Raw genomic sequence first — 60,948 nt, forward strand, 5'->3', positions numbered from 1 at the left:
ACATGTCTCTGATGGACTACTTTACACTTTGAAGTGTTGAAATTTAATTCTGTTGTTATTCGCACAACTTTGAAGCCGAGTTACATCTTCCCGAAGTGCCAATTTATCATCTTGGTTGGGAACGTCTCTGTGAAGTTTCACATCTTCAGCCAAAAGTGGTGAATCGAACGATACCATAGCCTTAAATAGTCGATTATTTAGATATGAAGTAAACCAATTTGTTGACGATGACCTAATACCTAACCATTTGAGCTTACTAATGAAACATACATTATTGACCTTTCCGAAAGCTTGTGAGAATTTATGGTTTATGACATCAGCTTTCCCATTTTTATCGAGGATGGTTGTTCAACTGTGCATCGCGGTCATCAGGTTGGTTAAATATAGGCTAACCATCCCTGAATCGGTGCTGTTAGTGAAGTGGAGTTTGTGGGTAGTAAGCGGTCACGTGGACCACCATATATCGAGAACTCCATAAGTTCTGAGCGTGTTGAGAGTAGTTGTTTGAAGATCCACTACGTCGACTTCCTTTAAAAGCTGGTGTGATGTGTTCCAGCTTTCAATTTTCTGGTTTAGTGCCTCGGTTTAGTGAATGTGAGAACATCATATCTAGTGGTTTCGCCAAGGTTAAAGCCTCTTCTCTTATTATAGCAGAACGAACCGTATCTGGGCAAGGAGAAATGTCTTTGTTCAAATGGTGTGGCCTCTGACACACCAACTCAGAGCTCAGGTTCACTTCCTAGAGTCAAGGTGAGTCCCAGGTGAAGCGCTCATCGATGTAGTTTGCATGGGTCAGTTGGATTGTTTGAAAATTTTCTTCCAGAAGGTCGGCGGCATCACTATTGTTGTTCTTTGAATCATTGTGACCTAACAACTGGGAAACTCATAAATTAAAGGGTAAACTCCCCAGATTACCTGACGTAGGTTACCCTGTAGAGCTGACACATCCAACCATCTGAAAATCCAATGCCTCTCTTTAGTAAGATGTTTTAGTCGCGTTTTGCTGGTAAAAATGAAGTCTATGACGGCGTGATCGCTTCTATGTAAGGAGGTCAGGATTGACAGGCTGTCGATTAGGGATTCTTCGTTTGTAAACATATAGTTTAATCATGGAGGCGTCCAAACGTTTCGCCAACGAGTTTCTATTTTCAATTTTTTTTGATTAATTCCAGATGTTCAGTGAAGTTGGAAGATAGAGCTTAAGTCGATTTGTTGCCTCCAATGTACGTGTGTTGAGTGAAGTTGACTTTATAAGACTGAAGTAACCTATAATCAAGATATGGGTGTAGCCGACACGAGTAGAGTAGGATAATCCTTCCAGCATATGACTTTCGTACTCGGTGCCACTTGTAGATGACTTCCACTAGACATCCTGAAGTATTGGGTGATCTCCATGGGCACCATGCAGACTCATCAACACTGGTTACCGTCTCTTATTCCTATTTTTCGTCACTTAGGAACCAAAACATACCGGTTATTGAGAGCTTCTGTCCATTAGTTTGTGAAGATCACCATGTTTCCCGCAAACTCTATCAGATGAACATTATCAGCGAAACCCAGTTCACACATCCCAATCATTTAGTTCAGTGTATCTACAACGTTTGTATATGGGCAGTTACTACTTTCAATTTGAAGCGCGTGAGCCTCTTCGTCCTATTTTTCCGAATGGGCTTTAAAAAATAGGGAAACAATCCAAGTCCACAGGGATTTCAGAGCTGGTAGCTCCTGTCCCTTCCACGGTTTTTCCTTGTTCTTGACAGTTTAAAAGTAAAATATTCAGTCCTAGTTTGCCTTTTGCCCAATCTGAACATTATGTGGCCTGTCCGGATGCATGTGAATTCCAGTTAATAGCCGACATCTTTTAACGCGAAATATTTTAAGAGCGTCAGCTGCCATCAAGGTGGATGCGAAGGTTGCCTTCATCTTTCTTGGTCACTCTCACCACTTGTTGGGTCAATAGTTCTTCAGCTTCAAAAACTGCTTTATGGACCTCCACTGAGGAATATCATAGCTTGCATATTCAGGGTTCGTGTTTCCTGGAAGATGTTGAACGATGATATTTCTTCCTCGCAAGGACGTCTCACGAGAATCCTTCTGATTGTTCTTGAAGAGACTGCGCTCAGAATATGGTATTTCTGGCAGTTTTCTTACATAGCTTCTTTATTTTTGTAGCTGGTCAGCAGATAATTCTCAATGTCAGCAGTGTTCGTGAATGTTACACGGAGGAGTCTTGGACAATCCTGGAGCCTTGTATCCTTTACTGATGTAAGCCGTGTAACTATTAGGGGCTCAATTTCTAGAAGTTTGAACTTCCTGTTCTTAACTCTGACCAAAGCATACTGATTCTGAAGGTCATCCACCAGTTGGTGGACTCCTATCGTAGGCATTTCTAAATATTTTATTTAAGGCCCCAACTGTCAAAATTAACGGGATTCTTTCTCCCGTTTATACTACTTATGACCATAATTTTTACGCCCGAATCAACCTTGATATACTCATTTCTTAAGGTCACAGCTCATAACAAGTGCTCCATAAATTTACCTAATAACAGATATAAACTTCTTAAGAAACTGTATTGCTTAGATATTAAACGGGACCGGAAATCCAATAGAATAATTCCGAGTTTGGATCTGGTGTACGTTTCCCGTGGTCGTATCGTGGGCGTGATGCCGTTTTTGGTACAGATCATGGAAACCGCACTCATATTGAGATGCCAGAACATAAACTTAATTACTAACTCTCTGGGACTTCTGTAAGAATGTTATATCTTTTTCGACTTCATTTATTTAACAACCTTACTTGGGAAGCATACTGTAAGCAAATGAATGTTGTAACTTATAGGTTATGCTTGTAAAAATGTGTACCAGCTCTGGCAGAAATATATTATGGTTATATCGTTATTGGTTGAAACATAGACACGCGGTTGGTAACTACTGTCTCATTTAAGAACTTAACGTCTACTCTCCAAAACATCCGTCTATAGCTCTTCTAGAGTTACGCCGGTCCCAAGCTCGGGTAAATGGAAGGATTGAGCATGATTTCGACAACCCCATCCTGTAGAAGAAGTCTTGCCAAAAAACGCCAACCAGATTAAACAAACTAATCAATCAAAATCACATAATAAAAGCTCAGACGAGAAAGACTGAAGAAAACAAAGTGTGGTCAAAAGAAATCTGAACAAAGGTTAAAATACATGACAGGGAAAAGAAACAAATAAATGACTGTACTGTCCAATAAAAATGCTGTGAAGGGATTGTCAGCGTTCTCTTTCCGTTACTACTACTAATTCCAATAGTATCACTTACTTTTTCCAAACCGGCGTAAGAGGAAAAACCTGTAAACCTTATGTCTGACGAATCAGTACTTGACAAAGTCAAAAGTTCATCTTCTGAACTATACGTTTCTTATCCACGAATATCACTGTTATTGTTTGATTTTGTGTGACAACGGTATGCCAACCTTAAGACTGGCTGATATAAAAGGTATTATACCCATATAGACCGAAAAGTCAACACTGTTCCCGTCAGTATGATATGCCAAGAAGAAAATCGAAAGTTTCGTGTGTTCAGGCGTCTAATATTCTATCTGACACACAATCAAATACTGGTCGCTACAGTAGAGATATAATACAATTATAAAACTCTCTTGCTCAAACTGAAAATGAACTTTACCACTCAGCACCCTACATGCATATACGCGCCGTGAAAAATGAGAAACACCTCGAACAACTCATTAAAGTCAAAGTCTGTTAGAGGTTGTATCTAAAGAAGTAACAAAAAGAGCAATGTCTTCCTACGATGCAGTTGTATACAATCTCATTAACCACACCCCCTAATGAGCTGACCTAACAGCTTTCCAGCGTCGTGTAAGAATACATGAACTGATTGGAACTCATGGTCGAGTTACAGCAAATGACCAACTAGGGGGAGTTCGCAATACTGTGAAACGTTAAAAGCACATGTACAATTAGTATGATATGAGTACACAAATGACAGCTCACTCTGTAGATCTAGATTGGTCTAGAGATCATAAATCTTTGGATTAGATACGGACCCCTGACTGACACCGAAAACTGCTACATTTCTAATCCCAATCCAGACTATTGGCGTAGTAAATTACTTGAATATAAGCCATGTGACAACACGTATCCAAACAAACCTAATTACGTAAAAACTAGTCCTCTTAAACGTATTACACAGAATGACCCGAAAGAACTTGAATTCATATCTCAAACACGAAGAAACTCCCCAGCCCCAGCAAAGAAGGATAGAAAAACTATTTTGCAAATGACAATACACTTTGATAATAATAATATATTTCTGCAATAGCAGTTACATGCCATTTTTACAGGCATGATTTATAAATTGCAAGATTTATTGTCTCACAGTATTCATGTTAAAGAAATTTAGTCTATAAAAGTGAATATCAGTTCATTCCTTCAGATATACTGAGTAAACTTCAAAATATTCTCCAAAGTGGCATCGCCTCCACGTTACACACGAGATTCAGTCTTAGCATAATTGTGTTAGGATTTTGGTCGCACAATGCAACTTTTTAAGTTTATAGTTGTCATAAAGTAGACTTGTAGAACGCTTGGTGTGAACCATGACCTTGGGAAAACTCGTACGTCTAGTTTGTTCCAGATGTCAGAAGTTCCATACCTGTGCCCTCAGAGCAAGATTCTGAAAAAAAAACGAAACCGAGGAGCAGCCAGGCACTCGGATATGAACAACAAACAGTGCTTAACATTTTGTAGTGGAACAGACAGAGGTATGATAAAATATTAGATTAAATTCGTACTAACCCTTGTAGCTAAAGTGAAATATGATCAGAGGCTACAGATGAGAGAATGCAGTAATAAAGAACAATGAGTTGTGATATTTACCAAGGTGGAGCAAATTCGAATGAAGGAAGGGAAGCCAATAGTCATTAACACCGTCTGTCATGTTTCCGGCCCTTCTCTTTTTTACCTCTCTTGTTGAGTACCCTCGTGGAATAAAACCGAAAATATATACGATTTTAGATGTTGAGGTAAGAGTCCTTCTTGTTAGGGATTTGGATCGCGAGTACTTTCCATCTTCTCAGATGTTGAAACTCAGCTAAAAAGAATAAAATGAACAAAAACCGTTCCTGAAGCGCCGAATCAGTATTATCTAAGGGCAGTACTTTATAGAAAAGGAACACTGTTTGTTAAGGAGGAGTGACTTTGCTGCATTATATAAAAGAGGAACCGTCATACCAGGGGAAAATGGTTTTCGCAAGTGTAGAGTCAGAACAAGAGTATAGATGTTGGAATTTTTCTTGGTGCTCCTGGAGACCGTTCTTATTCTCATGACATTTGAGACATACATTAGTTCATGATAATTCTGATGAAAAAAGCAATTTTATTCATGTCCTAAACTCCCTGCAAAGTCAGAAGCCATCACAACAACGTTATTCACACTTAGATATCTCTCTGCTTTGTAGGAGTGAAGATATGCAGAGGAGGTATTATGAGAACAGATGTAAGTAAAAAACAAAACAGCTGGTATCTCAACGGTGATTTTGTAACAGCTTAGGTTGATTGGTTAGGAGTTGACCGAAAACAAAATAATGTCGGAACATTATTTTTCAACTATTTATTAACTTCCTTATTTTATGTATGCATCATATTTCCTATTAATTTATATTGGATGTCAAAAACTGCAAGCTTGAAACTATAACCACGCTGCCTACCTGTTCTGTCCCGCAATCTGAATAAGGGGACATTTGTTGTATCAGATAACCTTGGATTTTTGGCAGTTGACACAGGAGTGTGCCAACTCCTTCACGTCTTTCTTCATACCAGGCCAGCAAAACCGCTCTGCTATAAGCTTGATGGTTGCACGAACACCTGGATGAGAAGGTTTGTGAAACGTATTGAAGACGTTGCGTCGATAATATTTCGGCACGATTGGGCGACCCCTACCTGTAGATATATCACAAAGTGCCGTTACCTTACCTGTTCCTATCTGTTTGATGCGTAGCTTGAGGGTTGTAGACGATAACTCGTGCTGAAGATCAGTGTCTTCTTTTTGAAGACTGGAGTTAATCTGCAAACAGATAAAGAAGTTACTCAAACAGATGAATTGGTGTTTCCGTTTAATAGCCTCGTTTGCGCGTATCGATGGTTAAATTGCGGTGCTGTAGGAGGTCCATACCAATGATTGGCATGGAAACACTTGCAACAACAAAGATCCAGTGAATGGGTTTATGTAAACATTTTGCCATATGTAGCGATAGGATTCCCGTTTGCCGCCTGTAGATTCAAAACCGATTCGTGAAGCCGGTCGTTAGGATTCGCTGGGAGAACGCTGACTTCTGCGCCAGTGTCGACGAGGTAGCGAACTCTCGTTGTCACATCTGTGACGTATAACAGACGGCTATGTTCGCCGGCTACGGTTGCCGTTAACGCGTGCCGTCTGGGAAATTTCCCGAATTGTTTTTCGTGATGGGCGATTTTGAGTTGGAAAAATTGTAGGGTTTTCTGCAATTTCTGAAGGACTTTCCATACTGGTTGTGATACCAGCACCAGTCGGGGTTATCAGTCTCTCATAGTCTAGAGAGAGATCGCTTACGTGAAGTGCTGCTTCGCGGTGTGTTTAACCGTTTACGGTCGTTACGAAATTTAAGTTAACATGTAAGTGTATGACATAACTCTGTTTGAATAAGTTTGTATAAGAAAAATTGTTTGAATAGGCCATCATCGAAGGTTTTTTGGCCGATAACATCACTAGTAAACATGCTAGGTGTTATGTACCCGTTGAATTCGCGCGCTAGTGCCTTGAATACTGCGAGGAGTTGTGCACGTGTGTCGTTCACGCCGTGCTCGTAAAAGTTGGCTTCTGAGTAGCAAAACCAGGCTTCGATGTTGTCTGGCCAGAAGGGCATCAGTTAGAGTGAAGGTGGGGACATAGTCTTTAGCTTAAGTACTTTGAGTGTCTGTTCAGTCATTGGGAAATATGAAGTACGAGAATGAACGAGTGAAATATATATATATATATATCCAAAAACACGGGAAAAATATCACAATGTATAAAAAATTAAAAGAAGGCAATGATATATAAAATCCCAAAAACGAACAGACTAACAGTTTACAATTTGGTGTACTAGATCACCTTAGGCTCGCCAATGAAGATGCCACAGGTTTTCGGAGTTTGACAACGCTTTAACCAGTAACACCTAATATGAATCGTACCCACCAAGTGAAATCAAAAGACAGGAGCGAGGAGGTTTGAAGATATACTTAATAGGCTATAAATATATCGAGGATCGTCTGATCTAATCTGGCTAGCGACTGTAGGGGTTGTTGAGCACGGCGTTCCCACTCGTGATCTGGTGTGAATGCATGACCTAGCGCCGTCAGCTAGGTGAGTCCATTAACACTAATGTGGTCAGCATCCAATGTCGAAAAATTACAGAGCTATTTATTGTGGGGATTTATTTACCGCTACATTCTGTAAGCACTGGTCTAGCTTCTTCTATAGATAAAACTAGGGGTACCTACCAGCACGAAATATGCTCCTATTGGGACAGACCCCTAGTAAAACCCAATTATCACAATAGGAAAAGTATTCTTATTAGTTAATGAACTCTATTTTACCACAAATAAGGTAGGGTAACTTTACTTCATCGAAAATGAGCAATCAATAAGAAAATAATAATTATAGAAGAAATGTAATCAAATATAGCAAACCTTCGTAAAACAGTTAGGAAGTGTGAGTTAAAATCAACCTTATAATATAATAATATAATACATTTCTGCCAGAGCAGGTACACGCCATTTTTACAGACATGATCTATGGGTTACGACATTATTTTGCTTACAATACGCTTCCAAAGTAGGGTTGTTAAATAAATGAAAACAATAGGAACAAAAGGCAATACATTCATACAGATGTCCTGGAGTGTCAATGATTTGGTTTGTGTTTGCAGATTTAAAAATATTGCTCCAAAATGGCATCGCATCCACGTCGCACGCTCGGTTGGAACCCGGCAGTATTGTGTTAGAATTCTGGTCGTGCTAAGTATTTATGCAACACAACGTTTTAAGTTTAAGGTTGCCATAAAGTAAATTTATAGAGCACTTGGTATGAGCCGTGACCTTAAAAAACACATTCGTCAATTCTGGTCCAGGAGTCGAAAGCTCCGTAGTTGCGCACTGTGAACGTGATGCTGAAAGAAAGAGGGGTGAAATGTGGCTAGGGCCTCCAGATATGAGAATGCAGTAATAAAGAACAGTGAGTCGTGATATTAAACAAGTTGGAGTAGGTTCAAATTATTGAAAGGAAGTCTAAGTTAAGGAATAAGGAGGGGTGTTTATTAGAACTGAATGTGTACCAAGAGAGTAAAGTGTTAAGAAACACTTATAACTATATCTTTTATTGTCTGATTTTGTCTTAGTCTTTTCATCTAATGCCAGCCACAAGGTTCTAATGTAAAGGTACGAGTTAACATGTTTTAGGTTGTGTAAGTAGAATAGCTAATCCAGCATAAAATTGGGAACATGAGTCTGAACAGTGAGCGCAAAATCAGCCCCAGTATAACTGATTGATTGCTTCTTTCTCAGTCATAAAGAGCCTTATACAAACAAAATGTTTTGTCCCATAAACATGGGTGGATTGAAGTCATCGCCATCAATGCTTGCTGGTCAGTAACTCCACCCTCTTTCCTTTTGTGATGTTAGGCTCATTCAAGCTTACTTTTAAATAAATATTATACCTCACACGACGCTCTGCGTTTCACATACTGTTATGCGGTGGGAACAACCATTTCACTATGTATCAACCAAAGTGGCAACCGCCAAAAAGCAGTGTTAAGTAAAACAAAGCTCTGATGTTGATTATAGATGTTCAAAATAATAATCATAAGCATAAAATATCGTTATAACTTACACTGTTTATACTTACTGAAACAACCCTATCTAAAATTGGAGCCACAGATAAGGAGACGCTAAATCAAAGGATGAAACAATAGTAATATTGAACAGGGCCAACAATGCTAATACTTCAGCTGTATTAACATGCTTCAGGATCCGGGAATCAAGTAATCCTCTTTTATTGTTAACATACCTAGGTTCCTGCCTGGAGGATTTGGTGATCCCCTGCTACTAGACACGGAAGCCTGTTAAGCGAAAGCTTCGTCTATTCCGTCCACAACCATTTGAACCATTTGTATGTATTCCCAGAACAATAACTGAAGGGAATTCAAGTTTCATGATTGCATTATTAACTCAAGACATTTAAACTTGTGTTAGAGCTTTCGAGGAATAGTGATCTAGAGAGAACTATAATGAATTTTGCTTGAATAAAAAGTTGCCCTAATAAAAGGGCTATAGTTATGGTTATAGAGCTATAGCTATATAATGACTAGCTTCGCATAGAAAATTTTTAGAATGAAGTTCATTGGGCTTCGAAAGTCATTATTTGCAAACAATGGCTCAGAGGAATATATTTCAGTTTTCAAATTGACGGAAAAGTCAATCAAATGACATTGTAGCGTGGTGTCGAGTCGAGATTAACTATGAACACCGCTGCCAAGAAACACGTGCCAGATAAATCAGAAGGCGAAGGTTGAACGTAACCAAATAAATCCATAAAATCCCCGAGAAGCCAAATATCAGAAGGCAGTTAATGGACCAAGTCGAGATATATTTGCTGGCGATCTCGTGGTATCGAAAGGATACCGAGATCGTGCCAGGATACAAGCTCGGTTACAGAACGTAACCGAATTCGCGCGAAGTCACAATCAAAGTGTAAGAATAAGAATGGAAGCACAATATAGCTGTCATTAGCACAGTCAAACAAAAGCACATTAAAACAAGCACTGGTACAGTTGGTTATAATAATAATTGTTTTTATTAAACCAGTCGTGTTCTCGTGATAAATGTAAGCCACTACAACATTATTAGAGATATAATGGACATGACAAAATCATACGAGACTGTCTTTTAATTGCTTTTAATGGTTGGAGATAGTGACTAAGAGGAATATTACTGTTTATAGGTCAAGGTAGGGAATAGAATAATTTTAAGGTGGTGATTTTGAAGGGAATGTGGTCTTTTCATGCCTGATCCTAACTTGACATTCAGCCGATTGCCTTCTAATGATAGTGTTCATTAAGACTAAACAGGTCAATGTCTGTGTTGAACGGTAAAAAAACTGTGGATTTGAAATAACATGACGAAATAGCACTAATCCCAACAAGCCTAGAACTTTGACAAGACGCAATCAAGAGCTCAACTTTGAAGTACTCAGTATGAAATTGCATTTTATTATTATGATAGTTTTAAGAAACCATAAAACATTTAACTGTACAATACATTTATTAGTTATACACCTCAGCTGCACATGAAGTTGATCACCAAAATTGCATTTGACAGCTTGATTTTTCGTTTCAGGGATAAATTCTCTAAACTTTTTGTTATTCTGACGAATCATCTTATGAGATGTTGCTCTTTCAAAACATTCGAAACTAATACACTTTACGTGACTTAATAGTAGTTTTCTGAGAGATGCATAAGGAAGTAACATAGGCTTTTCTGGAAATTCCAAAGTTTTTAGTAAGCTATAGGCATCCTTTCGGATGAATGTGAGGAAATGAGCAACAATTTTATCATCCTTCACATCTTTCTTGGTCATACTCCAGATTTCAAACATTTCCACGTATTTATAGAAAACTTCAGAATTTTGAATGTATATCCAACTGTTCAATTACATGCTCCTTCGCGACATCAATATGATGATTAAAAGTATTTGAATTATTGTACCAACTAAGAATCCCCGCAATAGCTCAATTTAAGCTAGATAGAACTAAATGAACACAAATGAACGTATTGTATTTGGAATTCGAAATCAGGCATGCATCAAGTACAAAAGAATAATTAGTTCATACAAACATCATACTTACCTTAGTTTGAGGACCATTAAAACTTTAGAGTTTTTTATATATATTTTATTTCAACTTGATACTCCATAGTATCGCACACCATTAATACCACATGGAACTGAAGTTAAGAGATTGAGATCCTGTAGAAATTATGATACATTTTAGTTATTAGTCCACATTTTTTTACTACACATATCATTTGGAACGACTTTTATAAACTTTTATCACACACCAATTATCTGACTATCGCACGTCATGATTATATCTTCCATAGTGAAAACGACATATGAACTGTAAAACTTGTAGTTAAAATGAAAACTGAAGTGAAGGAGAATACAGGTGAGGGCAGCTGAATTAAATTTAGCTCATAATTACAGAGTTACTTGGTAAAATAGAAAAACCATACTATATTTCTTAGTTTGCAAAATGTTCAATAATTGTCTCGAACTTCATTGTTCTTGCATTTCCATACTAATTGCTTTCTATTCCCGCTCTTCCTTTCTTGATCTCCCCCATCTTCTGCTGCCAGACGTTACATTCCTGACTCGTGTCATATACTACTTATATCAATATAAGTAGCACGCACCACATAACGAATACAGTTTTAGAATATAGAAAATCATAAACTCAAAGCTGACACAAACTAATTTGAGTAATGTTGTCAATTTCGTCTTAAGTGAATTAAAAAGTGGGATAAGTAATGAGACTTTATTTCTTGATCTGAATTTGAAATACAGCTGGTTTCTAGAAGGGTACACATTCTAAACAATCCGTTTGTTCTAATTACTACTAATAAGTAGTATAAACTTGTATCGGAAATTTCAGTTTACGAGTGGTGAAAGCAGTTTTTAGAAATCGTTTCAGTTAAAAAGATCAGTAATTGGGAAATCGTCCAAGATATATTGATATATAATACCTTTTATATTTAATTAAACAAAACTTCACAAATCATTTTGTTATGACAAAGTTATGTGATTTCAAAACAAACGGATCAGTTTGTAGAAACGAACAAAGATTGAAAGTCTTTCAGCTTTTCTTTCCATTAAATTTGTGTATCCAAAAAAACTGTTTTTGAATATTTTCAACAACAGAACAACTTGACATAATTCTGTAATGGATTCAAGTAGACAAAGTTAAAACCAAACCCAATAGTATAAAGTGGTAAACTCTCATTATAGTTTACTATATAGATATTACAAGAGTAATCTCTAAAAACAAACTAAAGCTATTTTATTTAATGACCTAGAGAGCAATATGACACAATAAACAGGTGAATGATTATCTTTTATACATGTTTTCATCTTACTATGTTGTCTGAATCCTGTTAAACTCTTTAAATCTCTCTAACTTTGAACCCATTTAGTGAACAATTCTATGCTGAATTTGAGAACGAAAGAAAAACAAGATGAAATTGTTTAGCTTTCAGAAGAGACACATAGTCAAATAACATCTCTATTCAATTCTTTCCCAAAATGAATTTGTGCTGCGACTGCATACCTTTAGCTATTTAAATTCATTAAAACTAATGAGATCAATACTAAGTTCTGAATGTTTAACCGTTATTTTGCTTACGGATATTATTTACAGCTATACGTCTACTTTTAGTGAAGATACATAGACATACATCCTTTCAACAGTTGACCTCAGAAATGGAAGGGCTATAGTTTTTGGACAAACTAATATAAATTTAGCATATCATGTCTTGCATGTTCAGACGAAAGTCACTCATCCATGTGGCTAAGTCAGTTTGTGATGAAAAAAGCCCATTTAAATTCGTAATTCTGAATTCAAACCCTAACTCCAAGACTTAGTTCCTCACTCTGTTTTGTACTTGATAGGTCGTTGAAGTTTAGCAAGATTACTCAAGAATCTCCAAAGGTCGTTCATAAATTATCTCACTGTTCCTCTTCATAAATGCAGCACAATGACTCGTTTGTAGTGCAGAAATTTTGAGGGAGTACGTTAGTAAATGTTTTCTGGAAACGTTAAACCTACCTTGGGAAGTGCATTACCCTAAATATACCATAAATATTCGGAGTTTGATAACACCTTAACCAGTAACACCTTTTATAATGAAAATGTGCCAACCCAGTCAAATCATAAGTCAGAAGTGAAGAAGTTCGAAGATATATTTGATAGAATATCGATGTATCGAGAAGTGATTCATCTAAGCTGGCTAGCGACTAAAGAGATGTGTAATACGGTGTACCCACTCGTGATCTAGTGCGAATGTGTGACTGAGTGCCTTTATCTAGGTACGTTCATTAAAACTAATGTGATCAGTATCAAATGTTGATGACTTACAGAGCTATTGATTTTGGGGGATGTATTTACCGCTACAACCTGAATCCAAATAGTTTACAAATAGTATAACTCTGACCATAAAAACTACTTAGAGAACAGTTTAGCATACCTCAGTAGCCACCATTTCGTTCGCCATTCCTCATTTAACTTTTACACAGAAAAAGAGCTCACAAGGAAGGTCAACTTGAGTTAAATTAAATGCTAACAAATATGATTGATTAGTTTACATTTTACATATTATCCACAAACGATAAAAGAATAATTCACATTTTACTTTAGCTACGATCAGAGCAAAATCCAAATCGTTTCATACACGTTTGGTACTCCAAATTCAGACATTTGCAGGTTAGAATAACTTATAGACTACCAACAGAAATATGTATATAATAATTAAAAATATTCGAATTAATGTAGTAACTAGGAATTCCCGAAACAGTAAAATTTAAGCCAGACAGATCTAGATGAGCACAAACGAACGTATTAGATTTGGAATTCGTAATTAAGTACAAGAATAATTAGTTCGTACAAATATTACAATGTAATACAGCAAATTGAATTCTTCTAACATTGCCATTTGAGTATTACTGTTTAATACCTGATAAGTATCAAATAATTTGTTAGTATGCACTGATTTCATAAATACTAGATTAGAAGATACTAGATCTATGCCCTTTCTAACCTGAAGTTCTTATTCAACTTATTAAGTATTAATCTACATTTATTAAAATAAAATAAACTTTATTCATTTTACAACTTACCTACTGAACTTTAATAAACTCATTAGCCACAATTCATATCTAAGATTATATAACATTATAGTTATGATCTTTTTATGAGTTCACTTATCACCCCATAGAAATTAACATACTTTCCTCTATCAGAAGGGGTTTGTGGAGATTTTAGAAATTTCATAGATTGAAATCATGAGTCAATTGAAGCTAGACCACCATGGAAAACCTGGAAGAACTGGACGGCCGTTTCGTCCAAGTATGGGACTCCTCAATAGTGCGTATCCACGATCCCGTATCCCGCGAGATTCGAACACAGGACCTATCAGTCTCGCGCCAGCCGCTTAACCAACTAGACCACTGAGCCGGCCGGCATCCAATGGTGTTAATGTCTAACTTAAACCAATCCACGAAGTTGCACCACCGTACATCATTGTCTTGACTGAGCTGATATCTCACAACCGACCTGGTTGAACTCCACTGGTAACGGCTTCTCACTAGAACTCCAGGAGTATCTCTTGAAGTCAGTCACTAGTGAGCAGATGATTACTATCAGAAGGGGTTTCGTGGAGATTTTAGAAAATTCCTTTTGTTTTTCTTTTTCTTGTTTTAATAAAATATAGGAAAAAATGTTAGTAGTGAAATAGTTTTTATGAAAAAAAGAAAAGAAGAAAAGTAAAATAAAGAAACCTAGATTCATTTTTATGGAATTTTACTCTAAATTAGCAGTAAACCATGATAAACATCCATATCTGTAAAAAAACAAATAAACAAAAAAAACAACAACAAAAGAACCAATCAGATTTAAGTAAAATAGCCAATAACAATAATACTTACTTACTTACTTACACCTGTTACTCCTCGTGAAGGAGCATAGGTCGCTCACCAGCATTCTCCATCCAACCCTGTCCTGGGCAATCCTTTCCAGCTCCTTCCAGTTGTAATTCATCCTTTTCATATCTGCTTCTATTATCCGACGTAATGTGTTCTTTGGCCTTCCTCTTTTCCGCTTCCCTTCAGGATTCCAAGTTAGAGCTTGCCTCGTGATGCAGTTTGACGATTTGCGTAATGTATGTCCTATCCATTTCCATCGTCTTTTCCTAATTTCCTCTTCAGCTGGAAGTTGGTTTGTTCTCTCCCACACAAGGCTATTGCTGATGGTATCCGGCCAATGGATGTTGAGTATCTTGCGTAGACAGCTATTTATAAATACTTGTACTTTCTTGATTGTGGTTGTTGTAGTTCTCCAAGTTTCAGCTCCATACAGTAGAATTGCCTTGACGTTCGTATTGAAGATTCTCACTTTGATATTGGTTGAAAGTTGTTTTGAGTTCCATATGTTCTTCAATTGTAGGAATGCGGCCCTTGCTTTGCCAATCCTCGCCTTTACGTCTGCATCTGAACCTCCATGTCTATCGACGATGCTTCCCAGATATGTGAAGGATTCTACATCTTCCAGAGTTTCGCCATCAAGGGTGATTGGATTGCTGTTCTCCGCTTTGAATTTGAGGACCTTGGTTTTCCCTTTGTGTATGCTGAGGCCTACTGATGCAGAGACTGCTGCTACATTGGCTGTCTTTATCTGAATCTGTTCACGTGTACGTGATAGGAGGGCTAGGTCATCTGCGAAGTCCAGATCGTCTAATTGGTTCTGAGCTGTCCATTGTATTCCGTGTTTTCCTTCAGATGTCGAGGTCTTCATAATCCAGTCGACCACCAGAAGAAAGAGGAAGGGAGAGAGTAAACAGCCTTGTCTGACTCCGGTCCTTACTTGGAATGCATCTGTCAGCTGTCCTCCATGCACTACTTTGCACTGTAGTCCGTCATATGAGTTCCGGATAATATTGACAATCTTCTCAGGAACAATAATAATAATAATAATAATAATAATAATAATAATAATGATAATCTAATTAATATCATGTTTAAAAGAATTCTCTTATTTTATTTATCTCTTATTATATTATTTATGAATATCATTTGTTCGTACTATTGATGACCTATGTGGATCCAATTAAAACTAGACCTAATTAAGAAATATTAAAAAGAAAAAAAAAGTGTTATCATTTCATATTACTGCGAATTACTTTTTGTTCTGTTTTTCTTTTTTTTTCTTTCTTATAAACCATAATTAGAATATTTGTTTTGCAAAAACGAAAAACAAAAACAAAGGAATTTCAATAAAACTAAGGTGAAAAAAAGGATAGTATTGATGTCTATTTCATCATTTCAAAATTACTATGAGAATAGTTTTAGTGGTATCTTATCTGATTCCAATTGGATTATATGAATGTTATTGAAGTATGTATATATGTCGTGTATCATTGTATATAATGAACAACTTAATCCATGTTTAGTGTGTATAACGGAAATAAAGAAGTTAAATAATCATTATAAACAAACGGTACTGAGTTCGAGTCCCAGAGTGAACATCAACTCTGAGATGTAGGTACATCCAACTGACGAGTCCCAGACAGGACGGAATGCGCATCCTGGATTCCATTGCTAGCCACTATCTATCTTTGCTTATAATGCTTGTAAATTAAGGCGATATAGAGACATACGCACATTATGCACATATGCCAATAAGAGACTGATCAATTTCAGTTCAAAAACATCACTGGCAAGATTCAAGTAAAACAATACCAAGTAAGTTAAATAATCGTTGATCTAGACAAAAGATCGAAGAAGCAAAGAGAAGAGAGTGAAGCAAAATGCTGTGCAATGGAGAAAGTGTGTGAGCCAATCCGATTTTACTAAGCGTTAATCTATATTTATAGCTGAATAAAAACAAGTTACAGACATGTGATGAGTAAGATAGGAAATGAATAGACATACATTTACATAAAAACAGTTAAGGTTGGTAAGTAAATAGATAACAAGGTGAAAACGTGACTCAAGAAGAAGGGATAAATTGGCCTGTCCAGAAGCTAGAATAAGTTATATGGGCTTAACATAGTAACGGACACTACAAGTACGCTTCTGTTTGTTTAAAAAAATGGGACAGTTTAGCTAAGAGATTAGCTTTTACTAGAGAACAATTATTATTTTTTCACATGCCTTTACGAACAGGTTGTACAAAATAGCTTTTTACTATAGATCTACTACCTTTATATAACAATGATAAGGAAGTCTATGAGGACCAAGTGGTTATGTGTTAGATAATATTATTATAACAAATTTACAAGTGTTTATGAGAATAACCACAAATAATTAGCAAAGTAATCAAAAGTTAAGATAGATAAAATGATTAGGATTCAATGGTATTAATTTATAGATGAATGAAGTGAAACGGTTATTTAGTGAAATGATAGACTGAATAATATAAGAGGATTGGTAAAGTTTTGGATCAATCGAATACTAATAAGAGTTACGTAAGCACAAACAGACTATCGCAGTTATACAATAATAATATTAACAAACTGAGAGTATAATGATTCATTCGTAACCCATGCTAGTGCTGGCTATTTTCAAGTTAAGTGGTTGTAAACATCTCTTATTAACATATAGCCCAAATTTGTTAACAGGTATGTTCATGACTCAAGCTGTCTGTGAAATAGACTTGGGCATAAACCATGTGGTAAATATAGTGGAATCCAATGGATGAAATATAAGGCTTTGATTAAGCCCACCTGGCATTCCTTATCAATTAGGTGAGCTTTTCATTCATTTTAACTATCATTTTCCTAAACAGGTAGAATTATGTCCAGGAATTCAGTGATGGACTAGCCCGATTGCGTTCACATTGTAACTTACGCCAAAGGAGAAGTTATGATAATAAATCCCTACGGATAGGACAAATTCAGGAAATCTATCCCAATAGCGGAATGCTTGTAGAATAGAGCACATAGCTTAAATAAGGTAACTATTTTTTGTAGAGCTCTTCCTATCCACCGCATTAACAGTTTACTATTATTGTTATTCAAGAGCTATAATTTCAGGAATGAAGAATCCTTCGAAAATGTCATTATCTCCTACTCTGTCATATCCTATTTCATTTGTTTGTTGATAAATTTCAACAGATATTCGTTCCAAGTAAGTTGTTCATGATACTTAGCTCTTTGATGATATTATTAGGGCAGATCAGTTTGATATGACGAGTTAGACTGTCCGCTAGTTTGCTTTTGTACCTGATAGGTACCATACTATAAAAAATGAGTGTGCTGATCGGAAGATATTGATTTTGTAGGTATACCACCTTTTAACATACATAAATGAAATCTTAAAGAAATGTTAAATAAGTATTTTGAGTACTCAGTGGGCTACTGAAATCCTTCAAACAATTTTTTAAACTAATTATGATGGCTGTTGAAATAAAAGAAAAGAAGCTCATTAAGCTATTTAAAACCCTATAAAATGCGACTCCTGGTATTCCGTTTCAATCAAACCCCGGTTAGTTTGTTTATAAGTTTTCCGATGATAATCTTCATATAAATGAGTTAAAAGTATTATATTTTGGTTCTAAATATTGTAATACTAATAAAACGACTGATAAAGCGGATAATGTAATTCATTTCAGAAACCTGTATGCTGCTGTGATAGGTAGAATTATACATTTTAAAATCTGATCAGAGAGACGACCGCAACAAAACGTTTGTTCACAGGGCTAGTGATATTTTTCATCTACTTGGAACTAGAATTGATGGAGTGAAATTCAAAACTGTGATATATTGACTGCGTACCGCCTCCACCAACTCACCGCTCTACTTTGATATTAGATAGTTTAGTAACACTGATCATTATAAAACATTCACAAATTGATATTGAGGTCTAAATTGATCACATGTGCAACAGTATAATCTTGTTAAACATGTACACACGATCAGTAATGTGTGTTGATGTAATGAAGATTCAAAAGAGTTTTCTAACTACTAAATAATTATATTGACAGAAAGTCTAGTTTTCGGCAATTTATATAACTAAAGCTTTAATGATATACGTATGCATTATAAAATGACACTTTGCATTTTATTCATTAACTTGCTATAAGAAATAGTTTATCAAGTAGTAATGTTATAAAGTCTGGCAAAAAAAAGTTAGGAGAGAGAGAACGAGAAAAAAACCATGTAAAATTTACTAAAATGATTGAACGCCCATGTTTAAATTATGAGATTATTGACTGTTGAATTACAAACTGGTATTCAATTGAGAAAATACGCAAACTTCATATTTAGTTTAGTGATGGGGATAATAATAAACTCAACATGTAAAAATGAGTCATTTGACAAATATTTTATTATAATAACTATGCTAAAACAATAAAAACATTATTATTAGAGTATTTTATGGATACTAACGTTATTAAGAAAAGAAGAAGTATATTCATATCAATTTTTTTTCGAAATTCCTTGTGAAGTAATTTCATCAGTATGGGGTTGTGGAGATTGTTAAATTATTGATTGAGATCGTGAATCAGTCGATTTTAGACCATCATTTAAAACTTGGAAGCACTAAACGACCGTTTTGTCCTAGTATGGGACTATTTAGCAGGGCGTATTCACGACCCCTAGCCCGGGATTCGAGCCCAGGACCTATGGTGTCACGCGCTAATGCTTAACATCTACACCACTGAGTCGGCATCCAACGGTGTTAATGTTTAATTTCACTTGTGATGAAAAAAACATTCAAGACTGAATGTTAGGTAGTTGTTGTTTCTATTCAAAAAACTAAACAAATTCTTTGTCATAGTTTTGAAAGATAAATATTCTATAGATTAGTGTTGTTCAGTTATTCAATACATGTTACATAAATTCACTAGAAGATTCGGTAATTTGTGTATGATGATAGGTTAGCTTGAATGAAATGATGTAATTTCATAAAATAATTTGAATCTCATACGGTTATCTAGTGGTTCAAGTTACTAAAACGTACACCTGGTTGGTGATAAAATCAAGTCTGAAAAATTTGAAAGGAATGGAAACAGTTCTTTCGATAATACTGAAGAACTAAAAGGTTGATATCAAAGGATAAATGGTGAAAAACATTATGGCAACCATATGATAAAGATCAAACATCTGATTAATGCTGAATCAACGATCTTATACGAAGAGGTTATGACTAGTGATAAATTCATTTACTTTCAATGGGATTTAATGATGAGCAAGAACAATGGAAGTAGAAAAATCAGATTTAATTGAAAAAAGGAATGTTCCGAGGAAAACCATATTAGTATGTTTTTTTTTCTTAGTCTGGTGAACTTTACAAGCAAGGCAATCAGAATAAAGGTGGTGATTTTCAGTTTTGTGAAAGAATCCAAAGTAATGCTAGTTAAATTGCCCTTACGACTTTGATAAAAAATGTTGACTCGAATATAGTACATACAGAAAAAATAGCTTATTTTGACAGGATAATTGCACATCAAGTAAACTCTATCCGAAACAGATTCTATACAAAACTTAATACAATAACAAGTCATTTATATTTTCGATATTCACAGTTAGCTCTCAACTAAGAACTGGATTACGGATATAGTGAGTAAAAGATGTTCAAGTTTTATACAAACATTTGATGAGATTAGGATTTTCATTTATATGGCATATAGACTATAATTTTACAACGTCATATCGTCGAAATTTCAGCGAGTCTTAAGACTAGTATTGTGAAGAGAGCTGGGAATTTTTGTAAGAATTCATAGATACGACTTGACAAAGGAGCTACATGTGGAATAGTTTTATCTTGAAAGAATGAAATTTATGTCGAAATAGTATACCTAAAAATCAAGTAAACTGATTACAGTCATTCTAAAAACTAATAAAGAGCTTAAAATCATTCTATGAGTCTATGTTTCACTGATTTTAGAGCACCACATTGCTGATTTTGATAGACTGTTTGGTTACAAAGTACGTTTTTTTTTATTTTTTTCTGGTTAGCGTTTTGTTAGAGAGTTAGTTTTCTACGGGATGTGGTAGCTAACCCCATGCCCAACCCTCCTCCTTTATCCGGGCTTGGGATCGGCAGTAGCCCCAGAGGGGCTCCAGGTGGAGTTTTAGTTACGAAGTGGTAAGGGATAAAAATGTGTGGTGTAGTATCAAAATATTGACATTGCCAATGGTATAGCTGATAAATAAACTGCCATTTGCTACTCGTTTAATGGGACAATACTGGTACAAATCAATGCAATGAAGAAATTAAGACAGTTGATGAAGATTTATTTAGGTCCAAACCATTGATTCAAAACCTATCAACACGATATCACAAATAACAATGAAATATACAGCATTTTAAATGTTTGATCAGTCGATGAATTTGAACATATTAAGCCAGAAGTTGTTAACACTAATTAATCAATAATTTAATGTCTGCATAATCTACAAAATCAATAAATTCACTATCAAAGCTGAGGGGGATAATTCACCACTGAACAAAATAATGTCAAGGTTGTTTGTAAAATCTTTAAAGTTGGTTCCTATTATCTAACATTGTGTATATCCTACAAACAAAACACAAAAAATTACTCCTATGTGGGGGGGGGGTGGTTGTTAAATTTTATATTTAATACTAAGAAATAGTCTCAGTTTAGACGTATTTATGACCAGGGAATATTGAGTATTTGTTTCTTGCTAGCATGGAATTTCTCAGAAGTGCGGATCCATGGTCTCAACAAGGGGTTGAACTCAGGACTTTCAGGTTCTACTGTGAATTCTTAACCTTTAGGCTGTAGTGTCGGTTATTATGTTAAGCCCATATACCTTATTCTAGCTTTCGGACAGGCCATTCTATTCATTCTACTTGAGTCACATTCTGACCCTTTTATTAATTCGCTTACCAATCTTGACTGTTTTTATATGAGCGCGTAGGTGTGTGTACATTTCTTATCGCATTGCTTTTGTGTAACTATAAATATTGATTAACGCTTGGTTGAATGGGAGATGGATTACCAGCCATCTCCACTCTGCGTTGTTTCTCTTCTCTCTATTCCATTCGCTTTATATACAAAATATATGTATTCAAAAGTCCATTCTCGTTATTCGACTTATTTAATTCCTTTATTGACTAACGCGATTTAAGTCGATGATTATATACGAGAATAGACGACATATATTTCAATAACAATCAATCATACGATCAAATTAAAGTCAGATTTCGGGCCACTAAAGTGGAGAGCCCTTTCGACAACATCGTTCGATCAGAATGACAAAAAAATAACGGGCATCCACAAAAAGGCCACTGATATGGCATCTGATGGTTTAGCTTCAATTAATTTGCGATAATGAGCAACCACCTTTTAATGTCATCAGTGAGTAACTATCACACATTCAACAATGGTTGAACTCCACTAATCAACTCTTAATAAAACTACAAAAGTTACTTTTCCAAACTAGACCCTAGTGGTTATTTTTACTGAATGGAGCTTCTGAAGATGACTGGGTTTTATATTTAGCTTTTGGTGGAGTTTTATTCTCTGAGTATCATGGACTGATCTTGGTTAAACAACCGCTAAAATCTAGGAAGCCCTGGACAGCTAGTTCGTCTTAATATGGAACTGTCCAGTGCTTTCTGGTTATCACTGGTTGTTTAATTACAATAAGCCAATGATGTTAACTATAAAACTATTGAAATTATTTTTGATTTAGATTGCCTACGCTTTGTAACAGCGTAATGTTAAGCCATAAAATCTAATAAAAACCATTTTTGAGTCGAAGAAAAATCAGAATTCGAAATATGACATTTTAATTTATTCTATTTACAGATTAGTTTACTCGGCTTTTAGTTAAATTGTGTAAGGGATACTAACATTACCTTACTATTGAAACAGAAGTAGGTGGAACAGAGGTTTGAACCTTCTACCTAATGGATGAAACTTGAGTACTAAAATAATTAACCTACAGCTCTAATTGTAGACTTTAATTAATATAAATAAGTCTGGTCTACTTCCAAGTCAAGTAATTAAAATTCACTAAAAACAAATTAATTTAAATACAATTAGAGAAACTTACTTTAGCCTACTTTGATTATTGATGCAACTTCGATAAAGATTATTAAATTGTCAGAGTATTAAAATTAATTTTAAAGGAAACTTATTCGATTTTGGTTTAAAGTATACTTTAAAGGTGGCTTCTACATTATAAACTCTCATTAACTGGATAACTATTAAAAAACCAAGGATTATTGAACAGCTATTTTATATTGGTTAGGAACTTTTCAGCAGTACAGAACTTCGAACTGAAGATATTAAAATCTCGCGACATTAGGGATATAATTGAGTTACTGGGTTGGAATATACTAGTTCATATTTACAAGTTTACTGCATACATGCTTCGTCTAGTTCATCACGGAATGTTAAAATTTATATTAGTTTAAAAATAGCAACAATCCTGTCTATAGTAGGCCTCGATAAGACTACTTTCTGAATTAAAGTTAAACATGATACCTGAGTTTGAGAATTAACAGTGAGTTATTGTACAAAAATTACAAGGATATCTCTTTCAGAATATACCTCAGTCTTCAGCAGTAAAGGTAGGAGGTCAATTGACTTAAGTTAAGTTCAAAACCGTAAGACAGTAAACGAAAAGTATTGTACAATAAATAAAATCTTGGGTTTAATAATCAGTTAATTACTCTCAATGATGACGTCAGAATAAAAAAAAGATGTAGGGTGAATTGGATTTGATTCGATATATTTCTTTAAAGGTCATATACATATCAATTTGAATTATTGTGCAGGTATGGAGATTCTTATTATTCTCATTTGTCGTCTACCTACCCATGAAGGGTGAAGTTCCGAGATACGACGAACGTGTCATATCATTATATGCTCAAAGTAACAACAGTGGTTGAACTTTTGGATATATATAGATGTAGTAGAACTTTGGAGTTCATCCTTATTTCATGAAATCAATATTGCCTGGATAATGAATGAAGAAACCAGTCTCTGAACAGGCAAACATGCGCAATGTAGGACCTGTCATATGAGTACATCGTTTCAAGTTATAACATGTTATCACTACAGCGAGATGAAATGTCGGTAGTATTGGTGGTGTTAGAAAGCAATAGGTATAGACAATATGATTCAAAAAGAAAATAGGGATTAGTAAAATAATGGAAAATGTATTAAGTAATTAAGGAACTTAAGCTTTAAAGGGAGAGAGATAGAATGCATCTATGCCGTTGTGAAAGATTTTGAGTCATGTCACCCAAAGCCTTTAATCATTTGTTACGATATTCACGTGGGCACCAACCGGGTGTTCCGGATCTACATACATCGCTCAGTTCCATAGCCAGTGTTCTCCTGGGCTTTGTTTGTATAACCTACCCCTTCATCAGTCATCATCGTGTGTTAAGGTATTCAATGGTTGGGTATAATTAATAAATATCCTAATCATTTCAGTCGATGAAGATTCATTACTTAATCAGTTTTGGAGTAATGAATGGTCACTTCAGGGGGTTTCTCAGACGACTTGTTATTATTTCACTTTGGCACATTTCAAATGCCATTTCAAGAACAGAGGCTCTTCCCGTGGTGTTGATAATCTTATCTAAATCTTTACTTAAAAGATATGGTTTATTAAGAACTTCGATAGGTATCTTTTTTACTTAAACATTGGTGAAAGCTTTTGAGTTCTTTATTGATATCATTTTTCAAGCAAATAATTATCAACCCTGTGAATTAAGCACTTAAGTATATCTCTTTTGAGTTTTGATGGAATAAGAGTTAAGAAATAAGTATGCATATAGCAAGAGGTCGGTTTTCAGAAAATATTAGTTTTTATTCTTCTATATAATCTATTCATCTATAAGAAGTTCGGAAAGGGAATGGCTTTTGTCGTTTTCTTCTTTTATTATAATGCTGATTGATCATTAGACACTTAAACTTGTCTAACACGTTCAATAAGTATCCTCTGATTTTTAGGACTAAAAACTATTCATACATATGGCAACGATAAGGTTCTAGTTTATTTATGACAGGTTTTAAAGGATCATCCCTTAATTTTGCCTAAAAGAAATTCACTAGGATTAGATATCGTGGTGATGTAGTAACTACATAATATTGTCAATAAACAAAAGACTTTTGCTAATCATGTATCTTAGAGTAAGTTTTTTCAAGGGAAAAGTGAGGGTCCTTATTCTCACTTGTCAGTTGTTCACTTCATGGAATATCTAATGTGTCTGTTGTATCTCCATCTTTTCAGTAAATTCATTATGAGTTTAAAGTTTCTATGGTCGATTATTGTATATATTAAAGGTAGGATACGTGTCAATGGTTTAGTAGCGTATCATTTTATTCAATGTTAAGTATGTAGGCGATATCAAATAATTTTGGACAATTTTTCGTTTATGTAGTGGGTGTTTGCATCATGTCAGAACATAATTTTCACTGACAATTTCAGTTCGAGCCATAAGTTTCTTATTAATTACTTTTTCAATCCGGCAAGTTGGGCTGTGCTACAGTGATGTGTTCATGAAATATATATAACATCATAAAGTAATTCGAGACTTCAAAAATCAAAAGGGATCGAGTAATATTCAGTTTATGAGAGAATAATAGGAGGATAAAAATGATATACCGATCAAAATTGTGAAGAAAAACCAAAAAATTATAAAAAAACCACTGAGAAAGTTGCTTCAAAGCCTTATTCCTTCAAAATAATATATATGATTAAAAGAACTGGATCAAAGGGAGACCAAATCAAAAACCTATGCGTTGACTATCCACCAATTCAAGCTTGAACTATGAGGGCAAAAACGAGACATCAAACCTCTCATTCTTCCTTGTCCCTAATTTCCTTCTACAGTATATTTTGGTCTTATTTTATTTCATGATTATTTTGTAATTTTAAACCGTAATCAGATATTTTATTTTTGTATTGGTTGTTTGAATCTTCCCATTGATATTCGAGTCCCGGAGTGAACATCAACTGTTGGTTGCTGGTACATTCATCTGACGAGTCCCTAATACGACGATACAAGCGTCCTGTATTCCACTGTTAGCTACTATCATCTCCGTTCGTAATCAGTTATTATTATTCTCTAAAAATTTTTCATGACATATATAGGTAGCTTTAGATTACTGAAATGGAATCCCTAATGAAATTCATCCTCTTACATACAACACTCACCGACTGAAAGAAACGACAACAGAAAAGTGCTGAAAAATTCTAGATATTACACTCATTATACACTGAAAAATAGATGAATAACTTAGATAGGAAAATGAGAATTAAAAATTCAGACTAGGCATGTTAAATCTAGTATTAGTCTTCTCCTACAGTACTGTATTAATCATACATTTACCAAAAAAGTATCATCTAACATTAGGTTAATTATATTGGTTTGAAAGTTCCTCTTCAAAGAATTAATGACATAAAAACAAGGAATGAAATCAAGTTCAGTTACAACGTGATAAATACTTTCTTTTCTATCTTGAAATTTAACATGATTAAATGTACTTTCATGATCGTAAACCGACATGACAAATTGATAAATAGATCTTTGTTTTATTCAATGAATAAAACAGGCTATAACAAGTAAATGTAGTTGACCTGAATAAATACTTTGTATTATTTACTGCATGTTACAACAGGAAAAATTTAACTTTATTCCTAATTTAACATTATATTATAATAAACAAGTGGTCCATTTATAATTACTATTTTCGTTATATTTAGTCTTGGGTTTGAGTCCAGCGGGAGGGATTGACTATACGCACTGACTGAGAACCTCATACAAATACTAATTACACTCCATTTTTCAATGGTGGTCTAGTTAAAATCAGTTTTTGATCTCAAAGAAAGAAAAAAAATAGGCGGGGGGAGGATATTCATCTATGTTCATCAAGTTAGGATTCAACATAAACATATCTCAAACCAAGATGCTATACACTACAATGTCAAGAGATTAGCAAAGTTGAATGTTAAATGAGTCGAAATGATAACAATAAACTAATAATGGAATGTTGAAGTTCAGTCAATAATCATAGCATAATTGATAAAAAATATTTCACTATGCTTAATTCAATTTACAATATTTACTGATTATATACTATAAAAGCATTCTAATTGTCTTAAGGATTGATTCTATTTAATCAGATAAACAGAATATTAGCACATGATATATTATATGCCAGAAGAAAACTGAAGACAACTTAAATAACATACATCCAAAACGTTTGAATACTTCACATCATAATTATGAAAATAACCGCGGTAAACTTTTTTTTCGAAATTTTTCATTGTACACATTATTAGAATAATATTGGTTTATAATGGAATGACCTGCATCATATGTTTTCAAATTTCTTTTTTTAATTGGAAATTATTGTGATCACATTCAGTACATACGGAAAATCCAAATTTCTACAATGATTACTGATATATGAAAAAACCTTTAATTATTTGTAAAGATTTGCATTTTTTTCCCGTTTTGTTGATATTCACAACTTAATGTGATTAATCTAGGTTGGGTTATAAGCTACTTGACTGAATGACGCAATTGTATTATCTAAAGTAATAATAGCTAGGATTTGTGCTTGTATCAGTGTTAACTTTAACACTGAACAGTCAGTCAGTAACAAGGTAGAACTTCGTACGTCAGTTTGAGTTGCCATACCACATTAGCACAAAGATGCAGTTGTTGATTCGAATCCCGTAGTGGTAGGGGTAGTAAAAGTATAAGCAGTGATCGGAAACATTAGGGTCTAAAGACGTTATTCAAAGACTATAGTCCAGTGAAATAAATTTAGAAAGAGAAAAAAAGAAAGGGACACGAAGAATTCAGAAGATTAGAAGTTGGGAGAACACAAAGAGTGAATGCACCTGCGCTATTGCAAACGATTTTGAGCAACGTCATTCAGCGTCTCTAACCATCGGTTGCCATCATCTCGCGGTCCCCAACCAGGTAGTCTACACCTACCAACATGGCTCAGTCCACTTGTCAGTGACTTCATGAACTTGTACCATGTTTTGGTCTGGCCGCCCCTAACTTTCTTCCAACCTACTCCTACACCAGAAAACATCGCACGTCGAGGCAGTCGGTGGTTGGGCATACGTAACACGTGTCCCAGCCATCTCAACTGATGAAGTTTCACTACGTCATCAATTGATTTGCCATCTTTACCTAGTACCCGTATCCTAGCAACTGAACACAACATGAGTTCACGTTTGAAGTGAAAGTTATTCAGCTTAAGTTATGATGTTGAGTGCACGTGAATCCAAGTTACGAACCTTGAATAAAACAAATAGAGGACAGTGACTTCTACGGTTAGTCACAATCTAAAATATAATCAATAACGATTCATTTTCAGAAAAAATCAACAGCATTTTGAGAATAGTAGGAATACATTTTATTTCATTGCGTCAGTTCATAACTCCATTTCAATGTGCACTATTCGAATATGAAAATTACTAATAGGATATTATGTAATGTAAATTATATTAAAGGTGGTAATCAGTAGAAGGCTAACGCAAACAAATAACAACCCATTGTAAAGAAAATCATAATTATTCTCATGAGTGTTAACAGCATTTTTATGATAACAGAAAAACTAGATATATTCAGTAGTTATTCAATCAAATCTGAGTTAACTGGAATTGGGATTTATTCTTTTTTATGAACTTATACAGATTAACCACTACGAATTGGCAAAAGTTACATCACTGTAACCAAACAAATTGTAAACAAAAAATTTCACTGCAATGCTATAAATTTTTTTAAATGCAATCCAACTAATAGGTAAATGAGTTAAACTACGGATGCAGGTAACCTATTTATTTATTTAAACACATAAAAATTGGTAAAAGGAGACTGAATATATACGCGCCACACAAAACATTCAATTTGTGTGAGGGATGGAATACTATCGATATGCCAACAATGGAACAGGTGGTTTTATTAGCGGATTACTACCTGAGCTTTTGAACTCCACCTGGAGTCCCTCCGGGGGCTACTGCCGGTCCCGAGCCCGGATAAAGGAGGAGGGTTGGGCATGGGGTTAGCGTCCCCATCCCGTAGAAAACTAACTCGCTAAAAAAACGCTAACCAGAAAAGCCTGAGCTTTTGACCCAGAGATCTAATCCATGAAATCGCTAACCATTGAACCGATCCGTATTAGTAGGTGTAGACTAGTTTGGTTGAGGTCTGCACATTTAATGGTTGAGTGATATGGATTACAATCATTTATATTATTTCGCACTTCCTATTCTTAAATTCATTCCTGTTTTTTGGACAGTTTTCTTCAATTTCTGCTGAAATTCGTCAGGCTTAATGTGCTACAAATGCCAGAAGCAATAACTATTAGTATTAAGTTTCGTGTACAAAAATATATGTGCAACCGCTTTTTTCATTTCGCTAGCTTCAGACACGATAAATCAATAGCCATCTTAGTCACAAGATGACCTTCTTTGGCCCATGTACAGAAAACCTTACCATTTGTAGTGTCACAGCTTAAGTTTAGTTTCTTCAAACACTATTGTTATCAATATTCACATCTTTAATTATTATTATTAGTCGTGAAGACACATGAAGAATTTAATTAGTACTCATCCCTCTCTACCATTCCTTGCTCAATCCATATCGTTCTATGCATTGAGTAATCTTTAATCAACCATTCGATCTGATTTGCAGTTATATTATTTCCATCACCCTATGTTATCTAAATTTATTGTGATTTTTAATTTCATAATTTCACTGACGAAGTGCCTTCAACATATCAGTCAACAGGGATGCAAGGACAAATGAAGATACATAGATCTACGAAGATAACCAATCATAAGCATGATAATTGAGATAAATTGATTAACCGTCTGTTGAGTGACTGAATAGCTAACTTCTACAGAGAATTAAGAGCCGATGATACTGTCGCGAACGGCAAAATTAGCTTTGCAATTAAACCATCTAAGTTGGAGAATACAACAACACCAAAAATATAATCTTTATGATAAGCAATAATACATGTGTAAAAAGTGTTATCAATGCCTAAAAAACATTCACAATAGAAGAGTGAATCAATAAAGAACAGAAAGCAGTAAGAGAAGAATGAAGAGTTCAAAAAAATTATTATACGGTCTTTGATAGTCACTTATTCACAAAAGGTTGTGTATGTGTATGAAAGAAAAAAAAGAAACGCATAGATGGAATTACAGAAACAAATAACACAAAAGTGACAAGAGAAAAGAAATATCACCGTCAAATAAAACATGAAATACTTCAACAACAAAATACGAATACACTTTTACTATTAAAATTTCCTTTCAATTAGCTGGCTTGAAACTTAATCACATGACTATAATGTTTCTATGCATTAAAAAAACATGGTGAGTGAAATGGGCAGTAACCGGAACAAAGTTTTTCTTTTTTTTAAAAAATAAATAAATAAAAACGAAAACAAATATAGAATGAATGACTGAAAGGAAGTAGTAAAAAGTAAATAAATTCGGTTTTTTTTAATTTATGGAAGTCCTTATTATCTTTATCATCATCATCATGATAAGTGTTCTTAATTTTTAAAGAAATAAGTATCTATTTTGTTGAAAATTTTGTACAAAAGTTATTGTCAACAAAAATTTCATCTATAACTAGAGTGTGTAATACTCCATACACACACACACACACACCACAGTGTCAACAGTTACACCAACTACCTTATTTCAATCTACTACTACTACTATCACTGCTACTAGTACAGATACACAAACAGCATGATAATATTAAAAAATAATTAAAATAAATGGGTAGTTAATATCGTCAAGAACGATAACAGAAGATAAAGAAAATGGGGAGGGGCAAGGGAGGGAAATGCTCAAATTGTGTACAGTATAGTGAATTTGATCTTTTATCTTATACATATTTCTATATGTATTCTAACACATGAAACAATAATTTCTTTTGCACAATGATGATTATAATGATACTTTATTTTAAAGGGATCTAATTAGAAAAAAAAGTGAAAAATACAAAACAAAACAAACAAACTATAAAATGAATGCAAAAGAAAACAAAAGAAAAACTCACCAGTTGTTATGTAATAATAATCTGGCGCATACACAATAGAAAAAAAATTTCTTTATGTAAAATAAATTTGATGAATTTATTTTATTTGTAAAAAAAAGGGAAAAGTAGATCAAAAAAAGAGTCTTATCTTCAAAATATGTGTATTATGTATAGATATATGAGATTATGTTTTTTCCTCTATTTCTCATGAGTATTTCGATCGTTTAGCATATTTTGGAAGCACATTAGGTGAGTTTTGAGATTCAGCTGTTTTTATGAAAAAGTTTTAAAAAAAATGAAGGAAAAAACTCACTTTAGATAATTATCAATGAAAGTGACAGAATATAAAATATTTAAAAATAAATAAAACATAATTAGATCCGAGTTTAATTTCATTTCACCCTGCCCCCAAATGCTCTGGTACGGCTGAGAGTGGGGAGATTCCGCTCACCCTCTCGAAATGCTCTCACATGGCCACGCGTATATAGCCTCTGTCAGGGAAGTCCTACTCACTGACTTCTCGCAATGGGGTGTTGTTCACGAAATCGAAAGGACGAAAAGCGAATGTCCGGCGCTTTAACCGGATTCCAAACCAATGGTGCACATGGGCTCCAGTATCCTGTGGGAACAAATGGCGTATGAACCAATCGTTGGGCACCGGCTATCATGGGACTGCATCTCCTCACGATGCTCTATTGCCTTGTGGATCAGACCTTCAGGTCGAAGGCTCGGGGAGTGACTCCCTAAGAAAACCACCTGCTTCGGTTTGGGTACCCGGGCATTATCCCAGCCCTCACATAAATCGAATGACGCATATGTATTCGGTGACCCTTTGTACCAATATCCATGTGTTTAAACAAATAAATAAATAAAATCATTTCACCCAACTATAAGAGATTACTCTTAGTGAATCTGGAGTAGTATTCAATGAGAGGGAAGGAAATCATATGTCTAATAGTCAGTAAGCTGCGTGTTGACCAATCATGTTTACTTCTACTATTACATGTCACGGTGTGAATCTCACTTCATTCAACTTTAGAATTTAAACAGCTAGCTAATGCGTATTATGTGAACGCTTATAAAAAAAAATTTGATATAAAATTATGTACTTTGCAAATGAATTAAATTATATACACTCAGCAAGATCACTGGATGATTTATACAATTCATCTTAGCAATTTTATTCTAATCTTATAAACAATATTAGTTAAACTGGTTTAATGCAGTGTTCAAGGTGGTTGACTGATTGTACACAATTACATCTTTCGAAAGAAAATTACAGTGGAGTTCAATGATCATGATTTACCTAGTTTCATTTGAACATTCTTTTATTGAAATGGGATTATTAGCTGACGATTCCCAAGTGGGATGAAACTCATATCCTATCTTCCACTACTAGCTATAATTCATCTATAATAAAGAATACATGAGCTAAAACACCGTTATGTTGGACATTCTATGACGATTTTAAAATGATTTTGTTCCAGAGATTAATCAACGATGAATATCGACATGACAGAGACTAATGACGGCTTTATTTATGCTTGATATATAGAAATTTCCATTGAGAAACACAACAGTTTGAATAAGTGTATGCATGTCCATATTGTTCAAGCATTGCCAACAGCAAATATATATATATATATATATATATATATATATATATATATATATATATATATATATATATATAAGTTGTAGAACTTTGAGAACAAGATCCTCTTGTTGAACTCTACTCTTGTTTTCTACCTCCAATAAATACTTTCTGCTTTTGTTTATTTTATTTAGATGTCGGGTCATTTTTAGAAGATAGTAAATATTAACTCTGTCTATTAGAATACTTTGATATTGCCTGAATGACAAATCTTCTAAATAAACGCTTGATTCGGTTTTCTAAGCTCTTTTAGTAACCTCCAGGCTAAATCTACACGGTAACGTGAACACGGGAGAAAAAGGCGCGAAATATGGAAAGAACGTTTTGCTCTCAAGGTTCATTTATGTACAGAAAATCTAGGGTATCTATAGCATTTTAGATAACATTGGGCTTCTGGAAAGTTTTGGAGCGCTACTAAACATAGTAACAGGGTAGGTAATCATCCAATCACAAGTGTGATATATGGCTTTTCACCTTCTAAATGTTTCTGGTAAACTTCTATCGCATGCTGACTGGGTAAGATGTTTCTCAGCGTTTCCAGGGCCCTTTGGGCTTTTTATCGAGAAAGTTTCTGAGTCTCCCCAACACTCGACGTCATACACTAAATTTTGATAACCGAAGACGGGTAATCAGGAAGATAGTAATAATAAAACCATGAGTCAATCTAAGCTCAACCACGACTAAAAACTTGAAAGCACTAAACGGCTTCTTTGTCCTTCGTAGTACTCATCCACAATTCCCTACGAAGGGATCCTACCCAGGACGTTCTGTCTCACTTATGAACGCTTAACCTCTAGACCACTGAGTCGACATTCAACGGGGTTAATGTTTAGCCTCAACCAATACAAGATGTCGCGCGATCATATTCCATGGTTTTCGGTGCGTAACTGCTTCACAACCGACACGGTTGAACTCCATTGGTGACGGCTTCTCACTAGAAATCTAGGTTTGCAATGATGGTCGAACTTAGAGCGGCTTATGATTTTAATAAAATTTAGCAATCTCCACAATCTCAGACTGAAAGTAATAATATTTGACAGGTAGTAAGTGAAGTACCATATAGAATGAAACATAAATATGCTATGAATTTCATGAGTATCGATCGCTAATGAAAAACAGTACATACATAGATAACCATTGAACTAACCACCTATGCATGCATGGCAAGTCAAAGTACTATCTACTTTATTATGAACACAGAGATTTATATTTTGAAGAAAATCGAAAAAAAAAACAAATAGTAGTGTCATTTACAACAGCTGCGAAAAAAAGAATAATAGCCGATAGATTTCTTTTTTATTCAACTGCTTGTTTGTTTTTCTCTTTAAGCGATTTCATACAAACTCTTCCATATTTATGAATTTTAAAAGAACAAAGATAACAATTCGTTCCAGCTGCTTACAACCTGTATTCGCATAATTGTAATACTTGTTTTTTTTAAAGATTGACACGAGTACATATATATATATATATATATATATATATATATATATATATATATATATATATATATATATACGTGTGTAGTACCTTTTTTTCGGCTGATTTTAGGAATTTATTGTAGTGATATATATGTCTGTCGGTGGTCAAACGTTAAGAGTTACGCAGTTGGGAGTGAATGATCGAATTACTCAAATCTTTCTCAATTTAAGGGTCATAAAATTTCATCTTATTTTTTTAAATTTAAATAAATGTGAAACATTTGTTTGTTCTTGGCAAAGATTGTGATATCTACATCATTCAGGGTGAAATTATGCCGTCATGTTTCTTAGTGTAACCAACCATGTTTATCAAACATAAGATAGTATTACTGTTAAAAAAAATTGTGACAGTCACATAATATATTGCTTGCCATTAATGATCTATTTTGAAATTATTTCACCTATGGATTAGACATTTTGTAAAGATCTATTCATACATGCTCTGCACTATCCTATAACAAATATTCAGTTAAAATAATACCTAAATCATATCTCTTCGAATAGTGCATATACTTATTTGGTATTAAACTGACTACAGCTTGAAATTTACGGTGCATTTACTATAATTTTCGAAAAAAAATTATTATTGTTATTACTATTGTGGGACAGCTTTATCCCTAATTTATAGTACGATTTAGATAATTTATAATTAAATTTAAATGAGAAAGGGAATGTCCACAGTGTAAAAACCATTAAATAATACTACTAATAACGGGGAAGTTTTTAAACACAATAAAAAACAATAGAGAACATACATTCACAATATGCTGAAATCGTATCCATATTTATACATGATGATTGACTAACAAGTACAGGTTGAGTAATTAATGAATTTTGATTTTCAGCATTTATATTAGATAATGACGATGATGATGGTATGGAAGTAGGCGTAGGAGGACTATGACTAAGAGGAAATAAAGGAGGCTCTCGAGATGTTGGAGGAGCTGGTGACAATGATAAAACCTGATGTAATCCTAACCGGTAAAATATATTAGCAGGAGAAAAAGTATGCCAAAGTGGATGATGAGTATCTGGAGAATCTGTCGATGAATTACCATTGTTATTGTTATTATTTCGATGACCATCTAAACGACCTATAATTTAATACGAGAAAAAACAATAAAAATGACTAGAATGAATTAAAACTTCCAAAAGAACGAGAATATAAAATTTTAAGGCTAAACAGTCAACGAATAGTAAGCTTACAGAATCACTGAGTGAAAAATGTTGAGATAAGGGTAAGTAAAAGTAACGAATCAGCTGGCAAGGTTGTACATTCTCATTGGGTGAGGTAGTTACACTATGTGTTACGTATGCCTGACTATCACCTACCTTGTTAGGCAATGTTAGATAGTGTAGGTGTAAATTAAAAGAAAGCTAAGGATGACTAAACTAAGTGAAAGCATCAGGTCTAGGAAGTCACTGAATGTTGGACTGAACTATGTTGGTAAATGCAAACCGCTATTAATGGTTAGAGACGTTGGACGAAGTAATTCACAATCGATCACAGAGATGCATTGATTCTTCACTTTTCTCTAGATCTTCAGTCCCAGTATTACTTCATCTATATTGTTTCCTTCCTAAATCTCGAACCATATTCTCAGTGATTAGTCTTTCTCACTATCGTTTTTACCGTGATTATTTCGACTCTTTCGACAATTATCTTGTAAATTTCATAGCGTTATGCTAATGTGGGGATGAAAACTTGGGCCAATGCACATCTGTGCCAGGATCGAAATTGACTATGATTGACGACAACCGTTTTGTCCAAGTTTAATGTTCCTTAGGAGTGGTGAGAAACTGCGAACTTGCATAAAACCGAATCCACTAAATTTATATCTTGAAACATGCAAAATACTTTCAGATTCCTCCATAGGATTCAAAGGATTTATGAAATAGCATATTTCTAATTAAATTTCATTATCAGAGGATAATTATTTCATTCCTGACAAAACTAAACTACACCAGACAGGAATTTGTATTAGAACTTTGAAGATCTGCCTCGAAGCTAGTTGCAAATGAGCATATGGTTATAAACTAAGTATTTGAAGATTATTCAATTAGTACGTAGTTTTTAATAACCAATAGACTTCAGATATCCAATACCTTATAGGTTTTCAATGACACATAAATTGAAGTCATTGCGTAATGAAATTTGAACAATATTCATGAACAACTTATCCTAACGGTAAATTAAGAATCATTAAATCGGTACTGAACATTTAGATCCACTACTGATAAGATGGGGATTTAATCAGAATAAAATGAACAGTAAAACTTTTAAGGATCAAATGTCTGATAATACAAGTTATGATGAATGGAAGAGTTCAACAGGTAATTCACTCATATTTATTGAGAAAAAACGTTAAAACAAAATGACAAGACAAACATGATTCTCTACAACGCCAAAAGAAACCATCTTTATGAATGCTGGTAATGTAAGTGATAATGGAATAAGGTAAATGAGACTATTTTTACAATCTTGCGAAAAAACCTTTTGATCTGTTAAGTTTTATATTGTATTCTCCAATCTGTAATTAACTAAGGAATATATTAAGTATAAACTGTTAATTTGTAGCACTCTAATATATTTGATAAAGCTTACTTGATCTTACAACCAGGTTACATTAATCACACAAATTGTGCGGCTTAGAAAAGTTTTTCGGTATTTCTAAACATGAAGTACAGTACTAACTACTCATAGGTAACATTGATATTACCAGTTCAAATCTTTGGTTTTTCAACAAGTTGATTTTCTCTATAATTATGATACAAAGTGTTTGGAATTTGAACCATTTCCCATCTAGAAATTAAGCGGGGAAATTAGTGACAAAGTTAGCTTTAGCGTAATACTGTTGCTGCTCTAAAGGTTACAGTCTATTGAACGTTAAAAATGAGAAATTACGAAACCAGTCCTAATAACTTAATACACATTGGACAAGTTAGTGGTTATTCAGACTCAGTAGCCCAATCGATAACGCAACGGCCATTGGAATTGAAAGACATTGGATTCAAGTCCGAATGTGAACATTAAAACTGACATTCAAGGATAGTCAACTAATGAATATCAAGTATGGTGAAACACACGTCCTGAGTTACATCCTACTAGCCCAATATATGAAATATACTGAAACCATCTTCTTTTTCCGTTTAAATCTAAACAAAAGTTTCATAAAGAAATAAATCAAACAAAGAAACAAATCAATCTACCAAGTTCATTGATCACTTCCGGTGTTGACAAAAAATATCCATTTGGTATACTAGTTTGTCGTAAAACTGTCGAACTACAAGTTGATGGTAATTTCAAATGTTTCAATGCCGGGATTCTTTTTTGACGTGACTGATTCTGTGACTGTTTTTGTTCTTTTTGCTGTGAATTTTCTTCTTCCATATTCAATTCATCACAGGAATTTTGTGTAACATTTTTGTTGCTATCATTGTTGTCATTACTATTACTACTACTAGTAGTATTAGTAGTACTAGTACTGTTTAGATGATTGACATGATTGATACAACTTACTTCTGACTTTGTCACTGTTATAGTCTTACACAATAATGTTGACGGTATTGAAGCCGATGGCAAACAATCTAAATCAACAATATCAGGTAATGTTGTTTGAGTAGGTGCATCGATTTTCTGAATAATTACCATTGGTTCCGATGATAGATTATAATCAGAATTCATACATTGTTGTGAAATAACATAATGTTTGTTAGGGGGCACAGGTGTAGTAAGCGGACTATTAGTTGAAACAGTAATGATAGGCTATGCAATCCATACATATGTGATAGAAAACAAATAGTAATATAGACATATTTAGGGTGGAGTATACAATGAAAAGAATAATTATTAAATAACTGAAGTTGTAGTATCATTTGTGGAAGATGTAATTGCTGAAACATATATATATCAGTATAGGGTTGTGGAGATTGATGAGACCGAAGGTCCGGGGTCCGAGTCCCGTGTGCAAGATCGCGGATGCTCATTGCTGAGAAGTTCCATACTAGGATGAAAAGGTCGTCTAGTGCTTCTAGGTTTTCAATGGTAGTCTAGCATCGATCAGTTCATGATCTCAATACATCAATTTATACGGAATTATCTGAACAAAACGTTTATGGTTTAATTTAAACAATTAGTCAGTCAGTCAGCAACAATGCAGAACTCCGTACGTACGTACATCAGTCTAGGTCGCCACACCACATTAGCACAGAGACACAATTGTCGATTTAAATCCCATAGCGGTAGAGGTGTAGTGAACAAGAACACGAGTGGGGACAATCGAATGTAATTGAATACAAAATTACAGAAGATGTCACTAAAATTTGAGAACAATACAGTAAATACTTAATTTGCAAAATATTAATCGATTGTTTCAAACTTGACCGTTTCTTTTACAAATATCAGTCTATTGTCTCAGATTTCATTGTTCCTGCATTTTTATACCAATCGCTTTCCGATTCTGTTCTTTCCTTCTCGATCTACTGAAATACGTTCTATTCCTGACTATCGTTATATACTACTTATGGGATATAAGTAGCTCACACCACAGAGGTAGTAAAAGTATAGACAGTAATCGGAAAGATTAGGGTTCGAAGATGATATTCAAGGAGTATAATCCAGTGAAATAAATTTGGAAAGGGAAAAAAGGACATGAAGAATTCAGAAGATTAGAAGTTGGAAGAACACAATGAGTGAATGCACCTGCGCTATTGCAAACGATTTTGAGCAACGTCATTCAAAGTCTCTAACCATCGGTCGCTATCATCTCGCGGATCCCAACCAGGTAGTTTATACCTACCAATATGGCTCAGTCCACTTGTCAGTGACTTCATGAACTTGTACCATGTTTTGGTCTGGCCGCCCCTAACTTTCTTCCAACCTACTCTTACACCATAAAACATTACTCGTCGGGACAGTCAGTGGTTGGGCATAGGTAACACATGTCCCAGCCATCGCAACTGATGAGGTTTCACTACTTCATCAATTGATTCGCCTTCCTTACCTAGTACCCGTTTCCTAACAACTGCATTATTTACTCGGTGGTCCCAGGATATACGAGCAAATGATATTATTGCTGTGGTGGAGCGAATATAAAAAGTGTAACAATTAAGATTAATTCACGGATTTTAATTTTATAGCTAGTAGATAACTACATCGTTGCAGCTTCATATTCTCATAATTGCAATCTTCCAGTGAACCTATTAAATATCGTTGTGTTTCACTATCCCGTAATTATATTAAACTAGTTGTGTACCGTTTGCTTCGCTCTTTGTCATATATGACATAACTGTTTGTAAAGTATTTCGTATTTAGTATTTGTAGTCTGGTGGTTCACATATATAAGCCAGTGAGTTTTTGGGATAGCTTCTGGGTAGTCAAAAACAATAATAAAAGCAGGGCTGCTTTTTTCTTTCAGACTCAAGGCTGGGGATCAACGGACCAGTAAAAGCGGAGCATACGTTAGCCTCAGCTCAGGGTTAAACTGTGATGGTCGGAACGTATCGTTGGTCAATTCCTTGGACAGTAATTAAACACTGAATAGCATATGAGGGGTTGAAATATTATGATCGCGATTCTGATTAGCAAATCTAACAGATGATATCGATTAACGTCTTAGGCATAACATGTATACGTAAGAACAAACCTTTAGAATAATTTTGAGCTTCTCTTCCAAACTCAGTGATTCACCATTTGCTACTTAGTAGTTAGATGAAATTAGCCATTATTACTATGGAAAGTGAATGATATATAGTCTACACTTATTCATGTTCAGCCGGAATATGGAAAACAGATTATTAATTGTGAAATTTAATAAGTCAACGAGGTATGTAACTATGTTGTTATAACTTGAACTAAACATGAATAATAGTAGACTGGTAATAGCAATGACTAAACGAATTTTTAATGTAAATATTGGTAAAGTAACTAATGATAATAATACGTTAGTTTTGAAAAATTGACCGTTCCCTATATAGAGTGCAACCAATCCTGTTGGGACGTTGTAGTAATTATTGATTTACTTGGAAAAAAGAACAATACACAAAGCTTACTACACAACTGAGATAACAACAAACGGGTCATGCTGATCATAATATCAAGTTGTAGAAGAAGCAGGATAAAATGGTACCGACAAAACAAGGAATAAACTGCAGAATAGAAAAACAACTGAGAGAAAAGACTAGACAACTAATTTTTCACATTGATTAATTGATTGTTCAGCAGAGCTCAAAGCTGATTTTATCTAGTAGTCCATAAGACATGGATAAATTCTAATTCAACAACTGAAATGCATACAATCTATGTTTTCAACTAGAAATATGTATGAAAGCGGTGAAAAGTCAGATTGTTTGGAAAATTGATTGATATTAAATTATCAGAAAGAGATGTTTGAGATCAAACTCAATTTCGCGTTGTTGTTCGAATGTGGTTACAGTCACGAATAATTTATTGCTCAACCGGCTGTCTTTTTATATATAATATTTAAATGGAAAGAAACTATGCGTCTAGATGTATTGAGCACATATTTAGATAATACTTAAATCAATTGCTATTTATTCAATACTTATAAGCTTACCCTCGAAATTTATTGTTCGAAGTAGAGAGAAGAAAAGCCACAAACATTTTAGTGTCAGCCACAAATTGTGATAAACAAAATGGTTTCTAATTATAACATTCTTGTGAAAAATTGTCCACAACTGCACTTAGCTCAGCGATAAAGTAACTTGGTTAACGCTGGTAACTGCACTGGTAAATGCTCGTTGCATGAATAAACAATAAATATCAGTATATTCATTAAATACGTTTTAACAGTTTATGTGACCCGCCTGGCATTATTTCTATGTGGTAACTTGATAAAGGTTTATTCACTTCTGATCTAGTTCATGATAATGATCGAATTCTGTTGATTGAATTGCAATGTGGCCACTACTCTATGTGACTCAACATAGTGTACATTATCTTTAATTGACAGCTGGTTGGGTTCGATCGGAATGAAACCCTAGACGTATGCTCAATCTTGAGGGAACTGATGTTTCTCATACGATCTGAACCCACATTATTTAGTGTTTATTTCCATCAGACTATTTTATATCGAAAATAAGAGAATGGAATGTAATCAAAAGTACATTAAATCTTGGAATATTTTTAGTATTTTTTGAATTCTTTAAGCTCGATGGCTTAATTGTAGAGCAATAATTGTAGTTCCGGATAACGACAACAGCGATTATGTAACATAAAAGCGAGTTTATTCAACGAGTCTCAAATCTGTTTAATCTGGTGATTTTGTTTGTGGTTAGTTGTCTTCATGGGTTTTATTGTCGTTATTTGTTTTTGTATTCACGTTGACTATCTTGTTCCGTTGACCACTGAGCATGTTGTTGATAAAGGTTTTTTTCAAATGAGCCAATAGATCAAGCATAATTCGGTCTGCTGTTGATTGATATGAATACCATGCTCCCACAAATTTCTGAGGATCATGTCAGTCATAACACTCTGACAGTAGTGATGAATAGTATGTAGGTGGAGTGATTAAAAAGTAAACCTAAAACAGTTATTACAAAATCAACAACTAGCTCATAAAAACGGTTTACATAAACTTAAAACTACTTACTTTATCCATATTAGTAACTGGATTTGTTGTGAAGTGATTGACAAGATTTTCGTATACACCACTTCTATAATCATCCATTTGTCCGTGTTGTTCACATGAATCAGAATAGTTATGTCTATTACTTAAATGTGGCAAATCTTGAGGTCCAAGTTTGACAGCTACAGACAGAAAAAAAATAACATCACTTCATTTTTTCACAGTAAAGATTACAGATATGGAAAAAGATTTTAATCGGTGTCAAGATTTTGTCGGCCACCAATTTAAGAGGAATGATAAGACTTTTAAGCTGAGTGAAGAGGCCAACTCGCTTAACTACCTCATTCTCTATGATAAAACTGAGAACTGATGCGGAAACATTTTGAATTTATAGGGAAAGAAACGGATATTAAACATTTTTATAGTTATTTATGGCGTTCGGAAGACTCTGGATTTTGTCAAAGCTTTCACTAAAGAGAACTATATCATCTAATTCCGTAGATAGGTAACCAATCCTTGAAAAGTAAGATGTTACTTCTAGGAGCAAATTTATGAAGTTAAATAAAAACAAGTTAAATAAAAACACAACTAGATCTAAACAGTTTAAACACAATCAACAGTTTTTGACTAAAGAGGCTTTAGTAGGTTAATATAATTTTTGACACACTTATCAAGAGTTCTAGGTAGACAGAGTCGAATGTTTCTCCCTGAGAATCAAGGAATGTGCTTACGGATGTATATAAGCCACTTATTGTCGAGTAAAAGTGAAACATCGGTATAATGAGAGGAAATACATAGTCACAAGAATAAAGAAAGAGGGATACAATGATAGTAGTTTGATTATCCTTTCGTCAGAGAAAAATACAAAACGAAAAATAAGCAATATGGAAATGAAGCTTATAGAATCAGAAAAGTTTGATGTGGTGTTATGAAGATAGAACTCGTTAAAAAACTCTGCCTGTAGCTCTTCCAGAGTTACTGCCGGTCCCAAGCCCGGGTTTTTATTTATTTATTTATTTCAACACATAAATATTGGTACAAGAGGGCACCAAATATATATTGGCCACACCATATTTGTGTGTGTGTGGGCTGTGATACTGCCCGGTTGCCCAGACTGAAGCAGGTGGTTTACTTAGGGGGGCCCCCTACCCGGGCTTGGCCCGGGTAAAGGAGGAGGGTTGGGTATGGGGTTAACGACTCCGTCCCGTAGAAAACTAACTCGCTAAAAAAACGCTAACCAGTAAACTCGTTCTGATAAACGATTTTCAACTGTTAATTAGTTTAGGTGTTCAACTTTCAGCTACGAATTCCTGGGTTCGAAACTCACTCAACCTACTTTAGTTTGGGTAACTAAGCGTTATTATTATATCGGATACTTAAATTGTAGCGTACATTCAAGTACCTAGTAAATAAGTAAATTAATTGATATTTTTAATCAACTTTCAATCATACTTGTGAAGTCTATAAATACTGTTTAACCGGCCAAATTAATGTAAGAGAAATGGGATTTAATACTGTAACTAGTTGATTAAAAGTTGAGTAATTTCACTGTTTACACAACGAATTTGTAGTATTATGTGATGGCAAGTTTGATTTAGTTGAATTTCATAAAGTTTCTATTTAGAAATTAAAAGAAATGGTAAATATAGCTCTGGATTGTCTAATGAGTTATCTATGACAAGTTCTTTTTCATATTTATGTCTTAATTTAAAAGTAGATTATACGTTAAAATTTGAATAATTCATTACTCTTAAGTAAATTAATTTATTTGAACAAACTGACTACTCTAATCAATATTATGGAAAATACAAATATACACAAAATCTAGGTGTATGTGTAATGTTTGAATATTTCCAACTGAATTTTTTTCTTAATATTAACTTCATTATTATCTACGTGACTATCGTCGTTTAAGTATCCAATAATAATCGGCAAGACAATGATGATAGATACGTCATTAAACAAATAATGTAAGTAATTCACGGGATTAGATTTAAATACATATGTAATATTTGTATAATATGATGTAAATATATATATACCATGTGGATCAGTTGTGCAATACCATAAGAGAGATAAACAGACAGGTAGATAGATAGATAGACATATCAATATATTTTTTTGGTGAAATAATAAAGAAGTTTGGCTGATGTATCAAAAACAAGCATAAATAGACACTATATAATCATGAAAATGCAATACACGTAGTCATAGTTACATATGCTTATGCGTTAGTAACAGTAACACACATAAGTATGTCTATTTACATAAATTGGATACAACTATGCTAATTGGAAAGTCAATCTTATTACCTATTTTAACTATTTAAAAAAACAAATTAACATGTGATTTTAAAAATAGCACATTTTATTGAAAGATAAAACAAAAATTATTTTTATTATTTTTGATTCTTCTATCATGAACATCTATCCATCTCTGTGTGTATGTTCAAAGAATTTTTTTTAATTAAATGATAAACTGATGGATAATACATTTCTATAATGAAGAATTCTACCAATATAATACAACTACTGATGTCTTTAAACAGTGAAAAAAAACAGCTTACGTATTTAATCATTCAATTTTTATGGTTATTAAAGTATAGGCTCGAAAATACAATGCAGTGGATCAATAAACAAGAGTATGTAAATCAATAAGCGGATGTTGAGCTGAAATTTTTCATGAGTAAATTCAAGATACACTGTACAGTTGACCATTTAACGAAGTGTAACTTAACTATACGTTTACTGATTATTACTGGTTGACAGAGTGATATTTAATTTGTTTATAATGGTTGACGTTTTTTTAGCAAGGTTGTTTTTTACAGGTTAGGGTTGCTGACCCCATACCCAACCCTCCTGGGACCGGCAGTAACCCTAGAAGAGGTACAGGCAGAGTTGACAGGATGATATATTTAGTTTATTTTATTAGATATCTGCAGTCCTGAATAAACGTTGAACAGACAGCAGTATATATATATATATATATATATATATATATATATATATATATATATTTGAAATGACTTAGTTTGTGAATTGTACTGACTACAACCCAGAAAACAACTATAGTTATTCATACCCAGTGATCTTGATTACTTGGCTGATCAACTGATTGTATGACTGCAAAATATATAACATTACGTGACATTGGTTAGGAAACTATTCAATGAATAATTTGCACGAAATTGAATTAATTCTGTTGGGTGGTCAACTGTAAACAAGGAGATTATATTATTGTGGTATAGATTCAAAGACATGATTCAACGGTCAATTGTCTAGATCGTAAAGCTCCAACTGTAGGATGCTACTTAACAAATAAAACAAACACATAACTACCCAGAATTTTATATATCAAAACCAAGTGCAAAGAGATGGAAAATCAATGAGATCCATAACATAGGAGAGGAGTAAGTATATAACCTCAATAGCAAACTGAACATAGGACGTCAAATAAACAATGAAGTCAGATTGAAGGATGAGAAAGGAATAACACAAATTTTGATATAGTGGGCAAGGTCTTAAAATTGATTAAGCAATAAGAGCCGTAAAAATTGACATTTATCAATCGCCAATGGGATTCAACCACATTTATTTCCCTGTTTCTTAATTATGTACGTTACAGTGGGATCGAGACCAATCTCAGATGTTTTAGGAAAACCCAAGGATACAATTATACTAAAAATCAACCTAAATTAAACTGCATATCTAGGGTGGGTGACATATTTTTTATCATCAGGAGAAACCAACTGCAAAATGTCCACGAAATGACTACCAATATCTTCAAACACAAACTAGCAGTAAGAAGACATGACGTATTACCACTTATATCAGTGAACTCAGACAACTATGGATATGAATTCAATTAGAAAAGCGTCAAAATTATGGATCGAGAAAATTTGAAGAATGCCAGAGAGCGCCTAAAAACACGTTCTTCATGTCAATCTATAATCATTAAGCATATCAACATGGAACCAATCTGTCTGTGTGAAAAAGTTCAATGAACCATATGATCAACAGAACAAAATGTTCGACAGGAATACTAAGCAAAATGAGGTGGACTAGACCTATGAAAACAGCCATTCATGGGCAAGGTCATTAGAATAGTCCTATTTAAGGTTTATGGATTACTAATTAAACAGTTCACTTTTACGTGAAACAAGAGCTAATGATATTGACAATAAAAACTTCGTAATAAAAAATCTTGCCCAAAGAAACAATACAGTTGAAAATTTACATTCGTCTTCCTTTGATTTTCTAATTCGATATTATGGTGCAGCTGCATGATGATAGGATATTAGGCAATGACAATGAATGGTTTAATGCAGCTGTGAACCTCTATTAACTGAGGTAGTTGGAACAGTGACTTAGTGGTTAGGTCACTTAGATTCCGGCTATTAGGTCGTTTATTCTAACAGATTCTTTAATTTTGTGTTTAAATACATTTGGTTGTACCCACCTGTGTTTTCGTTCACTACAATAGTATTAATGCGACACAAGGTTTATTATTGTGAATGCATGGACAATTTAAGTAAGTTTGCTACAACCCATACTACTTCTACATTATTTGAACAATGAGGCAAAGAGAAATAGGAATAAGAACTTTATTCCAAGGTAGAAATCAAGTGTATTCAGTTTCATGTGGACTTCATCCCATAGAAAATTTTGGAAACACATCAAATGTAGTATCGACATTAATTACCCAATTACAACGTAATATATTATCCTTAATTTTTCCAGACGTTTACAACTGAGTAGTGATTAAATGAAACATCCCCACATGTTTTCTGAAACATTATTATTATTGAAACACATAAACACTGGTACAAGGAGACACCAAATATATATATGCGCCACACAAACCACTGGATCTGTGTGTTAACTGGGATACTCCCCGGGTGCCCAGACAGAAGCAGGTAGTTTTCCTAGGCGGCCAACTACCGTGTCTTTGACCTAGAGGTCTAATCCACAAGATAATAGAGCAACGTTAGATGATGCAGTCCCATGGCAGCCGGTGATCAACAATAAATTCATACGCCATTTGTCCTCTCAGGATCCTGGAGCCCATGTGCATGATTGGTTTGGAATTAGGATTTTCCAACTCCCCTAGGTGGATTCCTCTGAACCTGCTAACCTGGACATTCGCTTTTCGTCCTCTCAATTTTACAGAGGGTAGGAATTCCCTGGCAATGGCTGTATACGCATGGCCATGTAAGAGCATTTCGAGAGGGAGGGAAAAATCTCTACATCCTTGGCCGTACCAGGGAATTTTGGGACTCGGGACCCCCATAGACTTTGAAGAACGACGTTTTAAGAATACCCAACACATTTCATCTTGACTAAATACCGGATCTTCAAAATGTTTAGAAATATATAACCGATATTTTAAATATTTTAGCCAGCTATACTTTTAGGTTGCAATCAACCTAATTATGAATCCTATTTAGAAACTATACATTGAGGTCAAATCTCCCAATTTTCAATGATTCCATTACACAGAGAGAAAATTTTAACTACAGCATGTCAAGTAAATTATCAACTACTAATGAACATTTTTAGCGAACTAACTGACACTTAACAATTAATGTTATTCACAAGGCAATAAGAGATTAAATAATTAAAAATTATAGTAATTTCTCTAAATGAGTCAATAGAATCTTTAATTAATTCATTAATATACTTCAATATTAATGTAAAAAGATGATCAGAGTTAATATGAATAAAATATTCACCAATTATACTTTTTTTTTCTTTAAACTATACACACTGTTAGTTAGTGTGTAACATAGAAAAGTGAAAGTTGTTTCAATGTGTACATTTACAAAGTTGTTATGTTTTAGAAGATCACAGGAATTATTATTATCACTATTGTTGTTTGACTTTAAAACTAGAATTTTGAATTTTACATACAACATTAATAATAGAAATAAACAACAACAACACAGAACTTAATACATATTGTTATATTATTCGGTGATCTATATCAATTGTGTTGAATAACTTATAAACTACAATATGTACAATCAGTTAGTCATAATCAATATAGCGCCTGACATAAATATAGATCAGTGTAAGTCTCTGAACCACCGCACCAGCATAGGCAGCATGATAATATTATCAATGATAGTTTAAATAAAAGAGATTAAATAGAGTTCGAAAAGAAAGCATAAATTGGTGGAATAAAAAGAAATATAAAATATTTACTATCAAAAACTGTTGAGTCGGCTTTCGGAGAACTTCAACGGAGCCTCCAGAGGCCCAAAAGGAGCCGAAGAGTCCTAGCCAATCAGAGCACGATGGAGCATTCTAGAATTCCAATGTGGCGTGCTACTATTGGTCAGTAGCATAATATGTCGTTAACGGATTGGTCGAAATATGATGTTGATTTAACAAACGCTAACATCTATAAATACCCATGTTTTCTGTACAAGAACGAACCTTGGAGTAAAGTGTTTCATTCATACTTTGCGTCTTCTTTCTGGTGTTCAGGTCGCTGTATAGTTCTAGCGTGTGGGTTATCAGAATAGCTTAGGAACGAATATAGCGTGCAAATCAGCAAGACTTAACAAAAACCTAGGGAAGAGATTAAGTAGATGAATTTGCACTACAACCAACAATTAGCATCGAAAGTTTTACCGAACAATGGTTTATTTCTGGAAGAAAACCAGAAGCCAATGTATATGGCCATTTTATAAAAATATCAATCAACAAGACTATTTCTGTACACACATCTCAGACTAACAGTCGAAGTATAATATTCTAGTCCACAAGCACTATTAGCATTATTCTTAATTCCTCCTATTTCATTTATCATGATACTCTAACATGGACAGCTGTTGAGAGTGTATGGTGTGTGTTACAACGACCTCACTCATTAAAGCCTGATAACCTCATTATCCAGTTTAACTAATCTCATGACCAAATTACTAATTGTAAGTTGTGTTGAATTTGCACAAGCAAGCAATCATTTAAGGTTGCATAATAGAAATGTACTACTGCTTCTCAGTCAGTCAGTCATACGCAACGCAGAACCTGACGCACATGGGTATCAATTCGAGTTATCACTCCACATTAGCACAGTGAGATGAAATTTTTAAGAAAAGTTGCAAAGTAATAGAAGCAGTAACACTACCAGTAGTTGTAAAAAAAAGATAAGGTGTAGGAAGAAGGAAAAAAGTACAAAAAGATGTCGAGAGTCAGGTTCTAAGAAGAGACAAAGTGAATATTTATGAGTCACTGGTAAGGATTTTGAGACATTGAACTTAATGTCTCTAACTGTGAATTATAATACTCGCACAGACACAAACCAAGTTGTCGCGTTCTTTGTATGGATTCTGACTTCATTTTATTCAGGGAAAATTATTTATTTTAGGTAGTTTGCACATGCATTTACTTTTACAAACATGAAACTAAAGAAGAATTCAGAAGCAAAGGAAAGAAATGTAGTGGTATTTATCGGAAACAGTCGGTCACAAGCAATGAAGAACCTAGTACTTGTGTGAGTCAGTCTAAGTCGCCATATTACATCATCACAGTAAGATGAATACCAAAGGAGAAGTAGTAGCATGAATGATAGGAAAGAATATCAAGCATAGGGGATATGACTTGAGAAGAACGATTTGATTCAAGGAATTGTAAGTAAAAATAACTTTTAAATCAATGATTTACTCCGTTCGCTTGACCAAAATAAGTAGGGGGGGGGTTCGGACCTGCGACTTATTGATTGGAAGTTGAACACCTTAACTACTGAGCCACCGCTTCCAGTCATGTTTTAGCAGCTATATCTATCGCACTCAATGAAGCAGTGACAAATCATTTCAGCTTTGGGGACGTTTGTGCAAACCAACCGCATGGATAAAATACAAATATCAACTATAATTAAAAGGATTTCGATGTTTAAGGACTAACCCGAAATAGTCTAATATCTATATAATACGCTTTTAATGCATATGTTTGTAATAAAATTAGTAACCGAAATAATTCCGAAAACTTACGTTCAGGTTCCATATTCACTGAGGAGGTTAGATTTGTATTCAGTATATTTTGATTAGAATGATTATTGGATACAACAGATGATAAAATAAATATAGGTTGATCAACTTTTAAATCTTGAGTATACGGTGTTGGCGTCAATAATGTACACTGCATTTGACCTGTATTATTAGTAGGAGAGAAATTTTCCGATGTATTTGAATTCATAACAGTTGTATGCGGGAAAGAATGATTTAAAGATGTATTCATATAAGTACTATCGTCAACTAAATGTGTATCATTCAAATTTGCACAATCTACTGGTAATGTTATTTGGTTATTAGATGAATGTTGAATAATGTAGGGCATAGAAGATTGTTTTGATACTAAAATGTTATTTACGTGATCAGGAACTGAAAGAAAAAATTGAACAACACATACATTAGTATATAATATTAACTGACTAATTTACATAATAAGTTTAATGAATAGAGGAAAAAGAACTTTATTTACAACTGATAGATCACTGCATAGTGATCAGAGTCACGTATATCAAGTCCTTCATAATGTTAACCAAGTTCTATCGATTAATTCGCAATGTAACCAATAGTCGTCTAAGTCTATTGATATCACATGCACTGTGTTGAGATCTAACGTGATGATTGACCGTAATCGACAGTAAACTGTGTACCGATGGTTGATCAGCACTAAGGACTTGACATGAAAGAAACCGGTCACTACTCATTGATCAATCAATTTTAGATACATCTCACTCTAAAAGGAGGTCAGCCACGGCTCCGACTGTGAAGCTAAGTGGTACGGAATCGAGTCCGCTCGTGAGTACTAGTCTTCTTGAGATTACAGGCACACTTTACTCATCATACTCCGTTATTCATATTAATTTGACCGATTCTATGTTAGTATCTCTAGCGCTTACCTAGTAAAGTGTAAGTCCAAGTGCAGTAAAAGAACCATTTTCAACTGTTTTTTGTACTAAAATCTATATCTTTAGCTGTTACCACTGGGTTTATATCCATTCACTGTCAAACAGATTTCTAATTCTTAAATCCCGGACACACCTAGCAATGACGAAAAAGCAAGTTTCTTAGTTTATACGTTAACAGCCTACACTGGGATATAGATTCCCGTCGTTAATAAACCGTTAAATTGTTTTATATATAGTATAGTTTTGTACATAGTCTCTAGATGCATTAGTACAAGTTCGAGAATAAGCCCCCAAATATTAGCAAAACTATAAAGAAATATTATTGTATGAATTAAGGTTACCATATTTATCATTAATTCAGGATAGGTCTTCGTGACCGTAAAATTTTCATGGTTTAAATCAAGACCACTAGTAAAAACCAGGAGCACTGAACAGTTGCTTCGTCTTAGTATAGGACTCCTCGGAAATGCCCATCCACGACCTCATCACAAAGAAAGCATGACCGGTGGGGTTTATTCATATTGTGCATAAGATAGCCATCCACCACATGGAATGCAAGATGGTGTCGCAACTTCGTGAATCGACTGAAGTTAGACATGTATACCACTGGATGCCGGATTATTATTTATTTATTTATTTTAACACATAGATATTGGTACAAGGAGGCACCAAATACATATGCGCCACACAAATCACGTTCGATATGTGTGTGAGGGCTGTGATACTGCCCGGGTGCGCAAACCGAAGCAGGTAGTTTTCTTAGAGGGCCACTCCCCGAGCCTTCGACCTGAAGGTCTGATCCACAAGGTAGTGGAGCATCGTGAGGAGATGCAGTCCCATGGAAGCCGGTGACCAACAATTGGTTCATACACCATTTGTTCCCACAGGATACTGGAGCCCATGTGCACCATTGGTTTGGAATCCGGTTAAAGCGCCGGACATTCGCTTTTCGACCTCTCAATTTCGTAAACAGCACTCCCGCCGCGAGAAGTCAGTGAGTAGGACTTCCCTGACAGAGGCTATATACGCGTGGCCATGTGAGAACATTTCGAGAGGGAGAGCGGACTCTCCCCACTCTCGGCCGTACCAGGGCATTTGGGGGCAAGATGTTGAGTGTCCAAGCGCAAAACCAATGGTTCTGGGTTTCATTCCCTGTTTGGCTATGGATGCGCACTTCTAAAGAGTCCCCCACTAAGACGAAGCAGATGCCCAGTGCATCCTGGTTTCCAATGTTGATCTAAGGTCAGATAGTGATTTAAACTATGAAAATTATGCCTAAATGTTGATTTTCAACTTAGATTATGTTGCAGAAAGGTCTCAATGTCAGGCTAAACACCAAATAAACAAAAATATTTAGGATTCCGTTAAAAACATCCCTGTTTTATAAAAAAAGGCAAGAAATAGTCTGAACATGTCGTTTAAGTACAGAATTATTTTTACTTACGATGGCTAGTTGATTTTGGTAAATTAGTAAACAATGCCTGTGAAAAGAAAAAGTAAATAGAAACACCTGTGTAAAAAATCGTTTAATGAAACCAGTTATTAAAGTTGGAAGTTTATTTACAAATTACACGTGGGGTATTAATGTTTACGCGGGAAAACCAAAACTTATTCTCCGCTTTATAAAAGATTGAACTACAGCGTATGTCTTAGGAAGAATAATTTCTAGTCTAAAGAGGTGACGAATTCCAAGTTTATATGATCAGGCGAAAAAGTGGCGTTCAAGGTGTATTTTACCAGGGCAATGAATGACACTGCACACAGAAGTAGTTAACGTTTTAATGGTCCATGATATCTGATACAGTGGCCTAACATTAGAAGTCATCAAATGAAAGGCCACGTTGTGACAATCAAGAATCTCCTAAGGATAAGTAGATGTTATTGATCAAGAAATAGCTTCATTTGCTGAGGAGTAAGTGTATATATATAAGTGCTCATGCATTTCATCCGGTTTATACCGATAAGCCTCCTTCTTCACTTCCAGTTATCTCACTGAGTAGCCGATCGGGGGACTTGCGCATAAGAATTTTGTATATCAGAATCGGTTTCGGCCATAACAGTACCCTCGGATATTGTCATCTGTAGGATACTAATGTGTCAGTAAATGACTTCCCAGAAATTTAGCCAAAGCTTTCAGTAAGTAGAAGTTTCTCGAATGACATGAAAAAATTTCGATCTATACACAAACATTCAACTTGGGCCCATTAAAATAGCGTTTCTAGAAACTCATCTTTGGAATCAAGACAAACAGTAATATAAATACATGCAAAATTCCCACCATAATCATAACTATTCAGCGACAACTTAAGAAAACTCCTTCCAGTATTCGTCCATTTTTATCTAGAAGACAGGGAATATATTATCTGAGTTAAGATTTATTATATTTTGGTTAACTTTAATTGTTATACAGACTGAAGTGCCACTATATTCCAGAGTAAGCATCTTGCTCACCTTCAAGGATGTAACCACGATATCACTTAGGCTAGATAAAGCATTTAACATGGGATAAAAATGTTATATGCATTCTAGTATCACAAGGAATTTAATGGTTAATCAACTTAAGGAATGTCATTGCATATAATGATTCTTTGATATACACAATTTCATTACCGGTAGCCTCTTATTAATAATAACCATTAATTCCATGAAAGTTGAACAAACTATGGAGACTCATCACAAACTTTCATCAAACTTCAGTAAGAAAACTTATGTGGAACTATTTGAATGTACGAGTTGATAATTAACCTAGAATTTATCAATTGACTTTCAGTGTTTTAATGACAACAATCGGTTACATTTACCGTTTTAGTTTAAACTAATCAATTAAATGAGTCACAATTAAATTTTGTCGATACATAAAATGGAAGTATGTATCTTGAAATAATTCAACATTGAATTATGTTTACACATGAATGATTCAGTATGAAAATTAGTTGAAACATTGATAGTTGGAGTTAGTCAACGAAAATGATCAATGAATTTACCCTAGTGATAATGCAATAGGGAAAATCCCGTTGATGTTGAGTGAGCAGGTTTGTCGATATTTTATAGCTCATTTAAGTGGCAATTAGTTCAGAAAGGAAATCCCACAAGTTATGATGCCAAATGTTTCGGTTAAGGACAAACTCTTTCCGTAATAATTATAAAATTACTATCCTGAACTGATTATGTCGAGTTTGACAAAATCATATCAAGGCTGAATTATCACTTAACACTAATTAGGGTGTAGAATTGAGATATTAGAGAAGGAAATGGATAATTCAATACGTGATATGTCTATATGAACACAAAGTGTTTAAATAATATTTTACACCTGCCTATCCTCATAGACAAATTAGGTTGCAAATACAACCTTACAGTTAACTGTTTTCGCACTCATACTCCATTTGTTCCCTCAGGATCCTGGAGCCCAAGTGGATCCTCCAAACCTACCAACCCGGTTTGATCGCCGGACATTCGGTTTTCGTCCTCTCAGTTTCGCAAACAACACCCCCGGCACGAGAAGGCAGTGAGTAGGAATCCCCTGGCGGTGGCTGTATACGCACCACCGTGTACGGCCATCTCGAAAGGGAGAGTTGACTCGCCCCACCCTCGGTCGTACCAGGGCATTTGGGGGACAGCTTAAGAATACTATTCTTTGGTCTGGTCTGAAGTAGGTAGGGTTAATTTGCACCCATGACTCTAGTAGTACAATGAAGTCGAATGATCTGCAAAACTGAACAAAAGTTCCAGATAAAATTTAACATATAAAAAGTGACCTACTTTTTATCAATATAAAAATATATAATAAAAATTGTCAAAGTTAAGATAAGGAAAAGGAGGTACAAATAGTATTTTCAACTCGTAAGCACTCAATAAAAGATAAGGAAATGATGTTGATATAATATTAGATAGTTATGCTTTTTATTCCTTAATAAGATTCAGGGAAGAAGAGTAAGTTCTACAGATACAAAATGTTCCTTATATTGATTTTCAGAAGTGTTAGTAATGTGTTGAATAGTAAGCTTATGAAAACATTTTTCAGGAAATGGTTTTTCGTAAGCAGTAAGATCAGATAAGATAAAAGTTAGACCACCTACCTTTGAGTTTATAACACTATTATTACAGGTGAATGGAGACACTGAGGAGGAGTTCAGACTTGGTTGATGTGATGATCTGGGATAATGAATTAGTTGGGACTTAGAGGGGGAATTAGGTTTTGTAGTTGATGATATGTGAGAAACAAGAACAGGTTGGATATGAGGCAAATATTCATTTTCCACTGTGTTTAATGATGAAATTAGTGAATTAGGCGGTAAACTCATTGAGCTTACCGGTCTCATATGAGTTTCTGTTACAGTATTTATTGAATTTCGAGGATGAATACCAAATGTAGACTGTGGTTCAACAACAAATCTCACATTTGATTGAATGTCAATTTGATCGAACTTCTGTTTATCATTGTCACTTGGCTGACAAATTTGATCACAACCATTGTTATTGTTCATCTTCTCTATATCTGCAATGGAAGGTTGCTCCACATCATTCTCATCTTCATCATCTTCGTCAACGCAGCCATCGTCCTCGTTGTCTTCGCTTTTCACATTTGAATAAGGCTGTGACGGGATAACACCGGATCCGCCGTTACAATTCGATCTCATGCGGCGATTTGTTAACTGAAATAAAAATTGCCAAAACACATGAAAAAAGAGGTATGAAGACCATTAATTATTAATCAGAAAGACAAATATATTCAATTAAATTTCAATTAAGACATTATTCCATGTCAGTGAAAATACGCACATAGTTTTTAATAGTATTTCAGTGTTTATAGAAACTAAGTTGGTATTAAAATATTTATATTTATGTATGCAGGGCATCTTGTATAAAACTAATGTGAATAGACTAAGAAGGGACTCATAATATTTCCAATATTCAGTAGATAAATACAAGCTTTGGTAAAAGAATTCAAACTTACCCTAAATACCCAAATGTGTAGCACACACCACAACACTAGTTAGAGACTAAAATACCCAGTAGGATACATTGTATAGATTGAATTATTTTTTGAAACACACTTCAAGCGATTCGTTTTTTAAAATTGCACACCAAAAATCACTTCTTCTGAACCAGAAAAACAAAATACTTTTAAAGCCTATGGTCACTCCTTCTACCTAGTGGTACGGCCGAGAGTGGGGAGAGTTCGCTCTCCTTCTCGAAATGCTCTCACATGACCACGCGTACATAGCCTCTGCCAGGGAAGTCCTACTCACTGACTTCTCGTGGTGGGGGTGTTGTTTACGAAATTGAGAGGACGAAAAGCGAATGTCCCGGTTGATGGACATGGAGAGTCCACCTAGAGGAGTTGGAAAATCCTGATTCCAAACCAATGGTGCACATGGGCCTCAGTATCCTGAAGGAACAAATGGTGTATGAACCAATCGTTGGTCAGCGGCTACCATGGGACTGCATCTCCTCACGATGCTCCACTACCTTGTGGACCAGACCTTTCGGTCAAAGGCTCTGGGTGTGGCTCCCTAAGAAAACTACCTGCTTCGGTTTGCGCACCCGGGCAGTATCACAGCCCTCACACAAATCAAATGAGATTTGTGTGGCGCATATGTATTTGGTGCCTCCTTGTACCAATATCTATGTGTTCAAATAAATAAATAATGTATAGATAAACCATATTATTAGCAATTTGATGGTCATATTCAATTGATAGAAACGTTTGCACTTGCCTGAACCTGGATAACATGTATGTTAACTTAAAAGAAGTAAACAATACAACTAGAGTCTACTGTACTTGATCAGAATAAGACAATCAAGTATTCATTCATGAAGGGATTTACTAAACAGGTAGCGGTGTAAGACAATAAGATACTGACAATATATATTTTTCCCCATATATTGAAGGGAAATCTGGAAATGCTTAAGAATCATAATAAATCTATTAAATCTGAAGCTTCTAAAAGTGATCAGCACTGGAAAGTGACAGAGTACGTTGACCACTTAATCAAAATCTAGACATACAATCTGCAATCCGAATAGCTCACTGGCAATGAAACTGCTTGTTACACATTATGACGAGGGCTTAAATTAAACGGAAAGTAATAACCGAATCAATGCTGTGGAAACGATTCGTTTACGAGTAGAGAGGTGATTTAGTGGTTGAGGCACTCAGCTTCTAATCGGTACGTCATATTTCTAAACCTTATTCCACATGTTTCAGTTTAGGTAGCTGAGAAGCACTACTAACCTTTGAGCAAACAGAGGCTCAAGTTCGAGTACATTAACATGTACATACTACATGAACTACACTAATTAGCATGAGTGATATATATATATATATATATATAGCGATGATCAATATGAGCGTAAAATGTTAAATATAGTTTCTAAAGATATTTGAGTATGAGTTTAGGAACATAGGGTTACAACTTTAAATAAGCAATCATGAAGTCTAATTACGAAAGTAAATCACTCCGTGAGGATATGAACATAAACGGACTGAGGTGGTTAGTAATGTGCATTTTTATAACTCGCATCTGTGAATATGGGTAAGATGGATCAATAGAAACCTTATAGTGGTTTGTAGAAGTGGATTAATTCATGACATAACAGACTATTAATTAGATCCGTGTTAGGAGAAAAATCCTGATCAATGTCTGTTAAATACTGAATTAAAGTAACAAACCATAAGTTATTAAAATTACAGATATCTACATAACTGTTTTTCAGGTATTCAAAGCCAAACCACTCTCCAGATATTTGTTTTCATCCATTCATCTTTTCCTTCCAGACATTTCAATAACTAGTTTTTTTGTGAATGTACGTACCGATAGGAAATTGAGCAAAAGAAATATTATACAAGGTTTTGTATGGGTGAAAACGGCCTATTCCTTAATTTTGTTCGATGTTAAGTATATCCATAAAAAAATTCACTAAGAACTATGAAACATGTGTTCAACATCTGCTGGAACTTAGTATAAATAGTTCTCGGTAATTACCAACATTTAGGTTGAAAACTACACTGATTGTTACATCTCTTTCTATATGTATTCGATCTAAGAGATAAGTTAGATACTGTAGACAAATATGTGGTCGAAGAGATATAAGGTGCAAAATATACAGCTGATAGTAACAATAAAGTCTAATCACTTACTTACCCTTTCCATATCAGAATTACTAAGGAATTCATTTGCACGATGGTGTTTCTTTAATCTTTGTAAAGCATGCTCCACCGTAACACTAGCATACTGATAAAGGCGATTGCTGCGTGTGAATACTAGTAAAGCAATTTCGCATTCACACAATACGCTTAACTCGTACGCCTTTTTAAATAGACCACTTTTACGCTTTGCAAATGTGACCTATCATATAAGAAATAATAGGTTTAGTTATGTAAATTAATTTACCAGTCGATTCTTTTCATCGTTGATAAATTTTATCTCGATTTTTTTACGTCCCATTTTCTAAAAGGAAAAAAGTTGAAATCAGTTAGTGTCCAATGCATTGAGAATTTTCCAAATCCTCCAAACTTATAAGAAAATCAGGATGACTGCAGCTATGAACTTTCCGCAATTCAATAGCGCATTACAAAAAGACCTAGATTTGGAGAGTTTACATGAGCGTGAACTTTCATATGTGTTACCAGCCAGGAACTATTTAGTAATATTTTTCAAGTGCGCCAACTGAAACTGCTCTGTAGTTTAAAAGTATGTATTAAGACGTATATACAATCTCTAAAATTAAGTTCTCTTGGGAACTCAAAGCCATATCATTAAGGACTTACTATCGAATTAAGCTGCATTAAAATATACAGATTGCTAAAATTCAGCAACTATGAGTCAAAAATAAGCTTTATTCTCAAACGGTACCGTTGCATTGGATGTATCTGAGTTATATAATTTTACTGTTCATAGCTATTTCATAGTGTCTTAAAGGTGGTAGGTTGATCCGGATGGTCGGTGGATTCAATTATTCCCTAACTCATGTTAAAGTCAGGTTAGCTATGTTTCTACCTGAACAAAATCAAATTCAGCAGATTCGAAACCGTCTTACTTATATTAAAGATACAGTAAACCCCTGAGTAAGGAAGGACAGTAAATTGTCAGATGTTTAGGCGTTCATAGAACCGCATATAAATCTATTCATGAAATCTCAAAGCTGAAATATGATAGATTAACCAAACTAAAAATATTCCTCTTACCATACATAAGAGCCAGAGGTAACTTAATGAGTCTTTAAACTATTTACTGGTGATTTTCCACCGAACATGCCCTCAATTTTTTTTCAAATTTCAAGACGTCGAATTAGTCAGGAGACTAAAAACACTCAGTTCCAAAACCAGTTATTTTTCAGGTAACTACCGACTCTCCCATAAAATCACCAATATGTGGGACTGTTTATCTCATGTGGTCGGAGCTCGACACGATGCCCAAAGATTAGGCTTAACAATCACGTCTTAATTGACTGGAGAACGAGTAACCTATAAGTGAATTTCCTTTGGTCGCCTATGACATTCTATCACGTTCATCATGTGTTTATATTCCGTATATAAATAACCATGTTATTTTGCTACATGAGGAGCTCCTCATATGGCTAGTGGTCTTTCCATTAATTTCTAATCATTCAGGGGCCCAGATCGATCATACAGTTTCGTGAAAAGCCATCACTCGGTCAAATTATATCACTGCAGTTCATTTATTGGCTAGTATTCTATTCCTCAATTTTAACAATCGAAATTCCGCCTCATGCAGAAAAACACTTGATAACAGCTCCTGTCGATACACATAAAAAAAACAGCTGAAACCTCCATCGCCAGGACTAACACAGGCCTTCCAGCTTTCTGCCTCCCCTCCCTTTTCTAAACTATCTGAAATATCTTTAAATGTTTGGGTTTTAGTGTGAGTATCAACACTGGGGTGCGGGCACATCCAGATAACAAGTTCAAAGTGACATGAAGCACGCCCCATGAAATTAAATGCTAACTACTATTCGACTTTATTAATATGGGTGAGTGTTACAGATCCTATTGTATATACTGAGTGAAAGTAGCATATAATTAATGGACACGATCAGTTATTTGAAATAGCATACATCTATGCTAACCGAATTATGATATGAGTAAAAAAATTGTTCCTCTTATTAGCGGCCATAGCCGCACAGATAACCACGCCTACAAGTCAGACGTATATACTAGGGAACAAACAGATTGACATTTCTCCCCAACCAAGTTCGAGTTCGTCCTTCAAGACAACTAAAACCCGGTATATACACGTCAAGCCAGAGTTTGTTAGTGGTCCAATCTAATACGTTCGCATATGTGAGGCTAATAAGGTTTTAAGGACGTTGAAAATTCGATCGCAGAAGCTATGCGGCGGGTTTGATGGCATGCGCACGGAGTCGGTTCTCGTCATTTTTTCGGTGAATCCGACAGCCAGAAAATGCGCAACACAGTCTTGTTAAGAGAGAAATGTTAATTGAGGACTGGAATGCTAAGTGTCCTATCCTAGTATTTCAATTTGAATCACTTATTTATTTCACCGACGAACGAATGAGTCGTGATAATAGAGCCGGGTGACTTAAATCTTTCTACTAATAAGTGCAGGACGTAAGATGCCTTTAGATTGATCCTCAGTGGTAGCAAACAGTACACCAACTCACCCAGGCAAAGATCCCTAAGGCCACACACCCGCTTCGAACAGAGCACAGAAACCCAGTCACCTTGAAAACTGATTCGAATAAAGCTATGAGTTATAATTTCCCGCTTCTTCTCCAAAAGAGTGGTGGTATTAGCAAGTACGGTTTCTGTTTTAGCGTAACTGGTAAATTATCTGTATTTCCGCCGCTTTAAAAATTTTCTGCAATTATTTTGAGTTTCTCTAAATATAAAACGGTTGACGATCATGATAGATTTTTGTTAATCGAGAAACAATCATTTCTAAAGTTATGCAAGAAGAAGTTTTTATCTTGCAGCCGACCGATAAATATAACTACGATAAGTCCTATAACATCCAGTTACAAATTATTTGATTTGTTTGGGCTGCCATCTCCATGTTGTTTAATGAGCCTGAAGATGGCGCAGGTATTCAATGTTTGACAAAGCTTTTACCAGCAACACGTTCTAATATAACCCGTACCCACCAAGAGAGATCAAAAGACAGAATCGAGGAGATCAGAAGTTTTATTTGACGATTGCTAATATATCGGAATTGTCTGATCTAGTCTGGCTAGCGATTGCAGTACATGTTAAGCACGGCGTTCCGACACGTGATCTGGTACGGACGCCTTCAGCTAGATGAGTCCACTAAAACTAATCTGGTCAGCATGCAATGTCGAAAACTTACAGAGCTATTTATTTTGGGGATTTATTTACCGCTACAAGCCCTTACGTAATCTAAGTGTTGGGTGGTTTACGGGCATTAAACTTTACTGGAATAGCATTGACTATAAAGTAACGTACCGGT

At 34.7% G+C, this 60,948-nt stretch overlaps 1 protein-coding gene across 4 annotated transcripts; it reads right to left on the bottom strand.

Moving 5' to 3' along the window:
- Positions 1 to 10,026: 10,026 nt before the first annotated feature.
- MS3_00002299 (uncharacterized protein) lies at positions 10,027 to 60,602 on the bottom strand. 4 transcript variants are annotated; one of them, XM_051209875.1, is made up of 10 exons: positions 60,146 to 60,602; positions 57,895 to 57,951; positions 57,646 to 57,849; positions 54,577 to 55,152; positions 51,942 to 51,978; positions 49,575 to 49,964; positions 41,606 to 41,763; positions 37,206 to 37,761; positions 34,751 to 35,089; positions 28,846 to 31,127 (listed from the first exon to the last, which is right to left on the bottom strand). In XM_051209875.1, the coding sequence occupies exons 2-10, from the start codon at positions 57,946 to 57,948 to the stop codon at positions 31,066 to 31,068; spliced, it is 2,376 nt and encodes a 791-aa protein (XP_051075346.1). In that variant the 5' UTR covers positions 57,949 to 57,951; positions 60,146 to 60,602; the 3' UTR covers positions 28,846 to 31,065. The 4 variants fall into 4 exon arrangements, with proteins under 4 accessions (XP_051075345.1, XP_051075346.1, XP_051075347.1 ...); XM_051209876.1 differs by lacking the exons at positions 28,846 to 31,127; positions 49,575 to 49,964; positions 51,942 to 51,978; ... (2 more) ...; positions 57,895 to 57,951; positions 60,146 to 60,602 and adding an exon at positions 40,571 to 41,563 and having other exon boundaries at positions 34,036 to 37,761; positions 41,606 to 42,546; XM_051209877.1 differs by lacking the exons at positions 28,846 to 31,127; positions 34,751 to 35,089; positions 37,206 to 37,761; ... (2 more) ...; positions 57,895 to 57,951; positions 60,146 to 60,602 and having other exon boundaries at positions 47,423 to 49,964; positions 54,811 to 56,062.
- Positions 60,603 to 60,948: the final 346 nt, after the last annotated feature.

This window comes from Schistosoma haematobium, chromosome 1 (genome assembly GCF_000699445.3).
Source record: "Schistosoma haematobium chromosome 1, whole genome shotgun sequence".
NCBI classification, from domain to species: domain Eukaryota; kingdom Metazoa; phylum Platyhelminthes; class Trematoda; order Strigeidida; family Schistosomatidae; genus Schistosoma; species Schistosoma haematobium.

Coding starts and splice junctions, on each gene's coding strand:
- MS3_00002299 (XM_051209875.1), bottom strand. CDS start 57,948: ATGGGACGTAAAAAAATCGAGATAAAATTTATCAACGATGAAAAGAAT. Junction 41,764..49,574: donor AGTGAATATGGAACCTGAAC/GTAAGTTTTCGG, acceptor TTCTGTCTGTAG/CTGTCAAACTTGGACCTCAA. Junction 35,090..37,205: donor GGAAGTGATCAATGAACTTG/GTAGATTGATTT, acceptor ATTAAATTATAG/GTCGTTTAGATGGTCATCGA.